Source organism: Copadichromis virginalis, linkage group LG1 (assembly GCF_057382275.1).
Source record: "Copadichromis virginalis isolate Kocher_CV1m ecotype Utaka linkage group LG1, C_Virginalis_male_GT1.1, whole genome shotgun sequence".
NCBI classification, from domain to species: domain Eukaryota; kingdom Metazoa; phylum Chordata; class Actinopteri; order Cichliformes; family Cichlidae; genus Copadichromis; species Copadichromis virginalis.
In genome coordinates, this window is record NC_140618.1 from 30,113,108 (window position 1) to 30,185,196 (window position 72,089).

At 42.4% G+C, this 72,089-nt stretch overlaps 1 protein-coding gene across 8 annotated transcripts; it reads left to right on the forward strand.

Annotated features, from left to right (window-relative positions):
* The first annotated feature begins 24,572 nt into the window (after positions 1–24,572).
* Positions 24,573–53,066, forward strand: tle3b (TLE family member 3, transcriptional corepressor b). 8 transcript variants are annotated; one of them, XM_085458777.1, is made up of 22 exons: positions 24,573–25,062; positions 25,585–25,808; positions 26,346–26,446; positions 26,626–26,689; positions 28,502–28,546; positions 34,695–34,757; positions 35,489–35,593; positions 38,209–38,247; positions 40,398–40,602; positions 41,111–41,127; positions 43,498–43,620; positions 44,062–44,112; positions 44,521–44,676; positions 45,568–45,706; positions 46,181–46,353; positions 46,946–47,022; positions 47,115–47,364; positions 48,245–48,492; positions 48,623–48,770; positions 48,952–49,102; positions 51,042–51,118; positions 51,610–53,066. In XM_085458777.1, exons 2-22 carry the CDS (start codon positions 25,785–25,787, stop codon positions 51,715–51,717), a joined length of 2,364 nt encoding a protein of 787 aa, XP_085314903.1. In that variant the 5' UTR covers positions 24,573–25,062; positions 25,585–25,784; the 3' UTR covers positions 51,718–53,066. The 8 variants fall into 8 exon arrangements, with proteins under 8 accessions (XP_085314903.1, XP_085314871.1, XP_085314879.1 ...); XM_085458745.1 differs by having other exon boundaries at positions 40,398–40,601; positions 41,068–41,127; XM_085458753.1 differs by having other exon boundaries at positions 35,489–35,563; positions 40,398–40,601; positions 41,068–41,127.
* The last annotated feature ends 19,023 nt before the right edge of the window (positions 53,067–72,089 follow it).

A 72,089-nucleotide genomic window follows, 5' to 3' on the forward strand; every position in this document is an offset into this window, starting at 1 on the left:
GCGTAGCCCCATCAACATCACTGTCACGCCACTCTCTCACTCGGACAAGTGATGGAAGGAGTCCAGAGGGAGAGAGGGGGGGGGGGGGGGGGTGGAGTGAATGACGGAGACGGACGACATATCACATCGGACTCATCGGGAAAAAGTGCTGTGACACACAAACACTCCTCTATGTAGAGAGAGAGGAGGGCGGCGCGTGGCCGTCAAGGCGAAACAAAACAAAAGCGAGTCAGCCTCCATCTCATCCGTGGATATTGGCTTAATTGGAAGCCTCCGCTGATTGGATTTCCTCAGAGGCAAGTGGCATGCAGCTTCAATTTCCACGGGTTTCAGCGGTGAGGAAAGATGAACTTGTGCATCGAAGTGATGACAGCTTCACCAGCCCCCCATCTCTTTTTTTTCCTCTGCAGACACAAAGCTTTTTGCTGAAGAGACCGCCAACAAAAGCTTCATGTTAGATGTCATTTGCAATCTCAAGAAACCCTTCACACCAAATTATTTCTGCTGACTGCAAAGTTAGCTTCAGGATAATCTATAAAACATGATGTGGATTTTCCTGCATTGCTTTGTCTGTAATGCTGTCAAACATACCTGCACGCAGTTTAGTAGATTACATTTTGTCCATAGCGATGAATGTTTTAAAAATCGGTTTTGCGGAAAGTGTACACCAAAGTTGACCCTGTGAAGCAGAGCGACTCAAGCTAGAGGGGGGAAACACTTGTCTGAAGACGGCAGCTTTCGGATAACCCCAGCGGGGTTGCTGTCAGAAGAATGAGGCTGCCAGATCCTGGGCTCCGTCAGCTCGGCCTGGCTCGAACTTGTCATGTTAGAGGCTGTTTTGCTTACGTATTTGCTTGAAAATCAAGTTTTAGTTCACTGTACGCCCCTATGAAATGGGATGATATGTTGACTGTCTGGACAAATTTCTGAGGTCTTATCTAGCTGACCTACTAATAACCTTTGATAATGTCGGGAAAGTGGATTCCAGCTATGATACCGGTTCCTCACATAAATTGTTTTGTATTGATTGAGACGAGGTTGAATCTGGGAGATGGTGAAATGACATAACATGAGAAATCTTATTAAAACAAATATCAACGACTTATCTTGGGATTTAACAGCAGACATATGCCAGCACGCCAGAAGAATATCCAATTAGTTTTCTCTTAAAGAATTAATTAACAATTAACTTTGTTGAAAAACGCACAGTGTGCAGGCTGGCTTTGTGCTGAATACCCAGCGTAGTTTACAATTCTCCAACTGATGCCGTTTTGCTGCTACATGTAGCGATAAGCTTCAGCTGTTTACAAAGACTGAATGGTTTGTCTTTTGGATTAGTATGGTATTAGTCTCAGAGTACCATTCTCGACTATTCAAGAGTTATAGATCATTTTCTTTTTAAAGGAGATAAATAAATGTAAAATTAGACTGCCAGTGTGCCGTAGTTGTTATTCAAGTACTCTGAAGTGCTTGTTAGAGTCTTCATTACAGCCTGTAAACTTTGAGGAAGAGATGTAGTTTTTGAAACTGTTTGTCTTTCTGTTTTAATGAGCTTTGGGTGCATTGCTAGCAGGGCCAATATGGGATCCACTGGGACATCTGTATAATTATATGATTGTCATGAAATTTTGACTGTTTGAACTGTTGTTCAGCGAGGACAGACGGACACTTAACAGAAAGATATTGAAATTAAATCCTTTTGGTTTTAAATCTGTAAAATTTGCTTACTTACTTGTGAATTATCTTGGCAACATCGCTCTATTCCAGTGATGGGTTGTAATAACTTCCCTGACCTTTTATCATATGACTCGTATTGCAATCACACCAAGTATAACACTTGCTAAACACCAGCATGCTAGCACGGTGACATTGATCCTTGGCATGGCTGTATGCACCGAGCTCTGCTGATTCTCAGAGGTGGTCTGTCTGTTCAGATCAGTCACAGGGTTGTACAGGAGGAGGTATTCCCTAAGCCTGTACTATTTCCTGATCTGTTCACTGTTGAGTGAACTATCTGCGCTGATATTGTTTTCCTCCTTTGTGCATTGTGTTTTTGTGTCAAAGCCTCCAGACAGCTGTGAAACTATGGCGACACCTGTGCAGATTTCAACGGGGACCCTGCTCGCTCAGCCTTGGCAACAGGGCTAAGCACCGTAGCTCTCAGAGGAAACCAAATTAAAGTATCGGTGAGGACTTCTGAAGGGAAGTTAGCAACTTGCGCCGTTTAAGCTCCCAGTATCCCGATGCTGAAGAATTTCTGCCATGCTGGGATTGTTTATTTTTTTCGTCACCGCTCGGGAAAGTCAGTCTCATAAATTGTCCACAAACTCCACAATCATTTGACGAAATCCAGCCACGCTCACTAATATGAATTCCTTGTATCGGAGATTGAGGTTTATGTTTCCCAAACGTGGTGTTTGGCCCGGCCTGCTCAGCGCTGTGCCAGAAAATGTGATCTTGCTTGTGTTTCAGAGTAATGATTTACGAAATTGCACGGTCTAAACTTTCATGACTTCATTTCCTCTCCTGGTGTGTTGTCACTCAGCTGTAAATGTAATCAGTTCGTTGTCCAATTATATTCAAACCCAGCCTGTCAGTGTCGTTCAGAAGAGCAGGACTGCAGTTAACGGAGACAGTGGGGAGACTTGGCTTGTTCGCCTGGTGAGCTGCTGCTTTTAATCGAATATCTTCTGAATAGCATCCAGATTGCGCCTGCACTTCTTCATCCAATCCTTTCATGTGTTTAGCTGCTTACGGCCCACAAGCAAAATCTCCTTGATACCCTTGGCTTTTTCAACCTTTGCTCAAAATGTGGAGCACAGATGGTCAATCCTGGAACCACGCGTGAAAAGCCCCCCCCCCTCCTTTTTTTTAATGCTAGTATCATCCAGAAGTGCAAGAGAAATAAAAGAGAATGAGAGGAACTCAGCATGAAATCTTAATACGCCATAAATTATTCCCATCAGCCAGAGGACTATATTTAAGTGGTCTTTCCAGCCTTCCTTTCATCATAATTGCTTTTGTTTGTTTGGTGTGTGAAAGCGTCGCGGTGAAGCTGTTTAACAGAAATCTAGCGGCGCAGGCGCATAATTCAAGCACTGTAGGGAAAACGTATTTGAGATCTTCATCAGCGTAGACAAGCAGGAAAATTGCAATCGCACGCTGTGATTTATTAGTTTCATTAATTTATGTTGATTTGCTTAATCACTTTCAGAGTGTGTCAAGCCCATATCACACTGATGTTTACAGCCCTGGCACTCGGCAAGGCGAGGTGTTATAATACTGATGTCAGATAATTAAACTGGAGTGCTGAATGTGTAATGAGGTTTAATTGGAAACAATGAAGCACTGCAATCAACATTTTATCAATCAGGAATCGGAATGCATCGAGAATTGATCCAAGGAGAAGAGCGCCGGCTGCCCTTCTTTCATGTGGTTGCGAGCAGAGACGTGAGGAAAGCAGCCTCTTCCTCTTCGTCGTCCTCACCAGACAGATTTCCATTTGGTCCTGATTAAATTTGCCACTCTTTGAGTTTTAATGTATTTACTCTTTCTCTCCTCCCATCAGCTGTCTCCTTCCACTTGTATTTGTCAGTGCGGCAGCTGGAACAAGATGCTGTTCTTACACTACATGCTGCTAAAGAAGTGAGGGTATTTTTAACTAGAAGCTCTGTGTCAGTTGCCAAGCACTGAGGGGCTTGTGTGAAGTCTTGTGCCTGGAGGGGCTTTGGTTGTATCTCTGTGTGGCAAAAACAAGTAGAGAAATAGTGGAGTAGTCAAAGGGAGATGACTTTTTTTCTAGCACGGTTCTAGAGTTGACACTTAGAAATGTATCACAGGGGTGCCTCCAGAGACACCTGGCTTTTTCTTCTTCTTCTTTTTCTTTGCTCTATAGGCAGATGTGGGATGGTTCGACGTGTGGGTTTACTGCTACTGTTGCCACAAGAAATGTTCCCCCCACCAACCTTGACAACAGCTCAGCATATTAAACATCTGGAATCCCTGCAGCATGTTCACACTCGCTCCTTCTCCATCTCTTAGTGTGTTTTAAAGTTTTTTTCTGTCCAGTAGCATGCCCGTGTTCATATGAGATATACACCCACCAAACACTTTATTAAGTACACCTTGCTAATACTGCGTTGGACCCAGTTTTTCCTTCAGAGCTGCTTTAATTCTTTGTGGCGTAGATTAAAGAAGCTGCTGGAAACATTGCTCAGTGATTTTGGCCTATAATGACATCATAGCATCGCACAGTTGTGACATCCCAGATCTCAAATCTATTGGATTGAAACTGTGGAAACCAACAAGAAACCAGTTTGAGATGATTTAAGTTTTGTTGAGTTCTGTGCCGCTCAAGTAAGTAAATTTCCCCAGTGTGGCATTCTGTGTCACATGGCAGATCATCCCATGATCATAAAGGGATGGACACGGTCAGCAAACAATTCTCAATTCCTACTAAGGGGCTGAGAATGTGCCATAAAGAAAAATACCCCTATACCATTACACCACTGCAACCAGCCTGAACTACTGTCAGTTCAGATTAAATTCTGACCCTACGGTCCAAATTTCACAAACCAAGATTAATCAGATCATGCAACATTTTTCCAGTCTTCTGTTGTCCACTTTTGGGGAACTGTAGCATCAATTTCCTGTTCCTAGCTGATAGAAGTGGCACCTGGTGTGGTCTTCTGCTGCGTCAAGGTTTGATGTGCTGTGCAGAGATCCTCTTCTGCATACCTTGGTCATAACAAGCGCTTATTTGAGTTACTCCTGGTTTTCTATTAGCCCGAAGCACTCTGGCCCTTCTCCTGTGGCATCTGCCATCAAAGAGGGATTTTCACCAAGAGAACTGGATATTGGATGTTTTTTGCTTATTCAGACCATTCTCTGTAAGCTTTGAGATTATTATGTAGGAAAATCCCAGCAGAACAGCATGTTCTGAAATACTCAGACCAGCTTATCTGGCAACAACAACAACAATGCTACGTTCAAAGTCAGTTAAATCACCTTTCCTCCCCATTCTGAGTCCCACTTTAAGCTTCATTGCTTTGAGTTGCTGCCATGTGATGGGCTGATTAGATAGTTGCACGAAAGAGGAGCAGAACAGGTGTTCCCAATAAAGTGCTCATGAGTGAGTATTGAATCAATTTTATATTTGCTGTTTTTTGATGAATGTTAATATTCTCCCTATTATGTAGACACTGATTCGACATTTTCAAAACTCTCTACTTACCTGACTAAATCAGATCACATTAATGGCTTCAGAATGCTTGCGCTTTCTATTTTGCTAATGGTTTCATGAGAAACATATGGTCCCACAAATGTATCTTTAGCTGCGTCATTTTATCATATTGAAACATCTGCATTCAAATATTGAGGATCGCTTTGTTTGCATAAATAACGGGGGTGGCATCTACAGTCATTTTCAGTATCAATTCATTTTCCAATTACCTTTTGCATTTATTAAATATGAATATATATGAATGAATGATGATTTATTCTGAATCACTGATGGTATATTCTTAACAACTATTCAATACCCTGACATTCTGTTTATTTTCATATGAAACAAAGAAAAGAAACACAATTGTTGCTACTCCACCACCATTTCAATTAACCACCTAGCTTATTAGCTACTGTAAGGTCCTTCTGGAAGATGTTTTGATGTTGGAAGTTGTTTTTCATAATAAAACTGAAATGAGTGGCTGAATCTTTAATGATTTTGTGTATTTCACTGAGGTTAAGAGGAAAACTAAAATAGCATTTTAAAGAAAGTGTGTAGGTTAGTAAACAAAATGAGGAGCTTTAGTGATTAACAATGTTGTTTTTCTTGAGAGGACTGTGTCATTTTGACCGTGTCGTCTTACCTCCGAGCATATAAATCTAAACCATTTAAAAGAAAAACACAGTCATCTTCAGCTTTTTTTAACCACGCAACCTGATATAAGGAAGCCAATGAATGCTCTATTCATTTTAGTATATGACTAATTCTGACATGTGTGTTTTCACGTACACCGAAATCACTGACACAAAAGCATCACCCAACACTAATTCTGTTTTCAGTCAGAGCTGGTGCAGCGTGTCTTCAGCTCTATCCGCCTACTTCAGCTGGCTACTCACAGCTTGATCGCAGTTCTTTAATCTCATTAACCGCTATCGCTGGGAGCACATCTAAATGACTTTAAGGCAGATGATGCGGTTTAATAGAGATTGAATAGTTGTAACCTCTCTCACCCCCCCAGCTATTGTAACTGCTGTCTTAGCTAAGAGCTTGGCAGTAGGGCCAAATCTTCCTTCTCTTGCTGCTGTCTCTTTATTCAGTCTTCAACTGAGGCCTTTGGTATGTGTCACTGTATGAATATAAATGAGGTTTATGTGGATCTGTTTGACCCTCTTTAGCCAAACTCGAAATGTGACTGTAGGGCTGATCTTCATGGTCTCAGTCAAAACTGAGACATGCAAATAATGATAAATTCAATTTAGAGCAATTATTAGCATCCTATACTAAACTACTATTGTGAACATGGTCATAATTATACCTCCTGAGTGCAACCAATGAAATGAATGTGGGACTCTTAACCAACTGTTCAGGCTATTGTGGACTCTTTGTTGGCACCTTTCTGCATCATCAGCATACATGTGGCACGCTGCTTCTTTACAGCTATCTGGTGTCTCACTAATATATAGTAGTGGTCCCAATATTGAACCTTGTGGAATTCCCATTTTGCAATTCTTATGTTACACTTAGTATTTATGAAGTGTACTGTGTACATCCACAGTACTCACCTGCAAATCTCAGGCGCACATCTTCTGCACATTGTAAAGATGTCAACTGCTAAAGCCACTTAAAAACAGGCTGACCCTGGATAATACAGTGCTCTGTGTGTGTGGCTCTTTGAATGACAGAAATGTCTGTTGTTGGAGAGGCACTTCAGTTTCTAAAACATATTTGTGGGTGATGCTACAAAGAGCACGGAGTAACGTACATACTCTTGGAGGTGCTAAAGCCCCGCATTGTGACCCCTGAGAGGCTGTTGATCACGTTTTGTAACAATCTCATCTTCTCAGGCCTAGAGGATGGAAAGGCTCAAGTGGTTGCTCTGTCATTCACTAACAACCACTTGAACCTCGCTACCAAGGAGACCCAGGTACTCCCCAAATCCCAATTAATGAGAGAAAAGCTTGAAGAGGGTGTTCTTGACGGTAGCTGTGACAGCTTAATTGTGATTTTGGCAAGGCCCCTCTGGCAACAATCTTCTACACTTGACAGTTCTGTGCTCTTGATTTAACTGAAAGCCCCTTTTTTGCATACTAATTTAGCTTCAACTGAAAACAGTGTAACGGTGGAACATATGTCTGATGAGAGGACATGGGCAGGTTATTTGAAGGCAATAGGTTTCATCTACTCAGCATGCTTGCATAGTGCAGAGAAATCACAAACATGCTTAACTTAGTTGTATTTTTGTCCAAGCTGATTAGTCCTTGTATATGTATAGACTCCTCATAATCTGCCTGACTCTGTATGTCTCAGTAACAAGTCAGAGTAACACACCAGATATTTGGCAGTTAGTGCGCATAGCACAGATATTCCTCAAGTTTCAATAACATGTACACTGCTATCACAGTGAGGTGGCTGTGTTAGTTTGAACAAGCTAATGTGGACACTATTAAAATTGTGTCTTGAACAGTATCACAATCGCACAGTTGTAATTTCTTAACTTCAGAATATGAGTGTATTGACAACATGTTATAATAGTATGGTACTATAGGTGCAAGATGATGTATTCAGCTTTAAAAGTAGCAATGGAAGAAGGGATTAACACCTCTGTCCATGGATGTGGGGGCTGTGAGAAAAGATTCGCTTGACTGCTGGGCCTTACTCTTCTTGCAATAGCTTTGCACTTAATGGTATGCAAGGTTAATAGAAATATTGACGATAATAGCAAAAAAATAATTATATATATATATGAACATTAGAGATGTTTTTTTTTATCTTGAGCAAGATTCAGTTCACCTTGTCAAAGCAGATCTACAATGAGAGTGAATCAATTAATCATCAGTTGTACTGCTTTCATACAGATACTAATTGTATGCTAGTGTAAAATTTGTATCTGCATGCGATCTGCTGACACTGAATGCTCATTTAATACCGGTGCTCTTTATTCCATTACAAAGAGCATCATTGACTATTGCATATACAAAATCATCTTTATGTCGAGTTAACACTAGGCCATGGATTGCTACGGTGATAAAAACTGTGACTTTGTAAATGATTGTGGTATCCTATGATGGCCAATAAATGATCCACTAAGTAAAGTCATTATCTGCCCTCCTATCTGACATACTGCATCTCTACTGCATATTCTATCTCAATCTTATCATATTAAAACACGATGTGACAAGTTAAAATATCAGTTTAATCAGCTGAAATAATCAGTAACATTTGGCAGTAAGCCAAAGTGGTAAAGCCAGACGACCATTAATCACACGGCTGATTGTTTAAAACTTTGACTATGAGTGTGTTGATGAGCTCGACAAGACCAGCATTTCTCTTGATATGTGTGGAGAAATTACAATTAAATCGTTGTGTTCATGGAATAAAATGGGTCTTGTGTCTCAGACTGATCTGCTGATGTTAGGCCGGAAACCAAAAGTTGTCCCCCAAGTTTTTTGCTTTTAATATAGGAGAAGTGAATGTGTATTTATGCTTCCTACATGTCTAAGCACGTGCATATAGAGTACAGTCATTGCAGTACGGTTATGAGATATTTTGAGAGAATGGCCTCAAAGAAATTGTAGTTTCATTGTAAGCCTTTTGCAATGTAACTACATTTTCTGGATATTTAACTTTAGTGCTGTAAATGCGGAGACTTCTCGGTGGATGGAGCTGTGATAAATGCACAGCTGCTGGGTATTTGATGTGCATAAATGGTTGCAGTGGGTACGTAAATGTGGGATACTACTTTTGAATCAGGCAAACTCGCTTTCTTTGACTCACATAGCAGATAAAAGCAACCAAATGATCAGGGACATGTATTAAATTAAATCCGGCATTGTTTTTATTACTGAACTCATAAACAACTGACTTTGAGGTCTGTAGATTAACTATGGTAATCATCACAAATAACTGCCTGTTTAGGTTTAGAGTCCCAAAACTCAAAGTTTTATGCACAGATCTATTAAAAAAAATGGTAAATGTTGTTGCTACTGCGGCTTTATTGTCACATATATTGTCCTTATGCATGATGGTTTACATGAGAGCACTGAGGAACATCCCTTATTTCAGATCAACCCATCAATCCATGGGGAAAGGATGCATGATGCATTACCAATTTTTTAATATTTGTGGGCACTTAATAAAGAGCACTGTAGTCCTTATTAATGTAATATTAGCTTTGAGCAGACCTAAATGCATGCTTCTTTGTGAATAATATAAGTAAAAGAAACATGCTGTCTTCCACACGTCTTTTGCACACACAGTCCGGCTTTTTGTCTCTGAAGTAGACGCCTCTAAAAGCCTTTCTTGGGAGAGTGCAGTGAAGTGGACAGCAAAGCAGAACAAAAGGTTATTTTGTCGAAAGAGGCAGAATGGTGACAAATTATGAACAACTCATTACACTGAGGTGGCACTTTGTCGAGCAGTGAAACACAATCAGACATGAAGGGTGGATCTCTGGGGGAGTGTTGGAGGGTGCTAATGGCTCTTTGTCAGTGACAACATGAATCACATTAAATTTCCCTAAAGACCAAAAAGCCATTAATACTTTAGTGTTTCAAGTTTTAGGCGTATTTTCTGTGGTAGTTCTACTCTGATAGGTGTGTGGTTTCATAAGTTTGGGAAAACCCTGTGATGGAAGCAAGAGCAGGTTTGTGTTTTTATGTAATATTAGTTCTTATGTACCACTCACTCAATCCTGACAGTAACTGTCTGGACTGTGCTTTTTACTTGAGAAGTTCTTTTCTTTCTTTTTTAAGTTTAGAAACATGACAAAACACAGGACTTCTTCACAGGGGGTCAAGGTTTGAGTCCTGCATCCCAAATGTGAAGGTATTAAATTACATTAAATTACATAACAAAGCAAGACATTAATGAAAACTTATTACATTTGCCTGTAACACATTAATCTTCTATTTTTCTTCTTTTTTATTCATATAGCTTCAAATCACAAAACCGGTTGTGTCAGGGCGCTTTAAATTGTAAAGTAAAGACCCAATAATAATACAGAGAAAACCCCAGCAATCAGACGACCCTCTATAAGCAAGCACTTGGTGACAGTGGGAAGGAAAAACTCAGTTTTAATAGGAAGAAACCTTCAGCAGAACCAGGCTCAGAGAAGGGCAGCCATCTGCTGTGACTGGTTGGGGGTGAGGGACAGGAGAACAGACACACTGTGGAAAAGAGCCAGAGATTAATAATAACTGAACATATGCGGGATGGTGAATAAACACAGAGTGAAAAAAGATGATGAAGACTCAGTACATCATGGGAAAGCCCCCCCAGCAGCCTAGGCCAATTGCAGCCTAACTAAGGGAGGATTCAGGGTCACATGATCCAGCCCTGATTATATGCTTTATCAAAAAGGAAAGTTTTAAGCCTAATCTTAAAACTAGAGAGGGTGTCTGTCTCCTGAATCTAAACTAAGAGCAGTTTCCACAAAAGAAGGGCTTCAAAGCTGAAGGCATTACTTTTCCTAAATGCATTAATCACATAATAGTTATTGCTATGATGTGTTCCAGCCTACCCACAACACTGAATTGGGTATGTGATAAAGAAAATGGATGGATGGCCGTTATACAGTAGCTACTAATCAAATAATTGCATCACTTATGCTAAGTCCTCCAATTATCTGGATGATGGGCGACATAAAGAAAGTAACTACTTTTGTCCCATCTTCGGACTCAGGACAGAAATGGCAGAATGTTTTACAGGGGCGAAGATTTAGACGTTCATTTATAAAGATAAGAATGTAACAACATGCCCTCCTTATTAGGAAAATGATAGGTATAGCCACATGGGTGGTTTAGCATTATATTATCAAGCAGCAATTATATGACACATCTTAGGCCATTTTGTGGAGTAGTGGAAAGAGTAGTGTAACAAATTACTTTTTAAAGGGAATAAATAGGTGAGGAATGTATTTTTTTTAAAACAAAATAAGTAAGAAGCAGTGTTTAATGTGTACAGGAAATACAGTAACAACTCAACAGGTTATTGTTGGATTATGGTAAAGGTGTTTTATGTTGCCAAAACATAACCATAAAGACTAATCGTGTTGTTCTTAATTGTGGAACAGCAGGTCAGAGATGCTTAAGTTATGTACAGCCATTAAAGGTGTTTCCAAGTTATGCACAAGACACAAGGCCTTAGAGCTAAAGTCATGAGGTGATAAGCATAACTGAGTTCAAAGACTGGAAAATGGGGACAAAGTTTATAAGATGAGTTAGTCATTTGACCTAAGATTTTACATAATATGTAAATGAATAATTGTGGTTTCTTTAACCCAAGGACGTGAGGATCAAATTGTATTTAAGCAGCAGGACTGTTTGCAGTTTTGCTAGTTGTGATTGATAGAGGAAAGCAAATGAACAGACCATGAAGAAAAAAACAAAACCAAAGAACAGTACAGTGGAAGAGAGCTGACAAACATCGACTGTCTCCATAATTGTCGTGGAGTTAAATCGTTTGCTTCTCACTTGCCTCTGGCGTGGCTGTGGGGTAAAATGGTACGAGCCACTTCTCATCTCTTGGATATAGTTATCAACTGTTTGGATGCTGTGGTGTTAAAGAGAACCGCTGAGTAGGCCAGCACATGTTTCCCCGGTGGCATCATCAAATCCCTGTGGCTGGACTCCCCACTTTGCTTAATATCCCCTGTCAACAACTGCTTTGGGTTCAGTTCCTGTCACTGGTATTCTAATCAGTCACTGTTACGGGTTAAACAGCTACAGTGGCCCCGAGGCCAGCTGCTGGGCATGTTTGGATGTGTTTGGATGCACGCCTGCATTGCAGCAGCCTGCCAGCTTGGGGGCAGCACTGTTTGACAGACACACGTATACACATAGTGACATGGAGAAAGAGACTGTCATTAATTATGGAGTTTTCAGTTTTGCTTTTTAATGACAAGTAACATCACACTGCGGTAGATGGCTTCTAATATCCTCAGACCTGGATAACTGCATGGCTAGGTGAAAATATAAACTCACTATAAATATTTGCTGAGTTTGTGTTAAATGTCGGATAGAAATATTATCAAAAGACGATTAAATTTAACAAGCTGTTTTCTTCCACATTTTACATCAGGTTCCTTTATGATGGCGAAACAGGTGATGAAAAAGGGGGTGAAAAAGCCGGGATTGTAACTGATAGAAGATTTGTCATGATTTAGACCAGGGATGTCAAACATTAGGGTTGGGGACCACAAGTGGCCTGGCAGAGTGTACAATCTGGCCCAGTGGATGGCTTTGGAAAATATGAAGGTGGACATAAAAAAGCACACACACACATTGCATTTCATACTACAACAAAATAATTTAGTGATATATACTATAGAAGGGTTTGTCTGTTTGTTTTTTGCAGTGCATCCATGGTTTAAATAAACACATTTTCTAAGGATTAACAAAAAACGTTGTATCTTAGAATTACAGGACAGTCTGGTCGAGGAGGTTTTTATGTAATTTTACACATTTATCATCAGCAGTTTCACTGGTCGGGCCAACTTCAAATCAAAGTGGACTGCATGTGGCCCATAATGTAAACTGAGTTTGACTAACACTAATATTTTTTTTAAATAGTTTTCAGCACATATAACAACGCTCTCATTCTAAACTGTTGACTTTTAAACCTGCAATTATATTTTTGGGATATATGTGTGTGGCAGAAACATGAACGGACAAGGGTCAAAGTCTGAGAAGTGCCTTTTTCTGATGACTTTATCGGCTCAGGTGCTACTTTTTTAAACATCAGCTTGGATAAAACGTCAAGTCCATTTTGTAAATTATGGCAGTAGTGAGCATACATTTTAAAGAATCAGCTTTGAACTTCTTAATAGGGCTTTACTAACCACTGGGAGTGGTGAACTTGTTAGCAAATAGTTAGCAATGTTAGCAATAACGTATTTATTTACCCACAGGTAAATATGATCAACATGTTAGATAATTTGTGTGATCATTTAATGAGAAATATAAGTGCACTGTTCACTCCTTTTTTCAGCTCAGTTTTTATTCCCCTGAAAACCACGACCACAGATAAGGGGCCAAAAAAACAAATTGCTTCACCTCTGTTAGCTAAATTTGCCCCATCTCCCTCTGTTTTTAGAGCATCTCTGATAATAACAATTTGTTCAATTAGTCTGTACTCCAGTTTTTGCAGTGAGTTAAATTCTAGTAGTATTTGATTACTTGTGTCATGCGCCCAGCAGGATATTGCTAATACAGCTAGCTAGAGGTAGTTTATATCTTAGCATGCCAGCCAAATAAAACAAAAAAAAACCCTCCAAACTGTAGTTCATAAACTACAGTTTCTGAGTGATGAATTCATTGGTACATTCACAGTTTAGTGTCTCTGCCAAATTTGCAGCTGTTTAGCTGCTAAATGCTTCACTGTGTTCAACAGCTAGTTGCTTACTGTATCTGTCTCTGTTGGCCAGACAGCTGAAAATGAGCTGAAACTCAAGCTGCAGATTCAGGTGATAATTCCTCTTTCATATTCTGACAGTGTTTCACATGGTTATCACAAAAAATATGTTTTTTCAGAAAAATAAAAATAAAGGTTTTAGATGTTCAAAGTTTGGGGAGCTCTCTCATCTTTGTTTAATATTAATATTAATATTAATATTAATATTACGATCAGTATTGCATTGCTGTATAATTTGAACATAACATTAAAGTTAGTAACACTTGTTTTTATGGTCTGAATAAGAGACTGAAAGACAGAAAGTGATGGGCGGTGGGCAGTATGCCAGCCTTGGTGATAAGTGGACCACTGCAGCGTTATAGGCATGGAGAAACCTGATAGCAGGATGGCAGCACTCAGCATGTTGGAGGTCAGGGACAAAGGAAGGGAGCGTATAACACTACAACAGCACTGGCTCTTAAGTGGACGGCTTGAAGATATTAACACGAGATGCTGTTGGACCGAGTGGAGTGTGTTAATGTCACATCAAGCCAAAGTGCTGCTGAGAGGAAATCTAAATAGAGCAGTGAGTGAAGGTGAAACTCCATAACAAAGTCCCAGGCTTCCTTTTTTGTGCATTGTGAGAGTTTTTTTGTTTCAAATCCGGTGACGCGTCTGAGAAAACAAAAAACCACATCTGCAGTTGGAGTACTGTATTTATTTTACAGCAACTTTCTGTTCTGTGTCATAACCTGCTTTAAAAGTAGCTTTGATCGGTAAGAATTTAGAAATATCCTGTGATCCTTCTGTCATTGGTGTGTTTAGCTGGTAGCTAACCCTCATGTTGGCAAACATACACACATATTGTGTGTTATTTAGCCAGAAAGATGTGTGTCAGTGTGTTTTCAGTTTCCATCCAACTTCCATTTACTGGAACTTTCTCATGTTTGCAGAAATGTTATATTGTGCTAACTGTGCTAAGTCAGAGTCTGGCTGGATCAGCTAGTAGAAACTGGTTGACACCGATATAGATTTGAGTCACAAAGTGCCTGACATTAAGGTAGTAGACTGAAATGACCAAGCATCTGTAAAAGTATATTTCCGCCTGAGACTGTTAATTTAGTGCCGTGCAATCAGCGATACTGTATTTCCTCACTCCAGTCCTATGAAGATAGTAGAATAGTTTCTGAATTCATTACGGTGGGTGGAGCGGGGTAATTAGAGCTATTGATTTGGCTAAATGATAGCTTTCGCCTCGTGCTGAAGGGCATGTGCTCAGCAAGCCCCAGTGTTATCTGATGACCCATAAAATCAATGGCCTGGCTGCAATCTCCCTGGTGATTTAGCTCATTCCATTTATCTCACAGGGCTGACTGGGTTCACACGCATGAAAACAGAACAGGAGCCTTTGCACTGGATTGCATGCTCCCCATAAACATCCATAAATGCTACACAGTCCCCCCTGAGGTATACAAGAGTGCCAAACACCAAATCTTGCCTGTAGTCCTAAGGCGCTGCCTGTAGGGGCTTGTTCCCTGGAAAAACACATTCTGCTCAGGTCATAATGAACTCAGTGCCTTTGTAACCTGCTGAGCGACTGATAAAAAAACATCACAACATGAGGGAGACATTTGAAATGCCACCAAGATGTCAGACTGCTTTCACATACTTTATTCAGCCCTTTTTTCCTTCCTCTGTAAAGTTTAACAAGGAGCGTAGCTCACTGTAAACCTCTGCTTATGATTAACAACGTCTAATTTGCATTGTTAATCATAACCTTGATTTTTTTCATAACCAAGTATAAACATTTTATAAGATACAGTATAATAGTGAACAGTGGAGACATATTGTATAAAAACAAGATGTTCTATGTAAAGGATCTTGCAGCTAAATCAAGAGTCTGCTAATTCATTCTCCTACTAATAAGGAAATGAATGGTAAGCAATGGATGCCTGAACAATGCTTTTTCATCCCAAGCCATCAAATCCTGCAGTATTATCATCCAAATCTATCAGGTTTGCTTATAAAAACATCCTGGTTTCAATTAAAATGTGTATAAATGGGCACTTCAGATGTTGAAGTAGACCCGTGTCTCCAAAGGACACATTCTGGTTTTTGGAATTATTTTTCTGATGTACACATATATCCATGTGTGACCCTCTACCATATGCCATTTCCTTAATGCGTAATTTATGAAAACTTGTGAAGTGTACAGAGGTGGTTTCCAATCACCACAGTAATGCTCCTGTGCAGTCCTGCAAAATCCCAACTGCACTGTGCACCGGGCAAATGCTGACTGGTTAACAAGTGGGCTGAAACAGGGAGGGTCCGACAGCATCAGAGATTAAAAAAAGAAGAAGAAAACACACTGGATGGAAAGCAGAGCCAGTGGCTAAAGTGGAGACTTTTCATTGTTGTAACTCAACGTCCATGTTATAACTTCACTCTTCTCCACAGCTGTCTGGTGGTCCAATAACAGCACAACCAGGAGTAGAGTAGCCCGTAGACTGATTGCAATAAATACTTTGTACACTGCCTCCATTGACAGCTTGCTACCACTGCTGAACCATAATTTCAGCACAAGTTGGCAGTGCCTTAGAACAGCGGTCCCCAACCTTTTTTGCGCCACAGACCGGTTTATGCCCGACAATATTTTCACGGACCGGCCTTTAAGGTGTCGCAGATAAATACAACAAAATAAAACTAGTACCGGTACCGAAAAAAAAGAAGATTTATTCATAACACACGTGAAAAGACCCAGGAAAACCGAGTTAATGATAAAAACGATAACAAAATAATGCTAAAAACCCTGAAAACCATACATTTCACACCCGAGCCCGGTACCAAACGATTCACAGACCGGTACTGGTCCGTGGCCCGGAGGTTGGGGAACGCTGCCTTAGAAGTATCCCCCTGTGAAACTTGTTTCATATATTATTAGGTGACATAAGACTTTTAAAAACATACAGTGGTAAAAGACATGAATATTTGCTGTGTTATTTTATTCCAACCATACGGATGAATGCCCACCAATTCCCACATTTGAGTTTCTCAACAGTGAGATAGGGGCTTACCCAGGTCACTAAAATTGCCATATGATGGCCAAAACCAACACAAAAATGGCATACTTAAAAGCGCGATGAAAACCATGTTATTCATTTCCACGTAATCATGCTCATTCACTTGCTAAAGGCAAAGTAGGCCTCGCTGTCATCACTAGGTTCTCTTTCACTCTCCAGCTGAAGGACAGGATAAGGTCACTTTGTTGACCTGCTTTTTACAGCAGCCACTTGGATGATAATCACAAAAAATAACACCAACCCACTAAAGAGCCATACACGGTGCTGGCCTGTAGACCAGGTCACAATGAGTGCTGTCTAAATGAGCTTATTAATCACAGACAGCACCAGAGGCAGAGCCATTGTGAATTCATTAATGCTCAGCAAAGGAGTGTGAAAAAAAGGCTCAATCATGTTTCCACTATCAACAACCGTGGACCCATTTCAAATTGAAACTGCATGCGTACGGCAAACACTCCAACTGCACGAGCGCTTAACATCACATTCCAGGGCAGTAGGTCCACAGAGCAGCACTACAGCTAACTTGCATTTGCAAAACTCGGCAATTAACGAGTCAAATTCAGTTATTAAAGCAAACCACTGTTAAGCTGTGATCAATATACAGTATTACTTCAGCGCTTTTAAAGCAATTATTCATGAACTCCTCACTAGAAAAATACTTTTCCCAAGCAGTCTCGGAGCTCGGAGTGTTTAATAACTCCAAGCTCCCTGGAAAGACGAGAACAAAAGGAAATTGGTCAAGGCACTACGACGAGCCTCCCGTCTTTCCTCACTTCTTCACCCATGTTTACCTTGAGTACCTCAACAAATTGCTCTGATAGACAGCTGTGTTTTCAGGAGCCTTTGCAAGTTTTCTGTGCCTGCTTTCAAGGGCCAGTTGCAGCAAATCACCACATCGGATTTTACAAACAAAAAAGAATTCCTCAAGATCCGCTTTATGTATTTGAAGTTCGCTTTTGTTTAACTTAGTTTCTATTCTGTCAACGAATAGAAGAGACTATGGAGAGTATTTTACACCTGTTTTCTGCAAGTATAATGCAAATGTTTTGACTGTTTTCGGCATTTTTTTGTGTGTAGACATATGCAAGAAGCCACTGCTGAAATACCTGAAACCTGCAATAATTTTAGAGGTCAGCAGGGGGCGACTCCTGTGGTTGCGATTTTTATAGAAGTCTACAAGAAACTCCCTTGACCTGTGAATTCTGATGAATTCTTATTTTTATGTATTATTTAATACAATGATGTTCATTTTATAACTTTTTGATCTGTTAGAGTTAAAAATGGACCACAAAGGGGGGTATTATTTAGAACGGGCCTCACATGTGATGTCATGTGCTCAGTACATGCAGTTTCAAAATAGAAAGAGGACCCTGACCCTGTGGATGTCGTTACGGTGCCTACATCTATGTTTTCAACACAGTCTGTATCAGATTGACAAACAAGCTAAAGGTGGGGAAAAAAAGCCTTTGCTGTTTTTTTGTAGGACTGTTCAAGTCTGTGTTTGCCTCTCTTTCTAGTGTCCTCTCATCTTATATGCGTTGATTACAAGCTGATGAGTCACAGCGATACACTTAGGGGCCTATTCATGTTTAGAGCCCCCGCGACACACACTGGATCCTTTATTCTGAGGAATGTCTCCTTTCAAGGCCTGAACTCGCCTGTGAAAGCATGTCAATAATCCAGAGTCAGTGGGTGCTTCACAATAGTGCCGTGACCACCCCACCAACCACCCCACTGCAGAAATGGGCCGCAATTCTGCATTCTACCAGTGGAAAGAGACCCGGGTGGTTCAAAGAGGGAGCAGTTGAATGGATGAAGTCATTAATCTGATGGATGCTGATAAATTCACAGCTTCACAAAGGTGAGGCCACTCTTGCGGGGAACGTGTGTGCAGTCTTTATTCATTTCTAATGTCACGCAACCACACCAAGTATCTTGAGAATAGCATCCTTGTTTTCACCCGACAGACCCCCGAACGCTAAGTTGAACGTAGTTAGTCCTCTCAGGAAGTATCGGGGTGTTGGTGTACGGCAGAAGCAGAAACCAAGCATTGGTTTTCTGTAGAAACTGTGGTTTTGGTACTGAGTATTTGTTTGAGCAGAGAATCTGATATCATAAGCAGAATAATTGGGATTTGAGTCTTTAGTGGTCACTAAAGCCATTAAAAATATACATCTGTGATATTTATTCTAGAGCTGGTGTGAGTTGGCCGGTGGGGGGGTTTGCAGTAAAGGCTTAAGGAATCCATTGGCGAAGCTCTTGCAGAGATGGTAGTGGAAAGAGCCAATCATTGCTCTGTAAAGAATTAAAACCACCTCTGCAAATAGCCTCAATATTTGTGCAGCGCCTCAGAGTGGGAGTTTCACAGCGTCTGGGTTTCCAGTGCAAATAAACAGTGCGGAGGTCTACAAGGGCGGACTCCCCCCCCCCCCCCTTATCCCAGAGGTGAAGCCTGCTCCTTTGTTGCTGCTTAATCTAGGCCACTCTCTCTTGAGCGGGATGAAAAGTGAATCTTTGTGTGAGTGTTTGTGTGTCACTGTGAGTGTGTGAGAGAGACACGTCCGGGGTCCTTGATGTGTCAGATGAAGCTGTACGATAATGTCTGTTTGTATGTGGTTCTTGAATCAGAGTCCCGGGCCTGTGGAGACCACCACTGTGTTTGCCAGTTCCCAGATAACCCACATCCTTACACCGGGCCTACACATACCGATCCCAGGATGCTCAGCGCAGAGCAAACTGACAAATATCAGCATGCCTGACCAGCAGCTCTGCTTAAATCAACAGTACATGCCCACTTGAGTACAGCTATGATGAATAGGGGATGATGCAGATATGCTAGCAGTTGGTTTTGGACTGTTTAAAATTCTGGCTGTTGCTGCAAAGCTCGTACACTTGGTCCACTCAGTTCCTTCATACTTAGATCAGACCCAGGATCAAACCTGGGAAGCATCTACATTAAATTAAATGTAATTAGCATTCGATTGGACAGTAGTTAATGCTTTTGGGGATTCTGGGTTAAATACCAAAGCATGTTGGAGTACACTGCCCGGTGATTTGGTATGTAAGAGTTACAGGAGAGAAATTAGTTTTGATGTAAAATAATGCACCTGAAACTGCTTCCTGTGTTGGTGTTCATACACCATCTCTTAGGTTCTGTTTGTTGTGGATTTGACTCTTCTTGGGTTTTTTGTTGCTAAATTATCAAATTTTTATAGGTTTTTTATTATTATTTAGACCTACTGTAAAAGCATTATAGTACATAAGACCATGTAGATAAAACGTAATAAAACAGTTTTTCTACAAGGAATGTCTTGAGTAAAACCTGAAACACAGTGAGCCCTTTATCTGATAGCAAAGGCTACACAGAGAAGTAGTTTCTGAACGTGAAACAAACTTACCCAAACTGTCACGCTCCTGTTTTTAATGTAGACTTGATGAAAATGATGATGCGCAAACAGTGCCTTTGGGAGGCAACTTACACATCAATTGGCTGTTCGTATTTCTGAAGTGGATTAGAGTAATACTTATTTTCTTGAGCACTTTACTTAGACTTTTGAGAAAACTGTGCTTTAACATCCTACATAATAACAGTGGGTAATTTAATCAATTTAAGAGTCACAGTAATTTGTATTTTCTTGCAGAGCACGTTAAGATTTACCTTAACAGCCTTACCTATGGGGAGGGGGGCGTAAGTCTCTAATACACCTGGTTGGCTTGTTTCTAGGATGTACTTAGAAACTGCAGTAAGCAGTGCAAATACACACAGAGCCTGTGAGGTGAAGCCACTCGTGCCGGCACGCTTTTAAACTAAATAACAGGGCTTACTCAGAGTTGGAGGCTAAATGAAACCTGAACTTGTGTATCTGCTCTTGTCTGGATGCGTTTGTTCTGAAACATGCAGAATGCACTGGTACAGCCCGCAAGTTTGTGTGATTAAGGTCAAAGGTCAAAAGAGAGGAGAGGCAGAGAGGAAATTGCTCCAGTGGGTTTTTTTCTGTTCTTTTGTAGAAAGATTAGTTGATAATTAGAATTTTTCCATAACTCAATAATGAACTTTTAATGCTTATTATTAAATCATATCCAGCAGATTAAAGATTAGAACCCATCACGTCACTTAAGCTGTTTCAACAAAACTTTAGGAAGCTTTCTTGTGATTATGTGCAGCAGTTTTTAAAATGTAAGACATTGTATGTTTCAGACTTTTGTTTTTCCTCATCAGCCTACACTCAGTACATGATGACCATGCTAAAAACATTTTTTTTTATATGTTTTAATATGAAATATCTCTTTTATGAAGGACACCCCTCACAACTACTTAATTGAAGTACCTTTGTGTGCAGTCTTTTTGTGAATGGCCTTAAAGGTTGGGTACATTTAAGCACAAGCAGGTTGCAGCCATTTCCAGGTCCTTCCAGAAATGATTCTCTGTTGGCTCCAGATGTTGACAGATGAGGTTTCTTGATGTTGTGCTTTGGGTTTTTGTCTTGTTGAAATGTAAACCTTCACCCAAGCCTGAGGTCCTGAGCTTCCTGGAAAAGGTTTTCAGTCAGAATGGATTCATATTTCTCTGGATGCATCTTTCCCTCTGCCCTGATTGGTCCCTTGTTTTAGGGACTGTCGCTGAAAGGCATGATGCACAGTCTGATGCTGCCACCACCATGTTTGACTGTAGGGACGGAGTTAATGAGGCTGGTACTTTTCAGCGCTGCAGAAATGGTTCCCCCATAGGTCTGTGCACTGACACAATGCTTTCTCGCAGGTCTGTGGAGCTTATAGCTTATTTTTTCCCAGCCTTGATATGACCCAATTTCCAAGTGTACAGGTGTCTCAGCTAAACACCTACCTGTAACCGGCTATGCTTTGCATTCTGGGATGTACCACAAATGTGTAGATAAATAAATAGATGATAGCAGGCCGAGCTGAAGATGCTCAGGTTTTGAGTGAGTGATCAGGATGGACAGGAAATGAGTACATCAGAGGGACAGCACAGGTTGAGCAGTTTGGAGAGAAAGTTAGAGAAGCAAGGCTGAGGTGGTTCGGACATGTGCAGAGGGGGAATAAGTGGATATATTGGACAAAGGATCTTGAAGATAGAGGTAACAGGCATGAGGAAAAGAAGCTGAGCACAGAAGAGGTTTGTGGATGTAATGAAGGAAGACATCCAGCGGGGTTGGCATGACAGAAGAGGGTAGGGTGAGATGGAGACAGATGATTCCCTAAAGGGAGCAGCCGACAGAATATCTATTAGTCCAGAACACAGCACCTTCTTCCTGTTTTTACTTTTTGTTACCGAGACACATCCATCCAGTAAGAGGACTGAACGTCCTTATGCGGTTTGTAGTGACGACTTTTGGATCACCTCGAGGTCACTTAGAGCGTTCTCTGTGCAAAAAGAAACCAAACCAACAGGAAAAAGCTACAAGTTTACAAGCTCGTCGGCTAATTCAGACCAGAGTAGCTAGAAAATTGATGACCCTCGGATAGCTGTGGACTCGGGTGAATTTTTGGAGGCAGCCTTAAGGACCACTGACAGAAACAGGATGCATGACAGCTCAATTCAGAATTTTTTTTATTTTTTTATTTTCTTTACACATTTGATTGATATTCTGTATTTGTGTGGTTGTCAAATTCTATGGAACATAACAAAATAAAAGGGCCTGAAAACTTGCAAGGAAATTGGCACAATTATTAAATCAGATTGGAAAACATGACAGAAATGGTTTTTTCCAAGAGTGACTTTTTCTTTCTTTTTAAATAGAATAATGGGAGGCCGTTGGTATTACCTGTTAATGGGTTACGAGTCAAAGTGTCTGTCAGAAACACAAAGCCAGACAGCGGTTGTTCCTGGCTGAGAACTAACAGTTCCCTCAGGAAGCTCAGATTTGGAGAAGTGCAAAGAGTTTGCATGTAGTTTAAGTGCGTTCCCACTCAGAGTGCCATGATTACAGCGAGGACTACAGATAATTCATCATTAGGAGAAGTTCTGTGCAGGGGGGAAAAAAAGGGCCTTCTTTAAAGTCTGCCAGTGTGTTGCTCACTGACATGCCCTCAGTGCATGAGTTATTATCCCAACTGATGTCACCACATCTGCAGGAGGGATACATTTGTTGCTTAGCAACAGCTAAAGCTCTCAGCATGCTAGCTGCAGTTCAAATTTGATATACTTCTTGACTTTTGGCACTTAGTTATGCTACAAATAACATAGAGTATTTCTCACTATGGTCACCGCAAAGTATTATTCTGAAACAGTTCACATTTCCCCCCCTTTCTCATTTGTTGTCACAGCAGTTTCCTCTTAAATTTGCTCTCGACATGTGGTTAAGTGTCATACATGCTATCACCATTATTAATGCTAGGATGCATTAATTTAAAGTGTAATATATAGCCTACATATACGTACACACACACACACACACACACACACACACACACACACACACATACATACATACATACATATACATACATATATATATATATGACTACTAAATCTAGGTGAAATGAAACAGTGGGGAAGACATTTCACAGCATGCTAATATATCAGTCAAAGCATAAATGTCATGTGGGTCAGGTAAAGCCAGGCCACAAGCAAAAAGAAAAATCTGGTCCCTAAATTTAAACATGCAGGGGCTAAATGGACACCCAGGTAAACAAATGAATCTAGTTTTAGAAGAAAATGAGAGCAGAAGCAGATGAGTGAGAGAATCCAGTGTTTGAGCGAGGTAAAAGCTTTGTTTTGCAGCAAATGTTTTCATGGAGGGGTTGAAGAGGAGAGGGAGGGGGGGAATCAAACTGATATTTAGCCCCTACTGGCTTTTTTTTCTCCTGCTTTTGTTTTATGCAGGGCTCTTTTTACCACATGGTAGTGACAGATTGTTTGAGCTGAAAGGAAAAGCCATTCGAAGCTAATTAAGCAGCCATTCCAGGCACTGTTCGCAGGCAGGAGGGAGAGTAGCACAGGCATTTGTCAGCGCCGTACCCAACGTGGGTTTAATTGACAACTAGGACTCCTGACTGACAGCTTTTCCAGCCCCTAGCCAATGGTGAGCCGCGCAGGAAGACAGCTGCGAGATCATTGGATGAAAGGCGGTGAAGTGGGGGGAGAGGGGGTGGAGGGAAAGAGGGAACCCACGTGGGGCAGGGCATAGTGAGAAACACGTGATAGGCTGAGGCGCAGACGTGTTGTAGCCTACCTAGTGCTGCTGATAGGAAAGCTTGTAGATGCTTGAGGTCTCGTTAGAAATAGGTCGATCAATTCAAGTCACTCAAAGGACACTCTGCTGTAGATGAAGGGGTATTCACATCTGCGCACTTCGAGTCTTGAATGAAATTCTATGAGCGCGTATTATTCTTGGCACAGAAATAGGACGTATTTCTTTTTCTTGGCATCTCTAGCTCTCTTTTTCAACCGAGAGCGCAGTGAAATAGTCAAGCTTCAAACTATAACCTTCTTTTTCAGGGTCACGCCAGCTTCAGTTATAATTGCTCATATAGTGAGCAGATTTTGAAGGCGAAAAGCTTTTATTAAAATGATCCCTTCTATTTTCGGGGTGGGTTATTTTCTCTATTTGAGAACGAGACTTGTTTTAAATTGTACAGCTCGTTGGTACATACCGTGTAGTATTGTGAAACACTCGGGCACCCGCTGCAGTGCACGGCCATATAAATTATTACCTTTGTTTTGAACAAGTTGTTGAACGCACCGAATGTCACTTCAAATCCAAAATGGCGAACATGCGAGGTCACATATCGTGGCCCAATCAGGACGCGACAGTGCTGTGTACCCCACGTGGGACTGACGCGCTGTGATTGGTCTTCGGCGCTAAACTCCTCCGGAGAACCCAATTGGTTAGCGCGAGGCCCCTCTCTCGGCAGTCGGGTCCTCGTGTCAGTGCACAGTCTGTGTGTGGTACAGCGCGCGGCAGAGGAACTGGGTACCCAACTGCAGGCTGGCGGTGCGTTTCACAACGGCCGACATTTTAAACAAGAAAAAAAAAAAGAACCGCTTGAGTCGCAAAATAATAATCCCTGGACTTACTGGAAGAGTTTCGAGCTGCTACTGGATCTAACAGAGGCTTTCTTTGAAGTTGTCTGCGGTCAAAAACTCGTCCCAGTCGAGGGGTTTCCAGCGTCCGAGCGGACTGAGCGGCGCTCTCAGTCTCGGGAATCACCGGGGCTTTTAAAGGACTCTCAAGGGGGCAAAGAAGAGCAAAGAAGTGTATGAAAAACAGAAACGACGACGGACAATTGTCTGCGGTGAACGTTACAGATTACCGGATATTAAGCTTCGTGTGGATAATATTTTTTTCATATACATTATTCTTACCTGTGCAGAGGAGAGGAGGAGGAGAGGAATCAGTCGAGACAAAGGTAAAAAAAAAGAAAAGAAAAAAAGAGGGGGGTTACATGAAGAGAGCCGCTAACAAGACGGGTGGTAGTAGTGGTGGCGGTGGCTTTATGGCAGCCGACTTTGAAAGCAGCAGCTCCTTGTTTTCTGATCTTCCAGGACCACCAAAAACAACAGTTGCGTGTTTTCTTTACCCTCTAGTGGAAGACGACTCGTTAGATTTACGAGGAAAAAGCCAAAAAAAAAGCGCATCGTGTCGTTGCGGGTGTGATCAAAAGTCTAAACTTTGGGATTTATTTGATCCGTGGCATCAAACGCATTTTGCTGCCACTCTTGGTTTTCTTTTTCCCTTTCTTTTCTTTTGCAAATCTAGACGAGATTTATGTTTTGTGGTACACACGTTCAGAGAATTAGTGGGCAAAAAAAAAAAGAAAACTACTTTATTCTGCATTTTGCACAAGGTGTATCGGAGAGTTCATAAAGCTCTACGTTCGTGTTGCTTTGAGGCGCTGTGAACGTGATCCAGCTGTTTTCTGTTTGTTTAGGTACAAAAGAAAGGAGCTGATCCATCCGCTGGGCTGGCTCTGAGTGTGCGCCTCGCAGCCGAGAACGAGGCTTTGTCCGCCGCCATCCTGCGCATATCGGGGAGGGGGTGGCGGGGATTTACCGCACCTTCACTGGGATTACGGAAAGAAAGCACGAGAAAAACAACACACAGACTCCCGTGTGGAAAAAAAGACTAGACATGTATCCACAAGGCCGGCATCCGGTAAGTCCCCCGTCTTTAGTCGCTGCTTGTAAATTGATGCAGAAGCGCTGCCCTTCAAAATGGCCTAATTAGCTCGTCAGAGTGAAGCTGCTGATCCACACCTTACTATTTATGGTCTGCATCAGTGCTGCTGAGGGCTTCACTGTGGCAAGGAGAGGCACGGAGAGGTGGTGTTTATTGGAAACAAGATCTGAGATTGTGTTGAACTCGTAAAGTAGATCATCAGTGTTTTTTTTTCTTTTTACGGTCCTGAAAGTTAATTGTGCAGTAAAAAAAACAGCACTGTGTGATTTAGAGACTCTACATGGCAAACGGATAAAGTCACATCTCTGTCACTGCACAAGTTGAGTGAAAGCAGCTCCCTCTGCCAGTCCAAGACTCAAGGGAAATGAGAAGACAAACCGTTAAAAAAGGACTGAGGGGTGTTATCAAAAAAAAAGAATAAAATAAAGGAGAGGAGGAGGTGCCAAGAGAGAGAGCTCAGCTATGTGATGATGTTATTTACACCTGTGGTATCTCCAATCTCACACTTTTCAGGCTCCTCACCAGCCAGGGCAGCCTGGCTTCAAGTTCACAGTAGCAGAGTCCTGCGATAGGATCAAAGATGAATTTCAGTTCCTGCAGGCCCAGTACCACAGGTAATGACTAGACTACTGTAAAAACCAACGGCTTCCTGGAAACATGAAGCAGAAGCCGTTGATGTTTTGTTCCCTTACTGTAACTTTGTGCAATCATAACGTGGCGCACAAAAACCAAACGTTTTGCAGCGGTGTACCGATCCTTTTTACAAACGCAATGCTTTTTCTTCTCCACCCAGCCTTAAAGTAGAATACGACAAACTGGCCAACGAAAAGACGGAGATGCAGCGTCACTACGTCATGGTGAGTACTACAGCTATTAAGCCGAGAACAGGATTTGAATGGCGTTTCCTCCCTTTCGCCTCAGGTGGTGAACAGTCACAGGTGCTGAAAAGAACCTGGTTGTTTTTGTAGAGCCTGTGTTAAGACTGTTGACTCACGTCTGAGTTTTCATGGGATAAGAAGGGAGGGGGTGTGAAACTCTAGCCGAGGTCAAACGTCCAACTATTGATTGTGGGGTGTGACCACCCCCCCTACCCCTCCTCTCAGTGGCTCTGGGGTCCTCTTTATGACCCTCCACCACCCCTCCCTAACACACCCAGCATGGCCCACTGGGGGTTAATGACTGGTCTGCCGTGTGTGTGTGTGTGTGTGTGTGTGTGTGTGTGTGTGTGTGTGTGAGAATCAGACAGCTTCCTGTGTGTGTGAAAGTTTTAAATCTTAACTCTCCCAGAGTGAGCCATGTGGTCACACCCAGAGATTTCTCACATATTGGGAGACTTTGTGTGTTTTTCCTTCCAGCTGCAACGATAATGAACTACTTGTTGGATAATTACTTGTTATTGAAATATCAGTAAAATCTATCTCTCTATTAGTAAAAAAAAAATGGATGGAAAATGGAAAAAACTTACATTTGATAATCAAAGTAAGAAATGGATTTAGGTCTTCTCCTCCCCCCCCCCTGTCTGTAAGGGTTTCACATCGCCAAAAACACCCAGGGGCATTTACTAGATGAGTAGCTTTTAGTCGCAGCTTAAATCACGTTCGAAGTCAGAGAGCAGGAAGTTAAAAATCTGACCCTGTGTACTTGCTGCATGTCATTTTGCTTGCTTTGTGCACTGCATGTGTCAGAGCTTTCACCTTTTAATGGAAACCACACTTGAGAAGTGAGATAATACTTGATGCTTATCAAAGTGCTGCAAAGGGTTAAATGTAAAACAGTTCCAAGAGTGCAGTTAAATCTTATTATAGTCAATTCAGAGCTCTCTGATGATCAAATGGGAGACAAAGAAATCTGTGCCTCTGTAAAGACAAGCCAGCTCAAAGCTTCTTGCTAATACAGGAAAGGCTTCATTGTGTGCATGGCAAGAAAAAAGAGAAAAAAAGAACAATCTTTATCTGACAAGTTGTGTAACTTAGACCTCACACTTGTGTATGTGCGTGCTTATCTTGTTTGTACATGAAAGGAATGACTTTAACCAAACGCAGCAGTACGTTTGTTAAATATTATTTTCCCTGTGAGGAACCAGAAGGTGGTGGGAGTAGCTACAATAAATGGAAGCTGTTTGCTGTGTGTTTGATAAACAAGGCAGACAAACTACTAGGCTTTAGTTTGTATCTGTTGGTGGGCTTGCAAGCTTTTTTGGCAATCAGCAGCAGATAATGTTGTTTTCAATAATAGTATTGGCTTTCTCCTTGCTGTCTGGACGGGGTTTGCGCTCAAAGACGAGGCCGTGCCAAGTAGAAGTAAACAGGCGCTGCAGCCAGGCGAGCGTCTGCCGCGGCTGAAAAATGCACGTTGAGATGTCAGCCTCGTCGGCTAATGTCAGTTCGCCCGCGCTTCAGTTGTTATTCTACATGTGATTGACTTTCTTTTATTCTTGTTTGGGTGCTTGAGGGGACCGATAAGATGTCACACCAGTTAACCACTGTTTGTCTTGTTGCACAAGTTCTCTGTGCGTTCAGAGAAAAGTCTAGAGCAGTTTGGACTGTTTTGCGTTTTGCTCAATTAAGAATGGTGTCATTATGTATAAACATCTGTCTCTAATTAATTCAACATATGAATTCATTTAAGTTTATAATGTCTTTTTCTGCTCTCTCTCTGTTCTTTTACAGTACTATGAGATGTCCTACGGGCTTAACATTGAGATGCACAAACAGGTATGTAGCCATATCAGAGATGCTTTGTGTACAGCCAAAACACCCCCCTCCCCCATCCCTTCCTAGTGATTAAGAATATAAACACATACACATGCATACCTGATCTTAGTTTCTACCCTCATCCCTAAATGCTTCTGGGAGCGTACACATACTGGCTTCCTGTAGTGAAAACGCTGACAGGCTAAACAACACGAAGGGCACGCTGCCTGATGTGGATGGTTTGATAAGATTAAAGTGAAGTATTTGGCGCAAATTCTGAGAAGATGGTGCGTGTGTGCGGTTTGCCTTTCTGAGTGTGTGAGTGAGCACATACGTTGCCTGCTTTATTCTCCAAGCCTCCCAAGTGCCATTTGAGCTAAAAGCTCATTAGTTCAGCTGCCACCCAGTACTGGGCATCATGCTGTATCAAAAATGTCCACAGTTCACTCCATGTCACGTTACCGTTGAGTTAGGTTTAGAAGCGCTGGCCACATTTGTTGGTGTACTTCCAGTTGATCTTTGGTCTGTCATGTCCAGACTGTTTGAAGCAGGTTGGTGGTTTCTTTTTTTTTCTTTTTTTTTTTTTTTTGCTTTTCTGTTTTGTTTTGTGGAAACCGTCCCGATAATGGGATAGTAGTGAAGTAGTCAATAGTGAATTGACTTACTGAACAGTCCTCTAGCAAGAAACAAAAAGTTGAGTAACTCCAGCAGTGCTTTGATGGCCTGTGTGTGTGTGTGGTTTTTTTTTTTTTTTTTTTTTTTTTTTTTTTTTTTTTTTAAATCTATAATACTATAGAGTTGCAAATCTAGAGAATTAACATGAATAATGTTTTCAGTGGGGTTGGGGTGTTTTGGACTGGCTATTGGACACAATTTATTCCCTCAGAATGTTCGTTTGGGCTCTAGGTTTGTTTTTTGTTTTTTTAACATGAATCCAGAGAATAAAAATAGCTGTAAGTTGTGGCTTCTACCTGTAAGATGTCTGTACTTGTTCTGAGAAATCTCACCTGATGAGTTTTGATGCACGCACAGGTTGATCTGGACTGTATGCCAGAGAATTTTTGGAATAGTTGGAGTAAGATATTGTAATCACACACATACTGTAGTCACCAGAGGCCCAAATAAAGAATCAACCCTCTGTAAAAGTCAGATTGCACCTGAAGACAGCACAGCAAAATTGCTCCGTTTAGCTAACGATGTGACCCGAGGCTGTAGTCAGCTGTGTGAAATCACATCAGCATAATGTTTTTATTCTGTTTACTTTAAAAGGAGAAGAACAAAAGATGAACATAATCTCCAGACTGCCCCCTTTTTATCTTCCTGCACTTACATTTCCATTTGCTCTGATTCACACTTGCTTTCTGTTTCCTTCAGTCGCTTTTGCCTCCCTAATTCTCCTTCTCCACCTCCTCTTGGCGCCCTTATGTCTTTTCATTGCGCCCTCCTCCCTTTTCTGCCCCCGCCGCCCCAACGATGTGATGTGAATGATGGTCCTGTGTCATTAGCTGTGTGATATGATGTATGAGAGTGGGAGTCTGTCAGAGGGGGAGAGAGAGAGATGGAGAGGGGTGGGGTGGAGGCTTCATGGCCCTCAGATCCAGAAGGTTAATGGCATCAGTGGGAGGGTAGCCCAGTTGGAACAGCAGCACACTGCGCAATTCATCAAGCGTAGACATTTTCTGTAGGCACGTGGTGTGTGTGTGTCTCTGTGTGTGCATGCGCGCTTACTAGGTGTGTTTACAGTTTATCGTGGAGCTGCCCACCCCCCTTCCTTCACGTTGCTGAGCGTTTCTCTGTAAAGCAACAAGGAGATTGTAGTGATGCAGGGTGGGGGTGGAGCTGGTTGTTGTGGTTAGATGATGGTGGCGGTGGACAAAACAAGTGGGTAAAAAAAGGGGTGTGGTGGTGGGGTAAGGGGTGGAGACAGGAAAGAAGTGAGGGCCTTCAGGGTAAATGGGTTAATCGACTTGTCCTCTCCTCTGCATCTCCTTTGTTTATCAATAAGCCCGGTGGAGACGACTGAGATCTCTGAATAATGCATGCCCCCCCCCCCCCCCCCCCCCCAACACACACACACTCTCTCTCTCTCACACACACACACACACACACACACACACACACACACACACACACACACACACGATCTCCCATCCCTGGTGAACGAGTGTCTGTGGTGACATCAGCGAGTGGTAAACAGATGCCCCTCAGCTGTCCCTGTTATTGGTGCGACCGGAGGGAGGCTGGATTATTGGATGCAGGCAGGCATATTACTTCGCTTGTGCTGAAGATTTATTGCAGTGTGGCAAAGAAATGATAAACTAAGAGCGCGATTGAAAAGAGAGGGGGAATAGGTATAAACACGGGGCGCACATAAATATCTACTCCCCATCCCTTACATGGTAGCACCAGTTGTGTCTTTACACACAAACACTGCAATTCAAGTTCCCGCAGATACAGTTTCCCCTACTGCTGCTGCCGAGCTGAATAGTTGCTATGAAAGGGATCTGTGCGTCTGCCGGGGGGTAATTTGTTTTGACAGTGTCTCTTATGATGGCAAAGAGTGCAGGGTGGAGGTAATCACCCTCGCTTGCTGTCAATAAGTGATTTTAATTAGTGCAGCTCATTAGGCTGCCTCAGCATCGTGCCCTGCTGACTTTGTGGTGGGGGATGCTTTGTGTTTTTTTTTTTTTTTTTGTGTTTTTTTTTTTTTTTTTTTTTCGCTCCCTCTGTTCTCTGTTGTGGTCCCTGTTTATCTCTCGTACGCTTGCCTACATTTTGATTTTTTTTATTCTTTTTTTTTTCTCTCTCTCAAATGTTCTCTCTTTGGCAAAGTGAGTGCCACATGATTAGAAAGCCTGATGAATAAATTCCTCTATTTTTCTACTGTGCTGCTTAACTTAGTTGCACCTTGGGTAGCCATTTTGTGAATTTGCTCCACATATCCATTTCCTCACTTGTTGAATGAATGAGGGAAACAGAGAAAGTGCTTTGTCAAGGAGAGTGAAGTCCGTTTCCTGGAGGAAGAGGGTGAAAGGAGGAGCAGAGGGAGGGAGACGGGAGAGCTTGTGCAAATGAATAATTTATACAGGATTCCTGGAATTGTTTGCCAAGGTGATGATGGCCGATCTTTCTCAAAGCCAAAACAAACTGACTATGAGAACACACACACACTGTGTGTGTGTTTGTGTGTGTCTCAAGGGAGCTTGACGAGGTTACCGGAGGCTGAGAGACCTGCTTTATTTTGATAGCCAGGCTAGAAGGACTGGAAGAACAGTATTACACAATGAGTGTGTGCGCGCTCGCTAAAACCAGCTGATGACAGGCCTGTCATGAATATGTGTGTACATGTAAACTACATAATTCAGAAATAAGAAGCATAAAAAAATGTTGTGTATTTGATGATTTGAGCGTTAACAAAATCAGATGTAATCTGTTGGAAAACAACCTGTTTCCATATGCTCCCCCTGCAGAAAAGTGTGTGTGTGTGTGTGTGTGTGTGTGTGTGTGTGTGTGAGCTCAAAATAGAATGACATGCACATGCAAAATATTCTTCATGCATTTGTAATGAACAAGATACCTCTAAGTGCCTCTTTTTCTCTGCTCTGGCTGAGAAGATAATTCCCAAACAGCCATCTCTGCGCCCCCCACCCCCCACCATCATATGCCACTTGTTTTCCTCACCAATTGAATCCTCGTCAGAGACTCAGCTCTCCACTCGGGGGCTAATGCCTGGAGCGACAAACAGCCAAATGGCTTTCAACGCACCATTGACCGGGGGGGCAGGCAATGGAGAGAGAGAGAGAGAGAGTGAGAGTGAGAGCCTCTCCAAACTCTGGTGCTACTAGACAACCCTGAGTACCTGTAATTGTGGAGCTGCAGTGAAAAGCTTCTGCCGGCTCAAAGGCTTCTGTTTTCAGTGGCTTTAAGTGACAGTAAACTCTTTCCAGTGCCCATCTCTGCCACTAAAAGCACTGTGGAAAATAGTGCCTGCAAAGTAAAGTGGGAGTCGTTACGAGCGCTGCAAGTCATTGGATTTGTTATCAATGTGTGCAGGTTTTTTTTTGTTTTTTTTGTTGTTGTTGTTGTTTTTTTATTTTAACCCTTCAGAATGGCTGGCTGTCAAAAAGACGTGCAGATATGCCATCTGCCTGTTTTGCTCTCCTTAACGCATGAACTCTGTCTGAACAGAGCTGAGTGACTAAATACGACACGGAAGGATGAGATGTAGCTGGCGGCATCAGCGATTCGGTTGAGGGGTTTACAGTCACAGGTTGACATGCGAGCCGTGTTTGCCCTCATGATCTCTTAAATCAACGGTCCTGTGTGACACTGCAATAAATTGGGCCCAGAAAGTACAACAGAAATGGATGCAAAGGAAGTCTGCTCCATTGTTTTATTTCCTGGCTCCAAAGTAATATTTAAAGTCGAGGAGGGGTGGGGTGGGGGGTATTTCAGAGGAAGCCATGGGTTTTGGGAATATTTAAGTAGCTCAGCTCTCAAAGCACCTGGTGCTTCAGCTCATGTTTCAGAATGAATTGTTGAGAGAAATCTGTGTTTTTTAGCACAGTACTAAACAACTCAAAAAAAGCAAAGGTGCACCTGAATTCAGTGAATTTTATTTATTTATTTTTTTGGCTTAAAAGTGGTGGCTCTGAAGTGGTGATTTGCACCGAACAAATGGATGCCTTTCTGCGTGAGGGAGGGTTTGTATGGTGGTTGCTCTAATAGCCGAGTGTATCAGCACAACGCCGTTTCTACAGGCCCCATGTTGCTCCCCTTGCAGCCATTTCCAGAGAAGTGGTGTGATACTGAAACACTCTCACCCTACCCATGTGTCATTGTATCCAGCCTCCGCTAATGATGATGGTTTATGAGTCTCCGAAGAACCCCACCACCATCACCACCCCCATTTCCAGTCTCCCAGTTATCCCTCATTAATTTCCCGTGCTGATCAGATCGACAGGCCAAAAATTCAATTTAATGACCTGCCTCTGTGCTGCGCCTAATATGATTTTACAGGCTGTTCTGGTCAGAGCCCCAGCCCAATTTACATAACGATCAGCCGTGCCAGATAGTGTTGCCCCAGCAACAGAAGAGGGGGGAGATGAGAGGAAGAGGAAGGAGGGAGGGCAGAGAGAGTAGTGGAGATTAGCGTGAAGGGGTGCGAAGAAGCATTTGGAGGAGGAAGGAGGGGAGAAAGCACAGTGCGTCTGAGGTCAGACGGGGGTTGTGAGATAATTCCTGACAGGCCAGCAAAGGTCTCTCTCCTCCTCTTCTCTCCCTCTTTTCTCGTTTCTCCCCCCTCCTCAGAGGCTGTGCAGAAAGCTACTGGCACCTCCTCCCTCCCCCCCTTTCACAGTCAAACAAGGTTAAGGGAGAAAATGAGTGAAGTGCAGCATCGTATAAAACGGCGGGAAGGACCTCTTCAGCCCACACACACCTGCTGGGCCTCCACCCCTAATCTCTCAGAATCAATTAGTTCACCTCCCCCGGTCCAGTCAAACCACATTACCTTAGTGTCACATCAGAGGGTTTCACTTCACCATTCATCACCCCCACACATACCCCACCACTTCTCTTTTATTCTGCTTTCTACTTTTGTGTTCCTCTCCTATGCATCTTCCTCATCTCTTTCTATGGAAAGTGCAGATTCAAAAAAAAAGGAAATGGGCTTGGGCAAAATGTCTAGGGACCTTCAAGTGCGGTAGGCGGGCAGCACAGCATATCCATTTGACCAAATGCAGCACTGTAAAGTGCTCCATGTATGGTGAGCCCTCCAGTATCAGCTTACTCTGCCAGCTAATATTCTGTGGTCGATACCAAAGATGCCTCTGATAGATAGGGCCAGAGTTAACCTGTCTGCTTCAGCACGCCCTACCCCCCTCTGTATGGGCCGTAATTATGAAGTATGGACCTCATTAGGGTTTCTCCAGCCAGATGGTATTAGCATATTTCAGGCCTTAATGAAATAAGGCCTGAGCTTAATGGAGGCAGGAGAAAGGGGGAAGCAAATTTGTTCTAAGGCGGTCCCAGTTTAGTTAAGAAATACATGGTGTGTCCGGATGGACACTGCAACATTTAGTGCTATGTTATTGGCTATTCTGTTGTCTGAGGCATGCAGTATGCTGGAAGGATGTCATTCTAATCATTTCTGTCTCTTCTCCTACAGACTGAGATTGCCAAGCGCCTCAATGCAATTCTGGCTCAGATCATGCCATTCTTGTCACAAGAGGTGAGTGTCAACCCAGCCAGCAGCATTTCAGGGATGAGACTGAGACTCATTTGTTTCACATTCTGCTGTTACTGTAGTTGTGACGATGACTATTGTGCAGATAATCTCTGGGGAACAACAGATGATTCACTGCACATAACAATGAGGAAACCCTTTTTTTTTCCCCCCCTTCTTTTTTTTAAATTGACAGTTTTAGCCCACTAAATAATGTATTTGACTCAAACGTCAAACAACTACTGACCACTTCTAAAAATATCGCCCCTTTTCGAGCTCATCCTGTCAACATTGAGCAAATAGTCAAACATAAACACATAAATCAGTTCTTCTGAAGGAACTGGCTTTCCTGGAAAACTGAGATGAGAATTAATGCGCAAGGAAATGAAATGAAAGCAAACCTTCAAACGCCTCAAGCGGCAAACCTCCAGACAATGGATTTCAGTTTCAGTGTTCCTTTGATTCACTCTGACCTGCATTTCTATAATACATATAACACATATAATACAGAGTATTTTTTTATGTCTTGTTTTACCTAGTAGAAGATTCTCCTATTATGTTGAGTGCTATGTAGTACATTGATGTGTTGTTTTATTGACGATAAGTGCCATTAAATGACTATCGTGCATTATGGAGGCCCCCCCCCCAAGCTTAAGTGTCTACTTGTCTAGATGAACCATCAGGCGGGAACTATTCTTCTCCATCAGTGATCTAATCTTTGTTTATGTGTCCTGCAGCATCAACAGCAGGTGGCTCAGGCTGTTGAACGGGCCAAGCAGGTGACAATGACTGAGCTGAATGCTATCATCGGGGTACGTGGACTTCCCAATCTGCCTCTGACTGTGTGTATATCCCCTCTTCTTCCTTCATTTGACCCGAGACCAGAGGCAAAACTGCATACGTGAAGGAGGACCAGCATTCAGATAGAGATATGTAGATTATTGAAGCGTGCTACATTTTGCTCACGGGTGTATTTGACCTTTCTAAGCTTTGGCCGAAGTGTCGCATGTCAAGAATAACCGGGGAAAAGGGCAATAGATTCACAGGGGAAATGGGGGTGAAAAGGGGATAAAAGTAGCTTAGCATATTAATCTGCAGCAATTTTCTTTCACCCGTCTGTGGCATTTGAGTTTTTAGACTGAATGCAAACTAGTAACATCATGTCCTCTTCACTTGTACAGACTTGCCCTGGTCTCAAGTGGTTTATTATGTTTTTATTTGAGTTGACAATGTTTGCAATGTGCTGTCAGTATGGCGTTTTTTTTTTTTGGCTGTAATTTCTGATTGTTGGTTAACCATGACCCGTCAGCACCCAGGTTGCAGCTCCGCTCTGATTTTCCTCCTCTCAGCCAGAGTCAAAGAACATCTGATATATAGTAACACAGTCCAGACTGGGAGATCAGATCATGGTGTTTCTCAGATTTCACTTTGGCTGCACTTTAATTAGATAAAAGGACCCAGCCAACAGGCTTACCCCTACCTCTGACCCAATAGCTCGAGGAATTAAGAGTGGTCAGGTCAGGACAAGCCATTGTGATTACAACAGAGATTACAGCAGCATGAACTTAGCAGGTACTAAGCATTTGAAAGGTGTAGTGGATAAAAGATTTCGGCAGTTGTGGAAGAATAGGGAGAACAGGAACATCTTTTTTTCCTCCCTACTGTTTACTACATTGTTCCCTGATGGTTGCCACAGCTTCTATAATTAAGTCATGTCATTTAACAAGCTTAATTTAGCTATTTATGTTGTTGCTATGGGTAAAAAGTGCAACAAGTTTGTTTGTTTGTTTGAATTATGATGACAATAAATAAAGTTTTCATTTCAGGCGTTATTTGTTACAATCCAATATTTAATGGAGCAAATGATTGGGACAAGCTGCAACAATGTTTTGCTTTTAATTCTTTAAAAAAGTAAGCAGAACTAAATTGTTTATTTGTAAAGCTGTTAATATGAACAGTAGGCGAATAAATCACATTGGTTAACTTAACAGTTGGAGCTTATTTCTTTAAAAAAATCAAATAAAAATCCCAGATGTTTAAATCTAGCAGACAGTACAGGGAAACTCTTTCCCCAAAAAATCCACTCTGAAATATAGCCTGTGCACTGCCCGGATCTTGCATTTGCTTTTCTTAAAAACATACATGCGTATTTGGTTTTGATAGTCAGGTTACATGGTGATCGGAGGCTGTCGACTGAGCAGCGGATTTTAAAATTCGGTTTAGTTTAATGAGCCAGGAGCCGAGGGTAATTATCCACTATTGGCGCTTCTATGTTTTTTTTCCCAACGAAGTCCTTTCCACAACAGGAGTTGACCCTGCCTTCATTAAAGATAGGCAGGGCTAGCCTGAAACACACACACACACACACACACACAATAATACACTCAGGAAAACAGGCTTAATTATAGGGTTGAAAAGATGGCAGGTGATCAATCTCCATGCCCCCACAGGGTGGGTGAGGCAGTGATGCTCTAGCGTCTCAACATTAGAGCCTCAGAAACACTCGGAGCATCAAACTCAGGGAGTGTTCACCTCAGTTGGATCAGAAAGTGCATTTGAGACATGCATAAGTTAGAGATTTGCCCTGCAGGCACCACCTGCTGTACTGTCAGGTTGTCATGTAAAGACAACCTGACTGTAAAGAATCCATACACACATACTGTATGGAGTACGTAACAGAACCACCCCACCCTCTCTTAATAGCTGTTAGTGACTGAGGCCAAAAACAGTTTTTCTTTCAATGTGGGCCTCACTCATAAAAACAAATCTGTTAGGTAGCATTATGCCGTAGGAAAGCTGATCGGTCAATTTTCTAGCTGGTTTGGTAGTGTAGTTTATTAAAAGTCGTTCCTAAATAAAAGGGCTAAAAATAATTAGATTAGCATAATTTTTACAGCATCATAAGGCTGGTCTCTACTGGTCTCTCCCCTATTTTGCATGAGTTTTTGGCCAGAAGCAGCGTATGATTGAGTCTGATTTGACAAGTGTCAGAGGTGCAGACTCATTTCCATGTTCCTACCCTCATTTCCATGAATTTGACACAGGGCGAGATTGTAGTTGGGATAATGGTTAACAAGTCAGTTACAGCCGGTGTGCTCCTTATCACGTATCATGTAAATGCTAATCCGCAGAACACGACATAAACCTTCACAGCGTCAAGTTTTGCTGTTGTCACTCCAGTAACAGCGATCTCCTCTCCTTTGCATGTTTTATTTGGCTATGCGTATGTCTTTTATTACAGAGTAAGAGTGTCTACATTTACATAGTGTGACTACAGTGTCCAAATTTACACATGCTTTGACTTAACATCTCACAAAAGCCGGTGATGTCTTCATCCGATTTGAATTCATCACTTGGGGCTTTTTGTCGATTTAATGAGGAAAAATAAATGATTGTATTAAAAATAGCCATCAGGTGCAGCCCTACCTCTGAATCTCTGCTCTCTCCTCTGACCCAGCACCTGCACCCGCCTCGTGGCGTCTACCCAGCCTTCACGGTCAGTGTTGAGAGGAGGGTTTTGAATGATTAGCTTGCAATGAAATGTCTGTTTTTTGTGAAGGGGAATGATGCCTTTTGGAGACAAAGGACTGCTTGGGGCGTGTCAGGTTATTTTTGGCCTCTACTCTGCCCGACTCTGGTGTTGTGCATTTGACAGAACGTTATCTCTTTATTCGACGACTAACCTCAGAAATGTTACCCCCGTTCTTCCACTGCTGTATTCTGCTTCAAACATAGGTTGTAATCCAAATCTTAGAGTCTTTGTTGTGACGACCGAAGAAGATACGATGAGCTCGAAACTGTTGTAAAGCACAGAATAAGTGGGTAATGTGGCGATCATTGCCAGACTTATTAAGCCAGGGTGCCAGCTGGTTTGTGCTGGTGCTGTTGATGCTTGTTCCACCTGACAGTACTGTTCTGCAGGGAGCCAGCTTCGCCTAGTTAACTTTAATTGCCTGTTTCCTGTGGAAGTTGCCTGAGCTGCTGCGGCATTTACACATAATGAAAAAAGATAAGTGTGAAAGGAAGCCAGCTCTTTATCCATGAATATTGAATTGGAGGCAATTTATTTTCTGAAATTTTTTTTTCCCCCTCTTTTTTTTTTTTTTTCTCTCTTCTCTCTCGCTCTCTGCACCTCACGACTCCCTTCCCTCGTCTCTCCTCCTCCTCCTCAGCCATAGCTCGCTAATGAGGCTTCTTGATAATGATCCCTGCACGCTTTTCCTCATTAGGCACACTCAATAGGGACGTCCCTGCCTCAATCCCTCGCTCACTCTCTTTCATTCTCTTGTTATTTTCTGATTCTGCCTCTCCCTCCTTTTCTTGTTCTGGCTGCCCCTTCCTCTCTCTCTCGTTTTTTCTTTTCCCCCTTCTCACTTTTTCCCTTTTTTCACAACAAATAGGCTGCTCGGCAAAGCAGTACAATATCGATTAACAATGCCACCCCTCAGTTGCTTATATCCATTGTGCGATTTCAGGTCCAGCTCGGCATAATGAGCTGACTGAATAATGGCCAACTGCTAAATAAGCCTTTAAATGTGGGAAGTCACTAGATATACCCTTGTCTAGTTTCTCCATTTTATGTAATGAATGTATGGATGAGCTTATTGAAGTTCTGTCTAGCAAGCAGAATAGCAATCATGTTTTTTTTTTTTTTTTTCTCCCTTTTTGGAGAGGCAGTTGATGGATGTGCTAAGTGTTATTTAACCTTGTTTTAAAGCACTTGCTTCCCTCTTGCCTGAGTGGCTATTTAACTCCTGTCTATCTACTCTCTCTCCTCTCTGGTTGCTTCTCTCACAGACACATTCAGGGCGTCATGGGAGCCGTGTGTGTTCTCCGCCGTCTCTGCTTAACAGCATTTTGCTGAAGGAGTGCATGCTTGCTTGGTTTTCCAGAGTGTTGAAAGGTTTTGAGGTTTTCAAGTGTAGACCTATTGATTTTTTTTTTTTTTTTTTTTTTTAAACTGTCCCAGCTATGATTGAAGCACAGCGGTTTGGGAGTGAACAAAAGCGTTGTATCGTTTTTGGCGACCACAGGTGACGTGTTATTGAGTCAAACACAGTTGTCAGATAAAGGTCACGTACCAAAACAATGAGCAATTTGTAAAGCTTGCAGTGATAAGCGTATCAGTGTGGTAATGAGTGCAGAGCGTGATTTTTAAAGAGAACCAGACGTGTAGAACAAACGTGAGGTCGGGGTCCTTTCAGAGGAGGAACATTATGAGTCATCTGTGTGCAAACTCTGCACGGGTTTGCTAACTTTTACATCGCTGGTGAAACAGCCTTTTTGGGGCAGTTTGTAATTCAAGTGTTGCTCAAGCCTCAAATGGTAAATATCATGTGGCTGCAGCTCCTCCTTGTTCTGATTTGCTTTCTTTAATAGGAATTTAAATTGAATATCTTTATACTCAAACACCTGTCAGTTTTTCTGGGAAGTAGTGATTGGTATTTCACACTATTTCCTGGTGGAGCTGGATCCACATGTTGGCGGAGACTTGCAGGCAGCTATTACGCATAAACTGTTTGGCTTTCAACTGAATGTCGTCAAAGCCAGCTCTAATGCAGCAGAGTGTGCTCATTCATGGATCCACTTCCCAGCCGACCCACTTGTCCTCTGTCGTGTCTCTCGTCTCTCTGCGTTTGTTTGCAGCAGCAGCAGCTTCAGGCTCAGCACCTCTCTCACGCTGCCCACGGTCCCCCGGTCCAACTGCCCCCTCACCCTTCAGGCCTGCAGCCGCCCGGCATCCCCCCCGTGACGGGCGCTGGCTCCGGCCTGCTGGCTCTAGGCGCTCTTGGCAGCCAAGCCCACCTGCCTGTGAAGGATGAGAAGAACCACCACGACCTGGAGCACCGAGGTGAGGAGCAAAGCCTGCCACACACAAACACGCTGCCTATGGCATTTTAGGGATGATGGCTAACTGTAGCTGCCAAGCACTGCTTTCTCCAGCCAAATATATTAATCAGTGAAACACATCAATATAGGTTTTTAAATGTTTTTGTACCAAATGCTTGTGTGACAAAAAATTTTTTATATTAGATTTTAGATGTTTTTCTTGTCAATCCCTTGATTGTGTCAGCATGAAAATAGTTTATTCTGACACAAGACAACATAAGTTGTAATCATTCCTTTACCATTAGTATTAAGGCTTTAAAAGCCATTAACATATCAGCAATTGAGGTATCAGGTTAATAATTGTTGATCTTAAATATGAAAATTAAACATGTCTTCCAAGTGGTATCAAAATCAATACTGCTGAGTTGCTGATATGAGTAATCCTGGTGACACCCATACTAATTTGTGTTTTGCTTTTCTCTCTCCTGGCCCCTCATCTTTTCACTCGCCCCTGGCCATTCCTCTGAAAGAACGCGAGTCGAGCACGGTACGTTGACTCTCCGTCTCCTGTGTGTCGCTCTCTTGCTTACTGTGTTTGGTGATTAGGTGTCTTTACATAGACGACAGCCCTTTGTTCAATAGAAACTCATGTGCGGACACACACACACACACTGCTGTAGTCACAGGGGTATAAGCTGACTGAATCAAATAATTACGTCTGGCCAAATAAGCCAGTGCCATCTAATCCAGGTGGAAAATGACTCCAATCACTGAGCAAGGATTAGTAGTCAGCAACCTCCTTTAATTTCAGCACAATTAAAAGCGACTTTGACTCTCCTTCTCTTCATCCCTAACCACCTTAAAGGATTTACTGGTTGCATGTGTCCCCTACCTGGCTCTTTACATCCCCTCTTATCTACCTGTCTCCTTTTCTTTTGCTAATTCTATTATTTTTCTGCTCTGTATTCTTATCTTAGTCATTCATTCCTTTCCAGCGCTTTTTTGATTCACCCTCCAGTCTCTCGCCGTCACAGTCTCTTCCTTCTCATGTTAAGGTCCTTGTTTATTGGGCTAGCTTAAAGCTCTCAGTTAGCCAGAGTGCAACGCTCTGTTGGATCTGCTTGGCCAGATTGAGTTCCCATTGACTGACCATCCTGAATGGACCCACTCATGTCTGAAGGGAACCCAAACTCGTCCCTCTTCTCATGTGGTGACGAGCGGCTGCCAACGCCACCTTACCTGATCTCCCCGCCACAGTCTTCTCCCTCTCTTTTCCAGTTTGCGCACACAGTCTTCCTGTCCTTTTGTGTCAGGTCATCTGATACTGGAGTTGGAGGCAAGTGCAGGGTTATTGAGTCTAAGCAATCCTTGAAAGGCTTCAGACTCAGATACACAGACAGGCTGCAGTAGATTTTTATCGGTCTATCTTTGCACCAAACCAGATTAAAACTCTTCCACAGCAGCAGCTGAACCTGAGGAGGAGGCCAAAAGCTGCTTGGTTAGCGTAAATGGTTGGGCAACTGTAGTGGAAGTGTATGTTGTTAACTCCTCCAGCACACTTTTTTTCCTCACACTCTCCTCAATTTAGGAGGTTTTTATCTCACTAGGTTTTCAAGCTGTTACCTTTCTATGCTGTTCTTTCTTTTTGAGTCAGCCAATATGTCAGAAACCTCCCTACTGCCTCTTTCACCAGGCCTTTCTGTCTCTGATGAAGGCAGGGATTTGTTGAGCTACCTAACAGTGTGGGCTATCCTCAGGGTGTTCTCGCCTACACTTCCTCCCTCCTTCTCCCCCTGCCTTTTGGCCTGTTTGGCAGTGCCACCCCACCACACCACACCAGCGCCCAGACTACAAAAACCCTGTTTGCAGCTTCTGAGAGAGTGCCAGCCTGTCCGAGCATTCCCACTAGTGGGGAGGACTCATTGCCACACTGCTATGCTCTCATTGCTTGCCAAGTTCCTTTCCTGTTTTGCTCTCTTGTCTGCCTTCATTTTCTTTTCTTTTCTGTTTTTTTTTTTTTTTTTTTCTTCCTTTCCCCTTCATTTTCTCACTCTCTCTTTCATGGCTCTTTTCTCTGCTGGCAGCACCCTCTTTCACTTTGCTCTCTGGTCCAGGTTCCCTTAGTGGCCTCTTTCTTTGCTTCCTCTTTTTTAAAAACATTAGTTCATTTTCATGAACTCTACAGTCAGTGTTTTTTCACTGTGACCTGTCACATTACAGAGATAAGCACACATACAGGAGCAGCAGCCTTAGACTTGGTTTTTGTGGTCAGTTTTGTTTTTATTTGCATGTACTTACTGTTATGCAGTACTGTTATGAATGTGGCTTGTTGAGTTTGAGTTGGTAGCGTGTTTCTGGCTTTCTTGTGTGTGTGCATGCTTCAATTTTTTTTCCTCTTTGCCTCTGCTCTTTCATCACCTTGTGTACCACTCTCCCATTGGTGTTCTCTGTGTTTATGCGCTAGCTGTTTCCTCAGTCTAGGACTGTTGTCCAGTTAGCTTTGCACCCAATAGTGTTACTGGTCTGACAAAGGAAAGGGCACTAGAGTCCTCTCTGGGTGAAAACGCACTGCTCGGTAGCATGCGCCTCTCATCAAGGTTTGTCACCTGCTGCATTTAAACTACAAAACAGTGACTTTGCTGAAGGGCACAATCTGGCAGAAAAGAGTTTGCTCTACATCACAGGCTCCACTCAACCGATAACTCCATTCATTTGCAATATTGGGTTGCCAAGACAGCAGCTTAAAGTGCTGAAAGATTGTTTCAGAGATTTATTAAAATGCAATTCTACATAATGCAACACACCGTAATGTCCTCATAGCTCTCTAAGCACATATAGTTCAGGATATTTATTGTTTTAAAGAGACTAAAAGGGAACTGGAGACTGATGTGGTCTGTCTGCATGTTCTTGTTGGCAGAATAACTCAGTTTCGCCATCAGACAGCCTGCGGGCAGCAAGCGAGAAGCACCGCAGCTCATCAGACTATGGTCTCGAGTCCAAGAAACGCAAAGTGGACGACAAAGACAGCATGAGCAGATATGTGAGTGTTTGTTTACTTTTCGTCCAAATAATAAAAAAATGATGATGTTTGTAGCCTGTTTCGTTTCAAAATTTACCTTTCAATTGCTAATTGCGGTTTTCCTGGAAGGGTATACCTGAGTTTATTCAGTTAGCTTAGTAATGAAACTTACTTAACGCTAAATGCAAAGTTTATTATGTGCATACTGTTTCTATCCACAGACTTGTCTTCATATTAGTTAAAATTAATGCCAGGTTGCAAAGTTCTCCCAAAGACACTTCATTGAAGATGTAAATATTAGAAACTGTGGCAAAGTGTTACATTTAGCATTTTGAACTTTTCTCTGTGTGCAGCAAATAACCCTGTAGCTCATTCATTCTCAGTCTTCACATCTGGTAATTTATGGTAATTTTGGTAATTTTTGCCGTCCCAGTGAGCTAACCCGTTACTCCGTCATTTCAGGACAGTGATGGAGACAAAAGTGATGACTTGGTGGTGGATGTCTCCAATGAGGTAAGACTGCAATTAAACTGAGCTGCTCAGTCACATTTTTCAGTGTGAAGGCTGAACACAAAACTAAACACAGCTCTCTTTTGTCTGCCGAAGCCTCAACACCTTTCCACATTGCCAAAAAGTCTATCAAAATATTGGTTGTGTGCGATGAGTGTGTGTTTACTTGCTGTATTTCTTTTGCCACTCATGCAGAAAGTGCGACAAAGAATACAAAGAAAAAGGGGGTGACAGGTGAATGAGAAGTGCGTGCATGTGTGTGTGAGAAGGAGAATGTGAACGTGCATGAGTATATTTATCTGTGTTTGCACATGAGGCCCCGGTTTGTTTGACCTACATGTACATGCCAGTGGCTTTCCTCCAGTCTGTTTGCTCAGTCTCGCTCTCTGTCTGTCTCATTTAACTCTGTAGGATCCGGCCACCCCTCGAGTTAGCCCCGCTCACTCCCCTCCTGAAAACGGGCTGGATAAATCACGAGTCCTGAAGAAAGATGCTGCCCCCAACAGCCCCGCCTCTGTCGCCTCTTCGGGCAGCACGCCGTCCTCTAAAGCTAAGGACCACGCCCATGTGAGTGTCAGTGACATGCTGCAAGACTAGAGAGAAGCTGAAATAAGGAGGTTACAGCGGAAGGGCAGGGGAGGCTGAACTGACACACTAAAGAGCATTTGTCAAGTGAAGTGGATGTCTGTGTGAAAGACTAATACGCAGGCTTAGCAGTTAGCTCTTATGCGGGGCTTGCGAGGGCAGAGGGTAGATGCACTCTCAGGAAATCAAACCCTATGGCTCAGCCCTCTCAATCTCCTTTATGGCTTACCCAATAAATGGTCATTTCTACCTCGGCCTCAGGCTGTAAATAACCCAGAGACACAGCAGCGGGGGAACTGCTGTCTCTGTCTTTTTATGCTGCAACTCATCTTCTCTCCTTCCAACTCCCACTTTCTCTAATACTGAAGTGTTCACTGACACGGCTATGTTAGTGAAATGTTTTTTGTAAAGCTAAGGATTAGGATAGCTTTTTAATCCACATCATCTCTCTCCACCTATAATGTCACTAGGCTAAACCCCCACTTCTTCAGCCTCCCATTTGCCAAACATTGAAGGATTTGGATTAATTATAAGAGGTGTTTGGGACATCATCTTGAATGTCTAGCCACTCCTAATAAGCTTGACTTCTAAGCAAAGGTTTATATCCGTACCCCCAAACACACAAACACACACCATGGCTGTAATGGAAGTGTCAGTGTTAGATTGGATTACCTCAAGCCGTCCACTCAGATTGTCACTCTGGATTTTCCTGCCAGTGAGGGTATTTTTGACTCTGTGGGGGATTTTGAACTCTGGTATGGATGCTGTTTGTGTGCCCATGTGTATGTGCACGCACATGTGAACTTACAACTTTCAGTAATAGGATCCAAATCACACTGAGGTTAAAAGTTGAAGACTATCTCTGTTTTTTAGAATGACAAGTCATCTACGCCAAGCTTGAAGTCAAACACGCCTACACCGAGGAACGAGGCGCCGACACCTGGAACAAGCACCACTCCAGGACTACGGCCTCTAACTATGGGCAAACCGTCCGGCATGATGGAGGCATTGGGTGAGTATCTGCAAGATACTGTTGTTTGTTTGTTTTTGTTTTTTTGGGGGGGGGGGTTGTAATCAAATCATCCAAATGTCACATCCAGTCATACAGGCCCACAGGCAAGCCAGCACCGACTGGTTGTTAGGAAAAATGTATAGTTCCCAGCACCAACCACCATAACAACTAATAATTTGAATTTCAACTGAATTTGACTGGGGTCTTATTGGACCAAGGGGAAAAAAAATCTCCTTCACATTTAAAGTTCATTTTAAAATTTGACAAAAACACCTCACCCAAAGCTGCTCCCAATTCCTAACCCCCTAACCATGTAATGTAATGCAATTTTCAATGCAACCCTGCGCTCACTGTAACAAATCATTGTTTGATGCCTAACAGAATGAATGATTCTTTCTTCTATGAGGTTTTTATATTTATCTTTATCTGGGTTTTTTTGTTTGTTTTTTTTGTTTTGTTTTTTCTCTCCGTCAGCCGCGCCAGCCCTGCGTACCCCCCTGTCCATCGCTGGTTCTTATGCCACTCCCTTTGCCATGATGGGTCATCACGAGATGAACGGATCCCTGACGAGTCCTGGCGTGTATCCGGGTCTCATTTCCCCACAGATGAGCGCTGCAGCCGCCGCCGCCTACGGACGCTCGCCAATTGTAACTATTCCAGCTTCTATAAAGCATTTATTAGTGAAAATGAGGATTTATCACACACATCTGAATAAATAATGATTTGCCCGTTAGATAACGGCAGCCCTCGCGAACAGCTGTATTTATTATCCGCCGCTACAGTAGGTTGTGTTTGCAAAATGACTTTGAGAAACTTGAGCATTCCTTCTGCATTTCCATAACTCATTGTGAATATTTCTGCTTGGCTGGCTGCAGCTTGTTGTGTGTACATAATGAGAAAGTAGAAAGACGGCCCAGCTCCTTTACTTTGATGTTGGCTAGTTAGCATTCTAAAGACTAGAGAAAAATACATAAATCTTGGCCTCAAATGCATCTCCATGTTTGAAAATCTCTGAGCCCTTCATTAGCATTAGCATGTGGGATGTTATAGCCTTGTGCAAAGCTCCGCTGTATGCAGTGAAGCTCAGTCTGTGCCTTTCAAGGGATTTGCCTGGAAACAATGGTACAAGGGTTCCCCGAGGCGTAAGCACCTAAAGCAAGGCTGCAATCCGAATGCTAGCTTAGCCTGATTTATCTTTGCAGGTTGTTTGCTAACTGTTCCGCCGTTTTGTTCATGCAGGCGGGCTTCGACCCACATCCTCACATGAGAGCCTCTGGGCTGCCAGCCAGCCTCACTTCCATTTCTGGAGGAAAACCGTGAGTATTTAGGTTTTGTGTTTAAACTAGATTTGCATTTAATGGATTGCTTGAACTTCTAATGAGCTTTTCCATTCCTCTCTGTTCTGCAGAGCCTATTCTTTTCACGTAAGTGCAGATGGTCAGATGCAGCCCGTGCCCTTCCCTCCAGATGCACTGATAGGGCCAGGCATCCCACGGCACGCTCGCCAGATCAACACACTCAGCCACGGGGAAGTGGTGTGCGCCGTCACCATCAGCAATCCCACACGTCACGTCTACACCGGTGGCAAGGGTTGTGTCAAGATCTGGGACATCAGCCAGCCAGGCAGCAAGAGCCCAGTGTCCCAACTCGACTGCCTGGTAACTTTGTTATTTCGTTAGAAGTCTCAGGAGGAGAAAGTGTGAAATGTGATTTAGATGCGTGTCATTAGACTAGCTGGTGTAAGGCTTCCAACCAGAGCACAGACATAATGCATTCATGTTTCATGAAGTCTGTGTGATTGGTCACTTCATTAAGAGTTTTCTTAAGCATCAAATGTAGCCTGACCCCACATCCCCCAGTAGCTTTCCTCCTGATCCCAGCAGACACAGATGTGAATAATTCAGCATAGTGTCTCACTGCTGTGCTGAAATAATCCTTGGTAAGGGGAGGGGGAGGGGGAAAAAAAGCCTGCTGAGTAATGATGTTCTGATTGGCCAACCCTGTCTGCCATTACCCAGCTCATTACTTCCTCCCAACTGCCTCCCGTTTCTCATTTTGATACTGTAGCTTCATGCAGTTATACTCGTCTGGCCTCCAACACCCTTAAGGTTCGTCCAGAGTGCAATCGGGTCTTATAAAGTCATCAGGGTGCTGTTTTAATTCCACCAAGAGCTCCCACGGTCCTATTGATCTGTCTTCTTGCTTTCTCGGAGCCTGGCCAACAGCTGCAGCCCCACACGTTCTTTCTGCATCTCTTGTTAACGCTGACATCCACATATTCGCTGTATCAGAAACAAGAGTCGGCTACAGTGTGAAAACTTGTCAAAGAAAATCTGCTTTTGAGTTTAAAAAAAGGAAGCCTTAAATTAATACACTGATGTGCGTCGCTGATGTCTTTGCTTTTCAGCAGAAATATAACCGTCTTCTTCAAATCACTAATTATGCAGATATTTCACATGTAGGAAAAAAAACCACAACACACAGATTATATCCAGTCATTAAGATTGGGGCGATACCCTGTCTTTGTTTATGCTCCAGAACAGAGACAATTACATCCGCTCCTGCAAGCTGTTGCCTGATGGCCGCACCCTAATAGTGGGTGGCGAGGCCAGCACACTGACCATCTGGGACCTGGCCTCACAGACGCCCCGCATAAAGGCTGAGCTCACTTCCTCTGCCCCAGCTTGCTACGCACTGGCTATCAGCCCTGACGCCAAGGTCTGCTTTTCCTGCTGCTCCGATGGAAACATCGCTGTGTGGGACCTCCATAACCAGACCCTGGTCAGGTCAGTACTTTGGAGCAGGGGATTTGTTTTAAACACTGCATTTAACAAAACGGCCAAACGTCAACATAAGACACCTGCATGGAGAACTTTCTTTGTTCCTGGTCTAATTTTTGGCATCTTGTTGTTCCAGGCAGTTCCAGGGCCACACGGATGGAGCCAGCTGTATTGACATCTCCCACGACGGGACCAAACTGTGGACCGGAGGACTCGATAACACGGTCCGCTCCTGGGATTTGAGGGAAGGGCGACAGCTCCAGCAGCATGACTTTACCTCACAGGTAACAAAAAGTGGGGGGAAAAAACTTTTCTGTACATCCAGTTATAGTACTGAGTAACCTTTCTGACATGTCTTAGGCATTCAGTTTAGAAGTAGCAGTTAAGGGTTGTTTTAATGATTCTGGTTAGGGGATTCTTGGCTGCTTTGATGTTGTTGCTGATCCTGCTCTCTGCTTGTTGCAGATCTTCTCATTGGGCTACTGTCCCACTGGGGAATGGCTGGCCGTGGGTATGGAGAGCAGCAATGTGGAGGTGCTCCACCACACCAAGCCTGACAAGTACCAGCTGCACCTGCACGAAAGCTGCGTTCTTTCACTCAAGTTCGCCTACTGTGGTAAGTACTAGAGGAAGAGCTGTTTATATATTACAGACCTGTGAGCAAGAAAGTTTCATTTCACTTTTATCTGGCAATTATAGTGTTTAATGTTTGAGTGGCGCCAGATTTTGGCATGAATCCTATACTCCCACACGAAGGACGGCACGACCAAATGAGGGATGTACATGAAATTGTGTGCTACTCGAGCTGATGACAACAATGCTTCCCTACGTGTAACAGAACCTGCAAGCAGGGACAGACATGAAGCAAACAGACATGATGATAGCGAAATGTTATGATTGTGCTACAAACAAAAGCTAATCATGCGGTGACTATACTTGTCTTTGCTTATAGTGGACGTGTACTCTAACATAAGTACCTGTAGAGCAGCAAGTGTAGTCATAGCAGCAGAGAGGATGAGTAATACCAGTGAGCTGCGCTCTCCATCCTTTCTCTTAATGGTTTATCCAGTTAAGGGTCACGTTGGCATGGAGCCTGTCTCAGCTATCATAGATCCACTTTAGAAATGACCTAGCGTGCAGGACTTTGGACAGCACGCAAGCACCACAAAGAAAAGGCAACTGTTGGATTCAAACCGCAAACTTCCTTTCTTCAAGTGGACAGTTTTCACCACTGAACCATCATGGCACCCAAACAGAGCCAGTTCATTTATATAAAAAAAAAAAAAGGAACTGGCTTGTTTTTTGTACAAAAATATGTTAAGCTATTGTAATCTTCTTGTGTGTGTGGCAGGTATCACATACCTGTCGATGAGAAGATGTGGTCTAGATTGATTCTGCATTCACAATGAGCAACCATTGCTGATAACGGGGTTTTGGTACCAACAACCAGAATTGTATATAAAAAAAAAAGTCAGCTTGGGAATGCTTGCTTTAACATGTATTAGCAATGTTAAGAAAACATAACTGAAAAGTTAAACAAATGCATAAAATGTGAAATATTTAGAGACGCTTGGTGGTTAGTCTGCTACTCTATAGGTTTTTTTTGGGGGGTACTGGTGAGAGAATTTGGACTCCTGACCTAACATCCCTGACCTGGCCGCCTGTTAAATGTGGTGAACATGGATTTTTCCGGATCTTTAACTTGTCTTGACAGCCGCTTGGGCTCGAAACCACATCTTTACACACTGCCTGGCCAGGATTTTGCAGTCTCTGTGCAGCTGGTTACTACTCTCTGTACTATAAAAACAAACAGGACCACCATTTGTGTAAATCCAGAAATGACTGAATGTGATTAAAGTGCTGTTTGTTTGCTTTTCAGAATATTTTTATGAACTCTTAATGAGTGCAGCTTATTTGTAAAAAGTGAAATGTGACACTTATGCAGCTCACATGACTGAGTCTGAATTTCAGGGGGTGAGGACTGTACGCGTGAACATGGGAGAAGTTACTTTACAAACAGGATCATTAGGGAAATTTGTTAATGCTTTTTAGCGAGGATCACTGTGCCTGTTAGGCAGACCAGCTGGTTTCCAGTTTGAGGCTGAGACAAATGAGGTTTTACTGCTGCACTTCTCCTAGAAATGTCCATATTCATTTAGTCTCCGAAGACCCCCCACAGCACCGTCTCATATCTCTGCCGCCACAGAACTAGTTCATTCAAATAAAGCTCACTGCTTCAGAGCTCGCGCTGTCACTAATTAAATCATTAGCCAAATAGTCAATTGGGTAATTAATCAGAGGGTGATTAAAATAATTATCTAAGAGGAAGTGGTGCGAGTCTCCTTCATTATGGGCATTTTATGATTGCTGGTGTAGTGGCAATTTTTCCCCTTCAGGTTTTTATGGCCATTGATGATGTTATTACAGTCACGTGTTGGCTGTGTTCTGCACAGCTCTATTGCAGGACTGAAGGACAGCAGTGACCATGTTTGTGTGTCTCTCTCAGCACACACGCATTGGATTGTACTCTAAAGAGGTGTGTTCTGTGTTTGCAGGTAAATGGTTTGTGAGCACAGGGAAGGACAACCTGCTGAATGCATGGAGGACTCCTTATGGTGCCAGCATATTCCAGGTAACTGGATAACTACGAACACACAGCTCCAGTCGAAGGTTTGGACATGAAGGAGCGAGTGTGTCCAAACTTTTTAACTGGAGCTGCAGTGCAAAGAGAGGCCGATGGGTCCTAGAATAATTTTGGCTGGAAAAATGGCTAAATTCAGATTGTTTTAATCTCACACTGCACTTGTATACAACTCATTAGTTTTGTTTCTTAATTTTAAAATGCAAGCCGAGGCTTTTCCAGTTCAGATTTCTGGTTTATATTTTGTCCTTGAGCTAATGTGACATCAGCCGATTCTTCCTGAAGGACAGTTGGGCAGCTAATTCATGAGTAATCTGACTGAATTAAACAGCTGTGTACCCACATGGTGCTGAACAAATCACATAGTTTTCTCTCCTTGTGGTTAAAATATTGAGTCCAAGACTGAGAACCTGAAAACCGACACAAAAGAAATGATGACTTGGAATATTCAGTGGTAATCCTGTTTTCTTTTCTTTCCACAGTCGAAGGAGTCGTCCTCCGTCCTGAGCTGCGACATCTCAGCAGATGACAAATACATCGTGACAGGATCCGGTGACAAGAAGGCCACCGTCTACGAGGTCATCTACTAGAGAGAAAGAGGCTCCCGCTCTGCTTCAGCACTTCTACTGAGATTAAAGTTTTCTCCCTGACCAACCGTCTGCGGGCTGCAGATTTCTCAAAGTGTACTCGTGGAAATCAGAGGCGCTGTCGGCCTGAGGATGCTTGTACTGGAAAGAAATGAACTTTTTTTCGTCCTTTTGTCTTTGGGTTTATTTTTGGGTTGCACTTTTTTGATTTTTTTCTTTCCTCAAGAATATTTGGATGTAACCTGGTGAAGCAGCGCTTCATTGTGAGAAACTCCTTCCCCAGACATCTTGTGCAAAGTGTACATATTGGAATAAATAAGACATTTTATATATATTATAAAAATATATATATTTTCATGTCCTGGGTGTACTTGTGGTGATTTTTTTTTCTCCCCCTCCCACTCTGTTTGATATTTGAGTGGGACATGAGAACTTTTTAACAGTTTTGCGCTTTGTTTTTCTTAAAGCACATTCTGCAGGCTGATCTTTTTTTGGAAATCAGAGGAGCACCAAACTTGTAGATTTTTTTTTTTTTTTTTAAATGGCCTTTTTGTCACAGTGCTCTTACGGACAAAAATCACGGTTTCTGTGTGAGATGGAGCTTCGGGTGCTTTGGACTACTGTGGGATCGAACGGTGCACTATGATTCGTGAAAAGACATGGATGTAAATTTCATTCATATATATATAGAAATTCTTTTTAAAGTGTACTAAGTGTACTGCTCTGTCTGTGCTATCTCTCCCCTGTTTGTTTTACCTTGTTAGTTTAAGGGAGATGGGGAAACATTTAAGCTCAGCCTAACCCTTGGACCTCAGTTGGCAGCAGAAGCACAGCGACGGGCACAAACTGAATGACAATGTGCTTTTTGCTAACTTGACGTAATGTGGATGTTGAATTGCTCCATTGATTTCCTGGCTACAGACCAAACTCAAACAGTCCAATCTGTGCTATTGGAATTACTCTGCCCTTTGTATCTTATCAATATTCCTGGAACGTGTTTGTTTGGCCGTGACGGGGAGACAGGCAGACATTTGACCCGACTGACTGCGCGGATTGGTCCGTCTCTACAGACGTGCTCGATGCCTGTAGATGCTTGTTAATAATAAAAAGAAGAATGAGGAGGTGGTAATGGCACTTAAATATAAACAGAAAAACTCAAGTTAGTGAATCAAGGTGGTGTAAAATTCAAACTGTGCTCTTGGTTCTTGTCAGCATTTCCCACAAGAAATTATGAATGGGGTGAAATGCACCAGTCCCCTCTGAGTAACACCAAAGTATGTAGCAAATGCTGTCGGCACTGAAAAGAAATGTACAGTTGTTAATAAAATCAATAAAACTGTTTTTCTAGACTGGCCCATTTCATATTGTTTGACCCAACGGTGTTCATCAGGTGTTCCCGACAAGCACCCGTGCATTGTGAAGGACTGCTCCGACACGCAAGCCAGCATCGCGGGGATGGAACTTTATAGGAATGCTTTGACATTTTGGGGAATTCTGCTTCCTGATAGCACTCTTACATAAATATGATGTTACAACCCACAGACTGTTAGCTTAGCAAACTGAGTGTAAACAGGGAAACGGCGTAGCTCTGATCAAAGGTAACTGTACGCTTTGTTTGCTTTACCTGTACAAAAGGCCAAGTTTAAGAACAACTCGTGTGGATTGTGGTTTTCATGGAGGTCTGTGGGCTGAAGGTTACTTTTCTCACTGGGACTTTGTGGAGTCTTATTAGTTTTTAAAGTTGTGTTCAGCCGAAAATGATCCTTCCAGAAAACACTAGCATGTTATTTTTACATTTAAGAAAAGAAAAACCATTTTAAACTGATTTCTAAAATTTTAGATTTGGTAAAATAATCGTTGGCTACTTTTGGGATCTTTTTTTTCTAGACCTTTTTTCCCTGTCAGTATGTAGCATCCGCTCTGTATTTCTAACTTAATGGAAAAGGACTACTGAGCCGTCATTATAATTATTATAATATTCTAGCATCTTTAAGCTCAGGCATTAGAAAGTTAACGCGTGTCTAATAGTAATTCTAATGATACAGTCCAACCATAAGTTCAAATCATGGAAGTGGATAATGAGAATACTGCTTCCCTTTTTCATGTTCAAAAATATACTTCTTAGGCATCAAACCTGACGTGAATAGATGAAAAATCACAAAATATGTTTAACCCTCTCAGGCCCAAATTAAGTTTTTTGTTGCTAATGCACAACCAAGTCCTGCAGTGGTACTTCTGAATAAAAAAAAACTCATAAAATATGTATGTGGGCTAATCAGGTTGTTAGTTCTTAACTGCTGCAAATCTGCAGCGTCTGCCTGGAGAGGGTTAATGTTTCAAACCCAGTTTTCATTTGATTCAGCTGAAACTGCTGTTACTGCCCTCTTTTTTTTAACATTCAGACTAAGGTGGTTAGAAGTATAAATAATAATAATAAAGGGGCATATTGACTTACTGAATGCAAATGATATAGCAGCTAGCAACATAATCTAAAGTATAACAAAAAATGTTATTTAATCTGATTACTGCAAAATCCAAACTTGAAAAGACTACATCCTATGCTATATGTTTCTTCTTTGAATACTCTGTCAGTGCAAACAAAAATGCTTTTTTGATATTCAGCACTGAAACAAATGAGACAAACGTTCAGCACAGCACAAGCTCATGCCACCTACAGAAATACTGACACGGTTCTGCAGTGGTTGGATGTATTGGTGTGGGGCTGGAGGAGGACGCTGCACCAGTGGATGATTTTGTGGAGTGCTCTGGAAACGATCATCTATGTTTGAATGTAAATGAGACCAGTTAGATGACGATCAACTTTAGATGTAAGAGGACAACTACATGGTCAGGATGTTGATGTGGCAGAGAAGCACAAGTCTAGGAGCACTGGAACTGGAAGCCCAGCAACGAGGCTGTATACTAGAAGAAGAGCATTTCATACTTCCTAAGGATGCTGAAACCGTTCAACGTGCATCAAAATAATGGGGGGTGCTTTGCTGCGGTCTGCTAGGAGGGCAGCATGGGAGCTGGTCACACCCAGCAAATGGGATAAACTGATCGGGAAGGCTGTGATTGGCTGCACACTGGATACTTTTGAAGCAGTGATGGAGAGGAGGTCACTAAACAAGCAGATAATCCTCTGCACCGCTTACTGGACAGGCAGCAGAGCACCTTCTCTAACACACTGATGGAGCTGTGCAGCCATGACGACAGATACAGGACAGCTTTCATATCACATCAGTTATCTGTTTTTGTTTTTTTTAAAGATTCGGTTGCCATCTGAAATTCTGCAATGCTTTCCTGATTTTAAAATATACCACTTGTTATATATTATTATGATTTTTTACTTTAAGGCAAAGGATAAAGAAACACCTCAATTTTTCCTTTGCTGTCAGGAAAAACAGTTGACGTTGCTCATTAATCATCGGCTAATAGAAACAGCTCGGTTGTTCTTCTTCCGCGCTGTGCAAAGAAAAAATCAGAAGTACATACGTTTATAGAGATGTGCAGTGATTACTGCAGGTGTAATTTTTGCTCACAGAAACAGTTCAGTGTCGGTTGTTCCTTTGAATATGATTGTCGGCGCACACTTTGCTATGAAACGGTGGAGTGCGGTGGAGCGAGGACTTGTGAACTGAAGCAAAGGGCGTGGGAGAGACAGAGACGGTTGTTGTGACTTAATGGCTTTGTTTCCAGACAGGATGGTTTGTGGTTTCGGGCCTGCTGACAGGAGTAATGGTGGGAGGGATGAGACATGGAGCTTTGGATCAGTGTGGCTCACCAAACCACACACATGCACAGACATGCACGTACACGCACGGCTAGAGAGTGACTAGTCGGTGGCTTCACATGAATCACACAGCCAGCAGAGACACATTCAGTCGCACTCGCATTTCACACACTCCCACACACACACACCTAAGAAAAAGACAAGCTACTCTGGGAATTTGTGGCTTTGTACTGATATCTGAAATGATTGTTGGGCAGCATTTCTGGATAAAATGTCTCACAAATAAATATCACGCAAACACCAACAGCTATATAGACTGTCAAACTGCAACTTTTCTCTTTTTTTTTCTCATTACGCATTTTTGTCAAGTACAGGCCACAGGAGATGATTCATGATACATACTATTAATGTCAGCGTCTGAATCCTGTTGTACTGACTCACTGCCATGAACACTTGCCATGTCTTTTCTTTTTCTCCTCTCTTTCTTCCTCTCCCACTCTCTTGTTCTGCTCCCACCACAGGTGGCGAGTACATTCATTTTCACTTTTGTGGGGGTGCTGGCTGTAAGGCTGTGATTTCTGACTGTGCATGTGAGAGAAGGGGGAGACGGGGTGCTTAGGGATGCAATATGGGGTGATTTTAGCTGCGCGTGTGGGCTGAAGGCGCTGTGCATATGGCTGAGCTCATGCATCCATGGACATATTTTGTACAGATACTTCCACATCAATTACCAGCTCAAGGACCTGAAGCTAACCTCGCGTAACCTTCTGCATAATATGAAAAGTGACTGTCTTTGGCAGTATTTTGTGCAATCTGTAAATGTTACATTAATTGCTGGGTGTAACACACACATGCTGGGAGGTAGTTGGTGAGGATTGTGGACTGTCATGACTGTAACTGGCAACATCATTTACAAACCGGATTGCAAAAAAGTTGGGACACCAAACAAATTGTGAATAAAAACTGAATGCAATGATGTGGAGATGGCAAATGTCAATATTTTATTCAGAATAGAACGTAGATGACAGATCAAAAGTTTCATCCGAGAAAATGTATCATTTCAAGGGAAAAATATGTCGATTCAAAATTACACGGTGTCAACAAATCCCAAAAAAGTTGGGACAAGTAGCAATAAGAGGCTGGAAAAAGTAAATTTGAGCATAATGAAGAGCTGGAAGACCAATTAACACTAATTAGGTTAATTGGCAACAAGATTGGGTATAAAAAGAGCTTCTCAGAGTGGCAGTGTCTCTCAGAAGCCATGATGGGTAGAGGATCAACAATTCCCACAATGTTGCGCAGAAAGATAGTGGAGCAATATCAGAAAGGTGTTACCCAGCGAAAAATTGCAAAGACTTTGCAGTTATCATCATCAACTGTGCATAACATCGTCCAAAGATTCAGAGAATCTGGGACAATCTCTGTGCGTAAGGGTCAAGGGCGTAAACCCATACTGGATGCCCGTGATCTCCGGGCCCTTAAACGACACTGCACCACAAACAGGAATGCTACTGTAAAGGAAATAACAGAATGGGCTCAGGAATACTTCCAGAAACCATTGTCAGTGAACACAATCCACCGTGCCATCCGCTGTTGCCAGCTGAAACTTAACAGTGCAAAGAAGAAGCCATTTCTAAGCAAGATCCACAAGCTCAGGCGTTTTCACTGGGCCAGGGATCATTTAAAACGGAGTGTGGCAAAATGGAAGACTGTTCTGTGGTCAGACGAGTCACGATTCAAAGTTCTTTTTGGAAATTAATTTTCATTTCTAGAAAGAGCTCTGACTCCTACACATAAGCATAAATGCCCAAAAAGCAGATAATTTAAGGCAAGTGAAATTCCCCCTAAAAATGAAACAAACAAAAGACAAAACAAACAAAAAAAATTGTGATAGACAACTTAAAGGTCAAGATGAGTATTTACAGAGCTGATTTAAATGTGTGCACATCACATATTTTAAGCATATGTACAGCCACATATCATCAGCATTGAATGACTAGAGGGAAGAGAATGGGGCCTAGAATGCAGCCTTGGGGTACACCACAGAGAACTGAAATTGACTGACAACTAAAATCAGATTGTTGCAATTGAGAAATTAACCACACTACTACGCAATTAAAAAGTAAAGGAACAGCTTTAATTAAGACGATGTGATTACTGTCTATGTTTAATTCTAAATATGGGCGATCGTGGCTCAAAGAGTTGGCAGTTCGTCCTGTAACCGGAAGGTTGCTGGTTCGAGCCCCGGCTCGGACAGTCTCGGGCGTTGTGTCCTTGGGCAAGATACTTTACCTACCGCCTACTGGTGATGGCCAGAGGGGCCGATGGCGCGATATGGCAGCCTCGCTTCTGTCAGTCTGCCCCAGGGCAGCTGTGGCTACAACTGTAGCTGCCTCCACCAGTGTGTGAATGTGAGAGTGAATGAATAGTGGTATTGTAAAGCGCTTTGAGGGCCCCGAAAAGCGCTATATAAATGCAATTATTATTATCCATCCATTCGCTTCCGCTTATCCTTTTCAGGGTCGCGGGGGCGCTGGAGCCTATCCCAGCTGTCATAGGACATGCAAACTCCACACAGAAAGACCCCGGCCTGATGATGGAATTGAACTCAGGACCTTCTTGCTGTGTGGCACTATTATTATTATTATTAAAGGATTTCTTGCTCTTATACTGACACAGAAAAGCAGTGCAACAAGCTGTGAGAGTATAAGATCCACCATGTCCAAAGTATGGATGGGCAATTTATTTTCCCAAGGGGTCATATGGCAAACTAGGACTGTTGAGGAGGGCCGCATAAACTTATTGGCATGGCGCTCCACAACAGTCCCAGTTTGCCATGTGACCCCTTAAGAAAATTAACTCCCGAGCCTTGATCTAAAGTTTCAGATTTGTTGTTACTGATTTGATTTTTGATGAGAATGAGTTTGCAAAAGGATGCTCACTAACCCTCCTTCCTGCCCACGATCTTCGATTAGCGGCCTGTTCGGCACCAAATGTAAAGAGAGGCACACTGAATCAAACAGAAATAAATTCTCATGATCGGGGTCTAGTATCCACATAATGTATCCACACACAGGTCCAGTCAACCTTCACTTAGATATTTTTTTAACCTCGACATCCATCCTAGTGTGATTTCATTAGCTGTTTTATTTCAGAGATGTATGAGAAATGAGCCTGGATGTCATTTCATATTTCTGTTTTTCTTTACATTTTGTTGTCGGCATAAATTTCGATATCTTACCTAAAAAAAAAATCCATTAAAGACTTTTTCTCTCAATTCATAAAAAAGACTTCCCTTCAATCTGTGCTAAAAGCTGACTGTGCGCCAGTAAAGGCTTCTAACCACTCTGAAAGGCTCTGCCTGATGCAAGGTGTTTTGTTCTCTTGACAGTCGAGAGCTTTTCCTGTGAAGGAGAACTGATGCAGGTTGCTCTGCCTCTCTCCTCCCCATTTCTCTCCTCGGTCCATTTCAGCGGGAGGCAAAGGTTTTACTCCTCTTTACCTGACAGCCTTCTGATTTCATTTCTCTTTTATAGCACCGTGAGATGAAATGGAGAGCAAAATGATGAGCCCTTTTCTCTCCTTTCCATCTCTCCTTCCTCACTGAGACAGCCTTTTATGTTTTCATCTACCACTTCCACCACCTCCTTTCCCCCCATCCTATCTCTTCAGCAGTTACATGCCTGCACGGCTCTCTTTTCTCTATCTTCACGTCTTCTCTCCTGTGATGGCAGCTCCTATGAGCACATCGATTGGGCTGAACCAAGTAGCCTGAAGAAAAACTCGGTGTATGAGACAACAGATAAAAACAAGAGGCTCTCTCTTTTCTCTTTCACTCACTGGGATAACCAAGTGCTGGCAGAGAGCAGAGTGAGATTAAAGGGAGGTTGTGTAGAGGCAGAGAGCGCTGGTGCTTCAGCTCTCAGAGGTCATTTGAGTCCCTTTGAAAGCATTCAGCCCTCGCTCCATCTTCTGACCTGTCCTTAAGATGAGAAGCTTTCATCAGTCTCTGCAGGACACAAGAGCCCACTCAGGATCAGCGCCTCAAATTAGAGGAGGGCTTTGTGTGTGTGCGTGCATTGAGTTTTCATATTGTTATGTATAATTCAATGCTTTTACTGTTATAGAAGCCTTTCCCTTGATCTTTGATCACAGAGACTAGCGAGAGCAGTACTCAAACTGGATTTTCCAAAATTTTCTTTGCCCGGGAGGGACTGGAGGAGGCTTTGAAAGCTTTTCAGGCAAACAGAAAACAAAACAGTTGAAGAGGCCGTCCTGCAGCAAGCTAACAGCAGCCAGACTTTATACACGGGCAGGCAACCCCCCTGCCCCCCAAAAACATGTCACAACGTAATGAAATTCAACAGATCTTTGCAATGATGCTCGTGCTCAGTTTTCTGTTTCCTTGTCACGCCAACCTTCTGCTTCTTCAATACTTCCATGAATCTTCTCTCTGGTCTCCTGTTACCAGTCAGCCCCTGCAGTCACCTCCACACTCATACATGTACTTCTGTCTTACTGCCTTTAAACGTGCCTTTCCCCTCTCCTCCTCCTCTGTCTTCGCCCAATAGCAGCTGATTGGGGTCTGATCTCGGAAGCATAACAGGGTTGGGCCTGGTTTAATACTTGCATGGGAGGCCGCCTGTGAATACCAGGTACTGTAAACTTGGCTTATGATCAACCTCACCAACCCGAGCACACCCACTATTGTCTGATTTTGGAAGCTAAGCAGGGTCAGGCCTGTTAGCACTCGGATATGAAACTGCCTGGGGATAGCAGTTATATATGCCTGTAGCTCAGGAGGTAGAGCAGGTCATCTACTAATTGGAAGGTTAGTGGTTTGATCCCTGGATACACGTTGAAGCACTTTGAGTGCTCAATTAGAACAGAAAAGAACTAGTCCATTTAACACACTTTCCACTGGTCAACAGGGTGGCGGCTGTTGTTAACCCGGGCCTCAACCTATCTGGTATGAGTGTGTCATTCATGATGAATCCAAGGCTGCTTTTTCAATTTCATTTAACAGATTCTGGTCTATTTTTGTCATGTTCATTGAAGCGGCACTTCATCTTTCTTTCCCCTTCAGTGGAAAAAGTGAGACGCACCAGCATCCACAAATTAACATGCGGCACATTTAGTCACTTTTGGTAATTATTTCAGAAACAATATTTCTTCAACAATGATTCAACAGGAGGTTCAACAGAAGGCTTCATAAAGCACACAAAGCAAAACTTGACTTTTAACTCAAACATGAGTAACCCTCCACACTCCACCCTCTTATTACGAGGAGGTGAAAAAACAAAGATGAAGGGCATGTTCTGTTCTTTGTTTATTTGTTTGACTTCTGAACCAGAGAGGATGCTGGTTAATTTATTTGGCCAATGGGTTTCCATAACTTTGAGAAAACCTTTCTTCTTTCTTCTCTGATTTTCAGACATGCACAGAGTACATATAATAAATAAATCCATCCATCCATCCCTGCTTATTAAACTTGAGCACACTGAGTTTAGTTCTTAGTTTTACGTGGTTTCTGTTACATGTTCTGCTGAGACCACTTAACCCTTTGTATACAATGCTGACTTTAATGAGTCTACTAAGTGTACCCACTTTGTGGAACCATCTTGAAGTGAATGCTGTCTTCTGTTCAAGTTTGACATACTGATAGTTAATCACATTTTGTGTGATAATTCAGCCTACTCCTTTTCAAACAAATAATGGAATGATATTTTGTAATGATTGTGAAGGCACATGTTTGAAATGTTTGAAATAAAAATGAACTGAACTGAACTGAACTGAACTGATAATTAATTAGTCATTAACTTTGGGTTTCTGTCATCTGTCCCTGTCTGCCGGACACCATTTTTCTTAATAACGGCAGCTCAGACCGTTGTTTTGGGGGGTGTTGATTAGTTCTTGCACACCAATCTCTATTAATATGAGTGAAGAACGAGAAAAAAAATAATGTGTGCTTGCACGGGTGTGAGAGAGATGGAGAGATGCATTTCATAATGTATGACTGACACCCAAAAGCAAGAAATAATGACTCGATAGCTCAATATCTTTCAGCTGAGGCTATAGACTCACTGCTTTTTCAAAACCTCTCAGTTTACATCTGACCAACAGTGCAAAAAATAAGAAATCCACCGTGAATCCTCTCACCCTTTTTATATGCTGAATATTATGCTTAAAAACGAAGGCACGTGCCTTTAAAATCAACAACAATAACATATAAACCAGGCTATACTTCAGATATGAGACGACCATCACTCGTCTGCTGTAATAAACTGATTTAACATGTTGAAAACTTCACTACACTGCATTAAAATGTCCATTAAACCTTTTATCCATACTATTTCCAGGACTTTTTTCCAGGATGGGAAAACAACCTGGGTTCAACCAGATCGGAGCTCAAACCAGCGTCTCAGCTGACACGCAACTGTGACAGATCGTTAAGTTATGAGGTCTGAAGTACTTTGTGGTTTGTCGTGCATTTTGTGACCTACGGTAAGAAAAAAGCAGCTCACAGACCCACGGAGGACTCAGTTTTTCATTTCATAAGGCCTGTAAAAGGGAAACGCTAAAGCACTCCTCATAGCAATCGCTTTAACTGCCAAGGTGAATGCGGGGGTTAACAAGCTCAGCAAAGCAAATAATTGGTACAAATAAGTCATTAGCACAGTGGAAGGGCTCAGATAAAATGTGAAGGAGCACTAATTGAACATGATTATAAACTTCTTTCCTCCTAATAAGGAGGTCCTCAGAGATAATTAGGATCACAGGACAAAAGTGCCACTTAAGAGAAACTCAGAGGGAGACTCCTCATTACCGTATTTAAAAAAAAATACAACAAGAACACTTTACTACAAATAACTGTCAGGTTCACATTATCACAAGCAATATTTTTCATATTAACACTTGATCAAATTACTCGGTGTTTTGTGAAAGGGCTGCAGAGAAATCCATTTGCAAACAACCTGCAAAATTGCAGCTTTGTTTCACTTTTGTGTTGTTCAGCCTCAGCACTGAAAGCACAGGCTGCTCTTTACCTACAGCACCGGTTCATGATGCGCACCGGTGAATATTAATTCAGTAGTTATTACAGCAGCAGGAGGAGACCAAAACAGGAGCTCACACCGATCGGGAGCCTGAAACACAACATCCGTCACATAAACATGTTTCTTTATGTCCACAGCAGCAACTAAACATTATATCTGCCAATTTTCTCTCTGTTGATTGACTGGACTGGAAAATATCAACATTAATGGGGTGCAAGCTGTAAATATTTGGCATGCTTACTGGAAAAAAATGACTGAAATCAGCCATTTATTAAAACAGCACCCAATTAATTTTCTGCCAGTCGGCTAATTATCGTTTCAGCTCTAGTTTACACAAGCAACAGCTTTACCTGTGTGTGTATATAACTCTTATTTCTGTCAACCATACGTATTTAAAGAAAACACCAAATTTTAATGTAGCTAATATATTACATTTAATAAACTGGATTAGCTGAGACAACTTAATTCGCTTGCAGTAGAGTTCACAGTCCCAGCCAGAGCTCAGCTCAACAAAACTCCTCTGTATGCCACAAGATCAACATTGTAGTCTTTCATAGTCACTACGTATATGTCTAAATGTACAGTCATGTGGAAAAAAAAGTTTTCACATGACTCTCTGCAGTCCTTTGAACAACTTCCATAGAAATTAAGGGGGTAAGTAGCAGCCTGGTGCTGCTAATCAGGCACGGGCCTGATTAGCAGCACCAGGCACTCGGGCACTCGGGCCTACAGGACTACTACGGAGTAGTCCTGTAGGCCCGAAACTAGGTTATGTAACAGGACAATGATCCTGAGCAAAACAACTTTTCTATGACAAGTGGAAAAAGATAAGAATCGAGATGTTCCAGTGACCCAGTTAAAGTGTAGATCTCAGACTGTTTGAAATGCTGTGGAGCGACCTGAAGAGAACTATGCATAAACAGATGCCCACAAACCTCAATGGACTAAAACAATGTTGTAAAGAAAAGTGTGACGCTGATGTGAGACACTGATAAAATCATGCAGGAAAGAATTAGTGCAAGTTACTGCTGCTGAAGGTGGCTCTACAAGCTACAATCATGTTTTTCACAGGCCTTCACAGTTCTGTCAAACACACACGCATGACTGTACGCATTTGGCAAACTAGAAGATGACACATTGATTACTGGAAACTGACTGCATATGTCTAAATCAGGGACGCCCTACTCATTTTACATCGAGGGGTGGATGCTGAAAAACAGGAACTTTTCTGTCATTATTGTTTATTGTCATTTATTTATTGTTTATATATTAATTAATTAATTGGCGTAGTATGAATGAGCATGCTGGAGAGTCTTTGTGAGCAGGAAAAGCTGTAAAACCCATGAAAACACAGATAAAAGTCCAAAAATTGTGGCCCTGGGGTCTTATGTTTGACACATCTGGTCTAAATCTTCACTGCCAGCTGTTATTGTAAATAGTTAATATTATTTTAATCACATTCATCCAAAACTAGATGAGTTGGTTCATAAAGCATAATGAGAAATGAGCTGCTGAAGTCTCTTTGAGGGGGAACACGTCTGATGAAGTGATGGATCTTTGTGATCAGTAACAACTTATTTATAGAAAACAAAAAGATCACATTTTAACAGATGCACACAAAAGAACAAAAGATTGATCTCTCCTCGACAATGAGCCGGCCCTTAAAGTATCCTCCAACATAAATGAAGGTAAAAGCTTATGATGAGGGAGGAGTCAGACACAGGTGTTACAGTGTGTGTTCATGTCGCTTGAAGATGACGACGGCAACCTTGATTTTGTGTGAAACAGACCGCATTTGTCCCTCTAATGGACTTTTTCTTCGTGGCAACAGCAACTGTGTGATCCAACAGATAGGGCCCACTGCCCCACTGCCTCCATGTATATACCTCGACCCTCCATAATCACTACAATTAATCACTACAGCGGTGTGTCTGTGTGTGTGAGAGAGTGAGCTGCGACTGAGCACAGTGGCCGTCTGTCCTCGGTGTTTACTTGGCCTGTGTGACCACTGATATATCAGAAAAGCTCGACCTTAACGCACAACTGACAAACACACTCACTCATTGCATTCCAAGTAAATAAAGTGAACGCGGTGCGAACACACACAAGCTTCCTCAGTCTGCCCTGCACCTGCACTCGTCGTTTCTCCAAACAGCAGTAGCTGTTGCATGCCGTGTCGGCCTCTCATTAAACCCAGTAAGCTTTGTGTATTTACTGGAAGGTGGTAAATATATCTGCCTTTGTAGTAGTTATACATGGTATCATTCAGGTGTAACCGGTTAGAAAACTTCTCCGAGCTTTTCTGCATATAAGTTGTTAAAAAGGACATTTTTGAAAGAAAATGACAAAAAATGCAGGAACATCTTTAAAACTATGCTTTGATCTTTGATTTATATGGAGTTTGCGTGTGTTCTTCAGGTGAATGGGATTTATTTACCACCTTTCACTGCACTGGACTGGAGTTTAAAAATAAAGTGAGTTAGCTGTCATAAAATCTATGCGAAAAAAACATAATTAATTACTTTTAAGTACTGAAGTAACTGCTAGAAGAGAACAAGGGAAACGAAGGCTGAAGGGAAGGTTACAAGAGGTTAGAAGAGAAGCGAATTGAGGCCGGAAGGCTGACGGGGAGGGGAGGAGGCTTTGTGCTGAATGAACAGGTCATTTGTTTGGGTGGGTCACAGTGGTTAAAGAGCCAGAGGAAAGTGAGGTGCCAAGTTAATGTGACAGGCAAATGACTGGGAGCCTGTTCCTGGGATTTCTATGGGCTTTATGCAAAGTGAGAGGCGAAAGGGGAAACTACCCATTCAGTGTGGCTGTCAGTGGGGCGGCAGAGCGGAGGGAGGAGGCTGCGACCGACACCAATCCAAAGCAGCGGACGCAGGACCACACTGAATGCATTGCTACTTTGAAAACTCGGTTTAATCTGTGAGATCAGTCACATAATCAGCAAACTCTGGTGCTGATAACCAAGCCTGGCAAAGTTGGATGCTGTTGCGTTGAATGCTTATCTTTCAGCGAGTGTTAAAACCGCCACGATTCCTGAGAAAATTCAAAAAACCTTATGAGTGGACAGCTGCACGATCCACAGTTTGCGTTTAACCAACCTAACTTACTCGTGCAAATCTTTAGCTTACTAGAGGTGATGAGATTTGTATAGATTGTATAAATGCATCTCTCTCTTGGTGTTGTTCTTGCCACATCATAATCATGTTTGTCCAAGACCAACATTGTAACTGGCCAATCACGTATTTGTGATGTCAAAGCGTCAAAAATCCTTTTGTTTACATAATTTTCTCTTCTGGAACAAATGGTAAGCATTTCAAGTGTTTTCCTTACCGATTTATGCAATATAATGAATATATTATCAAGCTAGTTTTGCTGTTAGCCAAATTTATTCATGTTAGTTTGATTTCGATCATTTTTAATAGCAATAGCCAACGTCTTGGCTAACGCTAGCTGAAGGCTCAGACAACGTGAGTGGTCTGTTACACTGTCGAGCCTGGGCCAACACTGTTATGATGATGATGCAGGAACAACAGCAAAACGGAGATATTAGACCTCTTTTGAAAAGCGAGGGATGATGCTCAGGCGCCTGGATTTGGAAGCAGGGCTTTATTGACCACGTCCAGCATGTTTAACATATAACTGAATTTGTAGTCATCAAAGAGAAAAATCTTTATCTCTATGGTGACGTGATGATGAGATTGCAGGAGAAAATATGAGCCAGTTTTACTCCGGTTGTGGGCCGAGAAGCTTACAGCTAGCGCCTTGGCAATGGAGCTAGCTGTTTAGGTAACAAGTGCGCCTGTTATATCTCCTCAACCATTTTCAGAAATGAAGGAAATGCTGCTGCGACTTAAAAGCAAAAGAATTCACAGAGATTCTTGGAGAAATCTGGGCATTTCTAAGCGTTCAAGTAAGCACTAAAACACGCTATTAGCTGTGCTCGTGAAAGAAACTGCCACATGCTAACATGCAAACTGGCAATTTCAGGAACAGCAGAAACACAAGCACATCCACTCTCTGCCATGTTTCTGAGCCTGAGTTTATCCCTGTCACACACACACTCACAGACACAGCATATTCCCTCTCCCTCTCTCGACCTGTCTCACACACCATTACCCCTGTGAGGCGAGGAGACAACCTAGCCGCGGGGTGGAGGGAGAGGAGGGGCAGCATCATGGGTAATGTCAGTAGACACATGTCAAAAGTACAGCCTATGTCCTGAAAAAGCTGTGTGTGGTGTGACAGCAGTCCGCCCGCTGCAAGCCCCGCATCCCCACCACCACCAACCCCGACTCTATCCAGCTGACACAAAAGCTTCCTGTGTAAGCCCGGAGGGAGAAAGAGAGCAAGAGAGAGCAGGAGAAGAGCCAGCAGGGAGGGTCATCAGCACTACTCCGCTAGGATAAATGCTTTTCCTCTTGCAGTCTCACCTCGCTGCACAGCTATTGTCCTCAGGAAGAGTGAAAAAGGGTTTTGTGTGTCTGTGTGTGTCACGGAGAAGCAAAGCATGAGGGAGTAGTTGTGTGTGCGTCACCAAATAAAGCAATTCATGTATGTGTGTACGTGCTGTGTGTTCGTGTGTGCGTGTGTGTGTGTGGGTGTTAGGGTGGCTCTCTACTCGACGAATCTCTAAGCCTTTCTCTATGACTTTCACACCGATGAATCAAATAAGTGGATTTTTAATGAGATGGCACGTCCCTTGTCGACACATCTTCCTGGAATTTACCCTCAATAATTCACTCGTTACTAAACTACACGACAGGACATCAAGCACCTCATGATCTGCAGGCTTCTCGTTTTTCACAAGCTTCTTTCGACTGCATGGATAAGTCCGGATTCACTGTTGATTTGTCTCAAATGTGCCTCAGGTTCTTACAGTTTGTCATTTATCCAGCAGAAACTTGATTAATAATTTTTCCTCTCATACAAAAAGACAGTGGACTTTAGATTTATAACAGACTTTGTTTAGTGTTAAGACAAAAAGGATAATCCCCAAACAGCTTGGCAACACAATATAGTTAAAGACCTATATTGTGTTTACTGTGGTTTATGAGGATTATGATACCTTAAAATTAAATTAAAGGTAATCGGTTCTTCCTTTTGGCATAGGTGCCCCCAGTCCTACTTTATTAGAGCTAAAAAGCGGCTCAGTTCCAACTTTATCCCATGAGTGGTGGTAGAGTGCTTGAGGTGCAGATATCTAGAACTCCTGAATCAGCGCGACCAACTTCGAAACTGATAGCACACAGGTCTAGAGGTCGTGACTTCAGTGGCAGAAGAAATAAGAAGCAATACGGGGTTATTGCTACTGAAGATATCAATGATTAGCAAACGAACTTTATTCCAACCTTGTGGAAAACTGCAATTTTGGCCTCCATTATTCTTTAGTAGCAGAAGTTCTCAAACATACAGCCTGCCCAGACAGTTGCTGTCATGTTTCATTTCATGGTCTATCTCTACTGCTGAAGTTGGATTTTTGGAAGCACATTCTCTATAAGGCAGGTGAATAATTGTTGTGCCAGCGATGTGTTGCTGTACCTAGTCACAATGCAAAAAAGGGATATGATCAAGTTTCATCACAAGACTTCTCAAGAAGTCTCCCCTCCAAAAAACACAGGGTACTTTCTCAAAGCTGAAGATATTCAGATTCTTGTTCTTGTTCAGTTCCACCAGAAATACTGCAGAAAGAATTCAGTAACTTTACACATGTAACCAAAATCATAAAGCATTTTTTTTTTTTAGCAAAACAAAGAATAAGCAGCCCCGTGGCCCCCACAGAGTCCGGATATGAAGACCATGGAGTCATTCTGGGAATACATGTAGAGCCAGTGGGAGATTCCAAATCAGTGGAAGTGCTGTAGCAAGTTCTCAGAGAAAAAACTTGGCATCAAAGTACCATGAAAAACAAGCATACACAGATGAACTGGTGCTGTTTCGAAGGAAAAGTGTGGTGACTACAAATGGCAACTTATTGGCCCTTTGTTGTTTAGTTGTTGCTTTGTGTTTAGTGCATAAAGCTTTTGTAAGCTACTGTGTGTTTTTATTCTAGTGACAGAGCCGTGCGTAGTAGTATGACAGGAGCAAAGGCCAAGTGATATAATATGGAGTGAATGTCGGGAGACAGAGGAGGTTAGAGTGGATGGACTTGTGTGGGGATGAATAGAAAAGTATTTGACCAGCATAATATAATCTGCAGTATGATCATTGCTTTAACATTGTAACAGATAGCTTTAAGATGGCCTTAAGATGTTTATGCATACAAGTTATTATATTAATTTTGTATTCCAGGTGCAGTTATAACTATTTTATACATATTGCATATCTGTGCTTATTTGAGTTGATGTTCAGGTTCTTTAAAGGTCGTAAGCCTCACTGACGTGACTGTTCAGGTGATACATGCTGAGGGAAAACTAGAACATAGAAGGAATTGCAATACATGCTTACAAAACACTTATATCAGGTCATTTTATATTAAGGTTTTAGTAGAGGTTCTTGGTTAAAACATTTATTTAGTAGAAGACATACACATAGTCTCAGTGAGCTTCTGGTCTAGTGAGAGGCCAGAAGTGCAACAGGTGAATTGAGAAAGAGCATTTGAGGACGAGACACAGACAGTAGGAGGTGAAGAGGTGACACAAAGAGCATGTGAGGTCAACACATACACACATATTAGTTAGACTTATTTAGAGGAGAGATTAAGTTATGTCTCGACAAGAAAGAGGAACAATTCATTTTAAGATAAGAACGGAAAGTACCAAGCCATGAAAATAGAAGATGATTTTCTGGGTGAAAAGTCATGATGATGTTGATCTGATCTATGTATAAAATGTACCGGTGACGCATGAAGGGGCGTCAGTAAACAAACCCTGATGCTATAAAATATCTGTTCATGCTTTGATTAAGTCGAGGACTACTGGCTGTCTGCGTACAGAGTGTCTTCCCACACGTGTGTTCATTAAAATCATTGTTTGACCAAGACCTTCTGGAACCATGGGTGGTGTGTACTCTCCTTCCTCAATTTTGAATCTTAACACTTGTCAGTAAAACTTCTGACTTTAATATGAGAGACAGTGTTGGGGTCCATGCTCAAAAAGTCATGTATTACACATGACTTATTACTTATTTAAAAAGTAACGCATTATGTTATTTAATTATGTTCCAGACAAAGTAATTTGTCACACTACTTGATGCATTACTTTTATGTTTAATAGTATAATTACCAATTGACTATATAAACCTTAGGCTCCATAGTGGCACTAATCCCTATCCTAATGAGGACATAAATAATAGGCTGTTTTAGTGTTCATAAAGGAAACAACACAAAGCAAAATTCAAATTGTTCCAAAGAGGCGTCGAAGCTCACTACTGTGATTCTGCTGTAAAGGTAAAAAACAAGGCTACAACCATACAAGCGCAACTCCTCATACTGTCTTGTTTAGCGGTTAAAAAAAAGGCTCTGGCTGCAGGGCCAAGGTCAGCATGCACTCACCCGTAACATCACTCTGGGTTCTTTGCTAGCTTGGTGCTAGCATGCTGTCTGAGCAGATGTTTGCACAGTTCATGCTCCGTTAGCAGGGTTGGGCGTAACCTGTTACACATGACATTTTTCTTTACTAAATTCAGCAGTTACATCACAGCCACAGTTATGTTGTTACTTGCATTACAAAGGTTCTTTATCTTCTGATGTTATCTGTACAGCAGGCAGGTAGAAAGAAAGAAAACATCAAACATTCTTGCTACAATCAACTGATTTCAGTTTCTGTGCAGGCTGAATGACACATTGTCTGGTCTCAGGCATGTTTTGTACATGTGTTATTGTTTGGAGGAGTTGATGGATGGAGGACAAACCTGCTGTACAAGGAAGGCTTTTGTTTCAGATGTTCCATGTACATAAGCTAATAGCACTGCCCCACTGTAATTGCAGCATGCACGCAGTACAAAGACTAATATTTACAGCGCTCAGATTGTGAAGCACTTTTTCAAAACTATCAATGACTGCTAGCAAATCCTGTGAAGGATTTTTTTGGACTGCAAACACTTTTGCACATTTACCGTTTGCAGCAGCTACACAACCGTAGCCTATACAAATGACTACAGGTCAGTGCTTTAACAACACCAGCCTATGAAACAATTTCCGCAGGCAGCCAAAGAGGAAAGAAAGGGACACATCAATGTTTAAATCCTCAGCTGAGGATCACCTTGATCTCCATTAGTCTGCCGCGACCAAACAGAAAACTGCTTCATGTCGTGATGGAGTTTGGATGTGCTTAAGTAACCCTTCATGTTTTCCTTTCAGCCTCTCCACAGCAAGATTACAGAAGATGGAGAGCATTATAAGAGGCACAGGTAATTGCCCTCATTTCTGCTGCAGACAAAAGCCAATGTTCTGACTGCTCTTATGCAAACTGTCGAGTGTCATTCAAGAAGGCTTCAAGGCTGGAGAAAATGGCATGGCTCTTTTTTTTTCCATGACAACTACCAATCTGAGGATATTATGAGTTTTCCGTTCGGTAGTCTGCTGCTATTTCATAGACAGAACCCCCCCCCCCCCCACCTTCTCTTTCTGAAACGGCCAAATGATGATTTTTTGCCTAATTTTTGACAGGGCTCACATTGACGTCAAAGCGTTGCACTGGATGATTATAATTTCTTTGCCAAAATGAAAAGGGAGATGAGCCATTTTGTTGACTCTTGTGGCCAGAACGCTTGATGAAAACAACCTGGAAATGCTGGTTTGGATGGAAATCATTTTCACATGTAAACAGTATTTTCCGGATTGATCCACCTTAATGTGTAAACTCAGAATAAAATGGCTGTTTGGGAGGCTGAGCTCTTGGTAACTATAGCCGTGAGAGAGCAGAACCGTCTGGTGGCTTTCCACTTCACACCAAAGTCACCACAGATAGTATGCCTGTGCTCTGAGCGTGCAACCCACTTGGGAATATAGAGGGCATTAGTCGGTGATTTACGCCTTAATGAATGAGTTGCCACAGCGCGCACACACACATAGCTGTGTCCTCATCAAACACACTCTCGCACACAAACACGCTAATCCTTCAGTGAACTGTAACTAAGCATTACTCTCACCACAAACCCTTCTTCCTGCTGCAACGCTAAACACCAGTTCATGGGACACCATCTGGTCTCCTCCCACCAAGAAGAAACGAGATCTTGTCAAACCAGCGTGAGTAAGCACACAATGCTAAAACCTGAAAAGGAGAATCTAAGGCTCCACAGGCTAACTGAGGATGAGAAGCTTAGATTTTGCCCCATTACTCATCCTCTAATCTTAAATGCGATGTCCATTATAGCACGCCGACCCACTAGGGTATAGAACCAATCCTAACCCAGCTGCTTTTTGCATATGAATAGCTTCAGCCTCAGAATATATCATCCAGAGAGGTAGCTCTGGCTCTGATTTCAAGGGATATTTAGCCCCCTATTCAGCTATCAACAAAGAATGGGCATTCAGACAGGCAAGGAGGGAGGCAGTGCTTGCTGAGCCGTCACAGAGCTCATTTGTTCTCTTCTGTTTACTTTAGGCTCCTTCTCTTTTTTCCCTCTTTCCTCCAGAGGCT

Coding starts and splice junctions, on each gene's coding strand:
- tle3b (XM_085458745.1), top strand. CDS start 25,785: ATGTATCCACAAGGCCGGCATCCG. Junction 28,547..34,694: donor ACATTGAGATGCACAAACAG/GTATGTAGCCAT, acceptor CTTCTCCTACAG/ACTGAGATTGCCAAGCGCCT. Junction 34,758..35,488: donor TGCCATTCTTGTCACAAGAG/GTGAGTGTCAAC, acceptor TGTGTCCTGCAG/CATCAACAGCAGGTGGCTCA.